Source organism: Hermetia illucens, chromosome 1 (assembly GCF_905115235.1).
Source record: "Hermetia illucens chromosome 1, iHerIll2.2.curated.20191125, whole genome shotgun sequence".
Lineage (NCBI taxonomy): Eukaryota > Metazoa > Arthropoda > Insecta > Diptera > Stratiomyidae > Hermetia > Hermetia illucens.
The window spans coordinates 144669532-144741066 of NC_051849.1; the positions used below are offsets into that span (position 1 = coordinate 144669532).

The window sequence follows — 71535 nt, forward strand, 5'->3', positions numbered from 1 at the left end:
ATATGAATATATGTATGCTTTTCCGCACAGAGTAAAGAAATGCGTGAATGTACGTTAGATCAATAGTATACGGTTGGCAATGTTTATATGTTTAGAATGATATATATATTTTGCATTCTTAGCTATGTACGAATGAAGAACGTGCATAGAGACTTGCTTACATAAAATGAGCACAATACCTTTATACCTGAAACACCGAGCTTCTGATATTACGACTTATTGGAAGATGAAACAGAGAGACACTGGCCTGGGAACATGAGATTTTTAGGCATTGAAACTGTATTACAGAATCACCATAATGTATTACACAAGAATCAGAGCTCAGTAGTTCACTTAACACATCGTTCAATAAGTCCCGGGACTAACTATCAAAACAACATTTTATCGGCAAAATTCTTTATTATTCATCAACATAATCTCCTTCAAGGGTTATACAATCATTCCAACGCTTCTCTAACTTTTGAATGCCATGTTTGTAGAACGATTTGTCTTTTGACTCAAAATGAGCCTCAGTAGCAGCGATCACCTTCTCATTTGAGCCAAATCTTTTTCCCTGGAGCATCTTTTTGAGATCCGCAAAGAGCCAGCAGTCGCTGAGGGCCAGATCCGGCGAGTACGGAGGATGAGGAAGCAGTTGGAAGCCTAATTCGTTGAATTTGGTCATCGTTTTGATTGACTCGTGGCGCGGCGAGTACGGAGGATGAGGAAGCAGTTGGAAGCCTAATTCGTTGAATTTGGTCATCGTTTTCATTGACTTGTGGTACTTGATGAAAGATGACTTTCTTCTTCTTCATGTGTGGGCGTTTTTCCGCTATTTCGGCCTTCAAACGATCCAATAACACCAAGTAGTAGTCGCTATTGATGGTTTTTCCTTTTTCGAGGTAGTCAATGAAAATTATAGCATTCGCATCCCAGAATACGGACGCTATCACTTTGCCGGCCGACTGTTGTGTTTTTGGATGCTTCGGGCGGCTTTTACCGGTCGTACGCCATTCAGCTGACTGCCGACTTGACTCCGGAGTGAAATGGTGAATCCATGTTTCGTCCACTGTCACATATCAACTCAAAAAATCCTGTTTATAGCGAGTAAACAGTGCCAAACAGATCTCCGAATCATTGATACGTTGTTGCTTTTGTTCCATTGGGAGCAAACGCGACAGCCATTTGGAAAAAACCTTTTTCATAGCCAATTTTTGGTGTAAAATAGTAAATACGCTACCAATTGATATGTTCACCATCTTAGCTATCTCGCGCACTTTCATTTTACGGTCACCCATCACGATTTTCAATACTTGCTTGGTGTTTTCGGGAGTTACTCCCTCATTTGGCCGACCCGAATGTTCCGCATCATTTGTATCAGCACGACCGCGTTTCACGTCGAAAACCACCGACAAATGGTTGTTTTCGACGGAGTAGAGTCCGGATAACGTTTTTCAAGCCATTGCTGAGCTTGGCCAGTGTTTTTTCCCCATTAGAAAACAATGTTTTATCAACACACGAAACTCGTTTTGGTCCATTTTTTCACGATTGCAAAGGTAGCGTCAGTTTAACCACTATAGCTTTCTTGGTTATATTTCGAATTATTAGGTTGTTGCAAATGAAATGTCGGATATTTGAGTAAAATTTCAAAAAACTATAACTTTTATGAAAATTAATTTTATTAGTCAAAATAAGAACCAGCAGCTTCAATGCACTTCTCCCAACGAGATACAAGGGCATTTATTCCAGTTTCGTAAAAGTCTGGGTTTCTAGAGCTAAGAAATTCTTCAAAGGCACTTTTGACAGCTACTTCATTGCTGAATTGTTTCCCCGCCAAAAAGTGATCCAAATGCTTAAAAAAGTGGTAGTCGGTTGGCGAGAGGTCGGGTGAATATGGTGGATGAGGAAGAGTCTCATATCGTAATTCATTTAATTTTTGGACCGTCATTCTGGAAACATGAGGTCGGGCGTTATCATGGAGCAGTATCACTCCATCTCTGTTGACCAATCTAGGCCGTTGAACACGCAATTTCTCGTGCATTTCATCAGGTTGGGCACAATATTTCTCTGCATTAATTGTTTCACCACGCTCCAAAAACGAATAATGAATAATTCCAGATGCAGACCACCAAACGGTTACCATTACCTTCTTCGGGTGAAGGCTCGGTTTTGGCATGTGTTGTGGAGGCTGATCGGCATCTAGCCATTGCGCTGATCTGCGACGGTTGTCGTACAATATCCACTTTTCATCGCGTGTCACTATTCTGCGCAAAAAGGGATTGTTCCTGTTGCGGTTGAGTAGAGAGCTGGATATTTCCATTCGCAGCGCCATGTTTTGCTCGCTGAGTTCATGCGGAACCCACTTATCAAGCTTCTTCACCTTTCCAAGCTGTTGTAAGTGCCGAGATACTGTCGAATAGTGTACGCCTATTTTCTCTGCAATGTCACGAATCGATGATCGGGGATCAGATTCCACTATCAAACGCAACTCGTCGTTGTCGATCGATGGTCCTGGGTGTCCACGAGGTTCACTTTGGAGGGTCATGTCGCCTGATCGGAATTTTTCGAACCACCGCTGTGTCGTTCGTTCGTTTGCTGCGTCAGCTCCAAATGCTCTGCAAATGTTTCTGGTTGCCTCCGCTGCGTTGTGACCAAGTTTAAATTCATATAGAAAAAGTAGACGTTTTTGACTCCCTTCCATGCTTTTTTCTTTGAGTTTTACTTGGAACTTCAATGACGATTGAAACTGAAATGACTCCTTGATCGAACGAACGACTATTTATACTCAATTATCCCATACCACCAGAGTCACCTTGCGGCAGTTTTAAACATTAAAATCATAACTAACTTCACTTCATTGAAAAATCCGACATTTCATTTGCAACAACCTAATACATCAAATTTTGACACATCTTATCTGAAGGTTGGTACTTCTGAACCTTGGTATATAAATGGCATTATTAGCGCCATTTCTACACTAGTCCCGGGACTTATTGAACGATGTGTTTAAGACTCTTTTCTTTATTCGCGTCGCTTACAATCATCTTCCTAATCTCGTTTGCTCTTCCAGTTTACCTTAATTAGACCCAATCATAGAGTTTATTGCATCGCAATCCACCTAGAATGTGAGTATTATCGATGCTCGGCCAACTTTCTCTGCCACCGTCTCTTAATTGCAGAGATCAGTTTGCCTATCCTATTTTACCTATTTCTAAGCGCTCCCATTCCTGTTACGATCTACTTATATATCCCCTCCCTTCATGGTTGTTCAACCATAGTGAAAATGTGATGCACTTTACGCTTTATTTTCTCGTGATTTTATCTGTTAAAATGTAAATCAGCAACATTCCTGATATTACATAACTCCAAGCATAATATGTACACCCTGAGAGTTTTATAATGAGCACCGCTTCTGTTTTCTGTGTCTGCGCAGAACTCTCTAATCAAGTGCTAATTGCACTGGTTATTCAATATCCTCGCGATTCTTTGTACCAGAATCACTACCGCGTTTGGTGGTACTGCCCATATCGTGGATTGCATCACAAAGCCAGCCTATTTAATGACATCAATAGTTAAGTAATGCACTTTCTTGTCCCCCAACAATTTATAATTTATTGTGTTTCTCTTATCCCTTAGTGTTTACAAGACAGATGAACCAGGGAATATTCGCCCCGACATATATACACGCTTCGAGGTCGAATGGCTTAAGTTGCACAAGGTAGAGATCCTGATCGCCTTTAACTCGGTAAAGGCCAGTGATGATCCTTGCCCATGTCTGCATCAAGTTGACTCGCACCTCCCAGTGGTAGCCCTGGATAACCATTAGACAACCGTCGCGTGGTGGACAAACATGAGCGGCGTCCCAATGCACATTTTAATACAGAAATCGCTGAACCTGGCAAGAGGTATAAATTGCACCCATATGAAATTAAACAAAACAATGGAGTATATACCACAGGTGGTAGACGAGTTGTACTGGAAAATCCACCCTCTCAGGAGGTTGGTCCTATGGATTCTGGGGAGCATCTTTCATTGCATTTGATCGACCCGTTTAGTAGGAGTTCGAGGGTTACAAGACCACCACCATCGATCAAAAACGTAACCCAACTAACAAAAAAAAATATCAGTAACACCAAAGGAAGGAAAACTTAAAATTATAAAACCAACTAATAATGTACCGAAAACACCTCAGGAAATGGAAAATAAGGAACTAAACGAAAAGTTCAATAAACTAGAGAAGCTTAGTTCGTAAAGTCCAAAACAACTCAGGCTAGTTCACTCCCAGCGAAGTACCACAGCCTTAGTGTAAACGAACCAAGAGGATACCACACTGATGAAGAAGAATTGGGCAGAGAAACTGACTGGATCTTGCAAAAAAAGAGCGTCTAAGGAAAGACGGACGAAGGAACAAAGGCGGACTCGTCACCGGAAATCATTAGACAAAGTCTCACGAAATGCGATAAAACAAAAGATCCGACGAAATTGAAAGTGAAACTTCCTCCGTCGGTTAATATTAGCGGCATCGATTAGCATCAGACAGTTAAAATCCTCCTTTCGGGAGCCATAATAAAAGAGTACTCAATAATTGCTCTAAACAATTATGTTTGGAAACTTCATACTGTAAACGCAGATGATTACAAAGCACTCTGAGCATGGAAAAAATTCAATGGTGTACGTATGAAGACAAAAACAACAGGTCTCTCAAAGTTATAGCTAGGGGACTCCACCCAGCGTGTCAAAAAGACGATATTGTAGAAGACCTCAAGGGAAAGGGTTTTAAGAATCTAGACGTTATGAATATATTGAAAAAAAAAAAAAAACTCAATGAGAAGGGGGAATCAATAATCAGTAAGCGAAGACTTCCTTTGTTCATGCTTACGTTTGACAATAATGAAGACCCAAACAAAATTCACAAGTTAAAAAATAAAAGCACTGCGAAAAGTCAGCGACCTAATCATCATCATCAACTGCCGAAAATTAATTAAATTAAATTAATATTTAATGGGATTACCAACAAATCTTGAAACCTGGCGGTAACGGGTTGGCCCGAGCTATTTGTGAAGACCTGCCTTAATAAGGAACTCCAGACATCCAAAAGCTTTGCCCCAATGGTAAGACATTTTGGGAGAAACAGTTTTTGTAAGCTGAAAAACGCTCAGTTGGCAGCCAACAAAATTGCGAGGATTTCATTGTCATAGAAGGAGACATTTTCAACGGTCTCAAAGTTGTAGTCTCCAATTTTTATTGTTTTCCTTTGACCAGTGCGGTTTTTATTCACCTCGTTGACTAGGTTCTGCAAACGGAGAGCTTTGCTTCTATTTCCTCGCGGGCGTGTAAACATCCTTCCATTAATCGGTAATTTCTACTGTGCACCAGACACTGAGTTTATGACAGTATCACCTGCAAAGCTACCACCTCCCAAAGCGCCCCCAGGTGCATTTCTGCCTGTTCCAAGAGCGTCGACGAATTTCCCGATGTTCATTCCCGCGATATTCCACATGCAGAGGGAGCGCTGGGTTGGTGCACGCCGGCAAGTAGCGTCAACCACTGGTGATCACTTGCCACCCCCCCCCCCCCCAAAAGTTATATCAGGAATGCTTCCTTCGCAGCCTAGGCGAACATAGGCGTGGATCCAGTGTTTAAAACTACAAACCCGGTACTCGCTGCAATTTCCAGGATATATTTCTCTCTGGAGTTTGGCTGAGGCATGTCCCATTCAAAGGCCCTAGCATTAAAGTCACTTTCCACCAGGATTCGCCGCCCCGTGCCCAAAATGGTGTCCTCCAGGACATCAAGCCGGCGCCGAAAGTCCAGCATCGTTGTGCAGGGAACGCAATTTTCGCTTTCTTTGCAGGTCCTTGCTTTGTGACCTACCTCACCGCATCTGCGGCGTACTATCCTTCAGTCGGCTTCCTTGTAAGTTGGGGAGAGGGGAGGGGATTTGGTTACCTATGAACATACCGGCTTAATAGTGACTTCGATTCCTCGTCTTTTCCCTTACTGGCTTTTGGTTTGTAACCTCCTTGTCTTCGTGTAGGCGTGCCTCTATCTTCTTTTTTGGGGCCCTGGAAACTACTTGGATAAAGTGCCCTTCAGGAAAATCTATTTCCACTTTTTCCCGATTTGCTTTTCAGCGGGCTATTTGCGATCCGTTGGCACTTGCAGTGTTTTCAGCAGAAAGTGTAGTTGCTTCTGCTTTCTGCGCGTCTTCCGCTGCTGTCCAGTTCGCCTGTAAAAGGAGATGCAATCCAGTAGTTCCTCCAGTTCCGTCGTGCCGTTTTTAATGCCTTTACTAACCTTCTTCTAGAAGAACGTTGCTGACCGCATACGCTTCGCCACTTCAATTTCAGTCTGTTTGAATTTGGTTGAAATTTAAAATGTTGACAATTTCAAACACACAGTTTTTTTTATTGCACCATAGAAATGATTTCCGTCATTAGTGAAAATGAGTCTGTACGGTACCGGAAAACAAACACTTTTGGAAACTAAGAACTGGTCGTTGGACATACCGGATTATTTTAAATATTCGAAAGTGAATTGGACGAACATACGGAGCATTAAACTATGAAGTTACATAACCCTTGATCGCGACGATTAATTATACTGCCCGAATATGCATTAACAGCATGGTAAGAGCCTTCCAACTTTCAACGGTGAGCAAGGAAAAAGGTCACACACTGACAAAGAGACAGCCAGTGAACCGATTAAAGTAAGGTTTTCTTTTCCACCAAACCCTAAAAAAAGTCAAATGAATGGCCAATTTGTAAGAAACTGAGCAACCGAATCTGAAAAAATCGTAATGATACCAAGTACGACCAAATACAGTTGATAATATAATAATAAGTATGTTACTACATATATTTTGGTTCTAAAAACCCCACTCAGAAGCATCCTAGAAATAGAAAATTGTAGGCTAATACATCCGTCTCATTGCACACGGTACTGGAAAGTTTAGTAGGATTCCTACTAACGTTAACAAAGTTGTAGTTCATCGAATTTTTCTCTTTTACTTAAAAATCAAAGTATCTCTGCAAATGCGGGATTTTTTTTCTCGTTTATTGATAAAAGATATTAAAAGTGCCCATCATCCACTAAAAGATTTTCTCCACTTGCCTTGAAGCAATTATTTATTGTATCCTAATACGTATAAGGTTCGTTTTTCATGAATTAGTAATGCAAATGCTCCACAACTTTCAAACATCAATAACGACTGTCGCAACGATAGTGTTTCAAATAGTAAATATCTGCGTTGGATGGTTTGAAGAAGGAACCATATATGCGGAGACAAGATTGTACAATCAATACCCAATCAGCTTATCATACAGTCTTGCAGCTTTGATAACAAATCTATTCTAACATGCACCCGATAACTTCCCCCAAATTCCATTATTTTCCCAATTACACATATCCTTGAAACTACTCAGTGCTCTCTGATTGAGAATATGACACAATTTCTTGATCCTTTGTTCACTCGTCAATCATGTGGTTTCCTATCTCAATTAATTCCAGACAGAATCGAATAACTTGCAAAAGAGATTCCGAGCAAGGATATCGACATGTTGTGTGTCCCTTTGTTTTGTGGCCGATTGAGCACAAAAACGTTCATTCTGTGATTTGAATTCATTACAAGGATACGAATGGAGACAAGACCGACATATGGTGGTTGTATATCCCGTGGTAGTAGCGCTGAAGGATGCTTGCTTAATCATATCAAGATATTTCAATTTTCTTCAATTTTGTGGGAAAATGATTTGCGACAGCTGTTGCAAAATCGCTCAGCGACTCCAATCATGGGAATGCTAGGAACATGCTGGCTGCGTGTGTCTGTGCCGGTCTATTTGAGTAGAACATCAAATGCCTGAACGGCAGGGTCTTACTCGTTTATGCGGAATATATAAATTTAGATAAGTGCTCTCCATGTGAGCACAGATTTTATAGTAATTTGAAGAAGTGAGTTGAACATTATTTTGATATATTCTAGGAGCGTGTGGAGGATGAGTTAAGAGTTTCCACTAAGTTAGTTGAAGGAAATTGCGTGGGAAGTTTGGAACATGGAAAAATTTTGTAAGCGATTCCCAGACTTACAACCTTTAATGTTCCAAAAAAACAGAAGTATAGGAACAAATGATGCGCAATATGCTGAGGACTAGGAATTTCACTAATTTCTCCAATCGTTGAGACCCAAGTATGAAATTGATAGAAACTGCTACATCCATTTGAAGTTTAAGGTTTTAATCAACTATTAGAAGAGTTGCTCCATCATCGAAGGCTAACCATTAAAAATAAGTTTGCACTGATATTATTTCGAAAGAACAGAAAACCAACAACATTTTTTAAATATTCATTCAAAGATGATCACTTTGATTCATCTTTTTGTGGCAAATCCCTTTTACCTTTAATCCTCGAAAGCCTGAAAACTATTGAACTAATTTTCAATTCCATAAATTTCCATACATCAAGATAATCATTATCCATGTCTTCCCCATAAATTACATTATCCGGATATGTACCTGCCCATGCCAAGTCGCAGCAAATACCTTTGTGCCCAGCAGATGGGTACAGACAATTTCGAAACATTTATTGATTTATACATTGTTGCGAAACAGCTGAACCCATGCACCATACAATTGTTGTTGGAATGAGTGCTGTGATTATTTGTTCGAGGAAAGTACCGCTGATACTAGTTTTCCGGCGGCGACCGGCAGAGTTCACCAGGATAAAAAGAAACTTTGTCAAAGCCAGCAGAGTCGGGAAATGCGACTTGGGAATTTATCATCATCATCAACGGCGCAACAATCGGTATCCGGTCTAGGCCTGCCTTAATAAGGAACATCCCAATTTTGCGCCGAGGTCCACCACTTCGATATCCGTAAAAGCTGTCTGGCGTCCTAACCTACGCCATCGCTCCATCTTAGGCAGGGTCTGCCTCGTCTTCTTTTTCTACCATAGATATTGCCCTGATAGACTTTCCGGGTGCGGTCATCCTCATCCATACGAATTAAGTGATCCGCCCGCCGCAACGTATTGAACCGGATTTTATCCACAACCTGACGGTCATGGTATCGCTCATAGATTTTGTCGTTATATGGGCTGCGGAATCGTCCATCCTCATGTAGGGGGCCAAAAATTCTTCAGATGATTCTTCTCTCGAACGTGGCTAAGAGTTCGCAATTCTTCTTGCTGTATTCTTCCTGTTTGGCCAGTGTGGTTTGATGTTGTTGGTTGGTTTTCGATGCTGACGTTGCCACCATATATCATACTTTGTCTTGCCTTCATTGATATGCAGTCCAATATCTTGCGCCGCCTGCTCGATTTGGATGAAGGCAGTTTGTACGTATCGGGTGGTTCTTCCCATGATGTCCATATCGTCAGCATAGGCCAGTAGTTGGGTGGAATCAAAGAGGAACGTACCCCTTGCATTTACCTCAGCATCACGAATCACTTTCTCGAGGGCCAGATTGAAGAGGACGCATGATAGGGCATCCCCTTGTCGTAGACCGTTGTTGATGTCGAGTGGTCTTGAGAGTGACCCTGCTACCTTTATCTGGCCTCACACATTGGTCAGGGTCAGCCTAGTCGGCCTTATCAATTTCGTCGGGATACCGAATTCTCTCATGGCCGTGTACAGTTTTACTCTGGCTATGCTATTATAGGCGGCTTTAAAGTCGATGAATAGATGGCGCAACTGTTGTCCATATTCCAACAGTTTTTCCATCGCTTGCCGCAGAGAGAAAATCTGATCTGACTTGAGAATTACTGGATTTGTTGAACATGTCTTCAGTTAGTTATTTGTTCTAAATCAAAATACATACAAAATGACCGAATTGAGGAGAAAGTTGTTAGTTTGGGGTTTATTTAGATAATTCCTTTTTGAGACAAGCCTTCACCATAGATTTATTAATATCTTAAGCCCGATCGCATAGCTCGTTATTGAAATACAGAGCAATTTAAACACACACCTCTAAAAAAGGCGTTTCTCTGCTGCCACGGCAGATGGCGCTATGGTCACCTTAAAGGAAAAATTTAAACGGCATTTTAACGACTTAACTATAGTCCGCACACTAGGATTATTAAAAAATGCTAAAAGCTAAATTATTGTTGCCTTGTTTAACTTTTTTTTGTTAATTTTGGTGTTTTTCATGGCTTTTCCAATAAATAAAAAAAAAACTACTGAATGAATCAGAATTATCCTAGTTTGCGGACCGTAGAAATATGTTCTGAATAAGTCGTGAAAATTTCAAAGAATTTTGTTGGACAGATTTTTGGCTTTGGTAGCGACCGATTTTCAACATGCAGTTTCTAGAAAAACGCATTTAAAAAGTAGAATTTGATTTTTAGCCATAAAATCTTATTTGACCATTAATCTGCTATACTTTGTCCGTAAACCTTTAAGGAATCGGTTAAAGCGGGCTAATGAAGAACCGTTTTTAACTACCTTCGGGTGTTATGCCCTGTGAATTGAGGCTGAAGAATACACTTAAAGTCCTCACTGATTGTCGTAAAAGGCGACTAAAAGGGTTTGAAATTTGTGGGATAGCAAACTGCAAATTTTGAAACTTAACTACTACCAAACAATCAACAACGTATCCGATAGGTATGACCTTTGGCTGTCGAAATCGGATTATGATTGGTTTCGCATGCTCCTCGACATCGGTAGCGAGGGTACTCTGAATGCTTGCTTTTTCCTACTCGTGTAGGAATTCCAATGATACAAGCTGAAAATTCCAGGACTGAACGAAGTAAGATGGTGGCACTTTAGAGAGTGTTCCTCTAACGTCAACGTGCTTGTGTACTGTGAAATAGTGAGTGGTAGCAGACGCGAATCCAGTGCCGTTTTGTTTCTGACGGCTACCGCTCTCTTGAACTGGGAGCCGGTTACTGACAGACTTCTGGCTGCAAGATTCCGGTTCAGGTTAAGGATCATCGTAATTGTGTACTATGCACCAACGGAGACTTTCGATATGGAGAAGAAGGATGCTTTTCACGAGTAATTGCACTTAGTTCAGGAGAGGCGTTTCATGATGGGTGATCTGAATTCCAAAGTGGGCTCCGATAACACCTTGCTCGGACATGCAGTAATAAATGTAAATAAATATGGTGTTGGGGACCGTAACGATAACGATGGAAGGTTTGTGAACTTCTGTAGTATTCACCGCCTCGTGGTTGCGTATTATTCGGACATAAAGCTTACCATAAGGCCATTTAAGTTTCAACTGACCGACACCGTACAAGCAATCAGATTAACCACTTCGCAATCAGCAGTAGATTTGGGAGTTCCCTTCTGGATATGGGTAGCAAAAGAGGCCGATGTAACGGTCTCGAAAGATATCAGCATCTGATGATCGCTTACTTTTGCTTGCATTAGTAAGACTCCTGAGAATATCGTTCAGCAGAAGCCATCAAAAACGCACTTTTATCTCTTTTTAAGACGCATCATAAGATCTGGCTGACTGCAGAATCGTGGAAGTGGATCGATGAATGGAAGGAATTGAAGGCTCTATTGGCCACTGCAAGTGATGGCGGATATGACGCACTAAAACTCCGATACCGTGTGAAAACCCGGCAAGTTCAACGTAGTGTGTGCCATGGAAAGGGAATTTATTATTGTGAGTTATTCATCGCTTTCTGCAGATCTGTTGCTTTCCCTCGTACAAAAATCCTGAGAATCGGAGACCTTTCCCAGAAAAGGGGGATGATAGCTACGATACCAAAAAAGAGCGCCTGTTTTGAGTGTGACAATTGCAGGTTTCTGCGCATTCCTGCCGTCGCAATGATAATTGCAACAATGAGAACAGTGAGTATATCTGGCGTGCTCTATGCAGGAGAGGCATTCGTGAGAAGCTAATAGCTATTATCAGAGTAACATATTATCGCGCGAAATATCGCGTGGTGCACCGAGGTAAAATCTCAGAGGAATTTAAGACCCAAAGCGATATTAGTTGTTCTTGTTATTTGTGAGGTTCTTCATGCTTTATTCTAAGGATAATAGTCCCAGACGAGGACATTGCCCAACACGTTGCCTCCAACATGTATCCTAGCCCTGTATCGTTCCTTTATGGTTTTGAATGAAGTGCTTTAACATGTTTCAAAGCCCAGCCGCAATTAGATCGTCGCACCAACCATTATCATTATTATTCACTCGTTGGAAACAGGGTCTTTCCCCCTACACCTTCTGCACCGATTTAACTGATTAATGCCGTTGTTGCTGGCCTCACATTGCCTGGGAACATCATGTATTTGAACTTCACTGAGTACTACCATTGGCCTCCATTGTTCTTCCAATGCAGTGCATAGACCCTCCTACTGCGTAGATCTCATGTTTTCGAACCCATACCGTGACATTCTCTCCAAGTTAGTTATTGGCTTGGTTACGCAATCGTCAGTTTCGTCCACCCTGATTTGTTTCAGCTCGAACATCACCTTTCTGCAATTCGCTTCGATTACCAACGTTTGCACTTTAGTCCAGAGTTTTTTCCTGTACCAGTGCCTGTACGCCGACCAATTTCTTCGTTTTTATCGATCTCAGTCCAGCGTATACTCGATAAAATGACGAAATCAGTTGACAAAAGCTTGAAACTTTTGAATAACAGTGGGGGTCACTTTGCATGTGCTACTACCATATAGTAACATGAAAAGAACACTAGCACAGAACAGCCTAAAATTGATCATGGTGTTGAGATAACTGCATTTCTAGATTTTAGACAAGGTAGCAAAAGCGGATCTAACGTCCTCAATGCGCCAGGCAACAACCAGTTCGGCGCCACCGTCGGCGGAAACCACGCTTCCTGGGTACATTAATTGAGAGAGAATTAGACTGAGAACCTTGGTTTTGTTGATGTTGATCTTCTGTCCAACTCTTCTTGCCTCTAATGTCAAATCCAGAACCATTTGGCCAAGGTCCTTGGCCCGTTTTAGACCTCCTTTGAGATTTTACTTCGGTGCAGCGCATGACCTTTTTCCCCACCATATGTCGCCCTGATAATAGCGATTAGTCTCACTGGAATTTTCCCTGCGTACGCCAGATATACTCCGAAAGCGTTCCCGAAATCGCGCGCTCTATTCCAAAATGATCCGTAGGGCGTTCATGTGGCCAATGCAGGAGGATTCGGAATAAAAAACTAGCCTGTTCTCTGGAGATCAAGCTTTCAAAATTTTCTTTTACGCATTTCAGGATTATTTTGTTGGTGCATAGTACTGTACAATTGTGATGTTCCTTATCTTGAACCGGATTCTTACAGACAAAAGCCTCTCAGGTTAAAGATCAAAAGAGGGTGCCTTGCAGTAGCCATCAGAAGCAACCCGACACCGGGTTCGCGTCTGCTACCACTCACTTTTTCACAGTACGAAACCACATTGACGCAAGAGCAGTACTCTCTAGAGCGCCACCACCTTACTTCGTTTAATCCTAGAATGTACAGCTTATATCATTGAGATTCTCTCTCGGGTTGGAGAAAGCAATCATTCGGAGGACCTTTGCTTACCTTGCGAAGAGCATGCGCACATTCCAGAAACCAATCATAATCTGTTTTCCGTAGTCAAAGCTCATCACCTTGAGGTCACTCCCTGTCAGGGGCGTTATTGATATTTCGGTAACAATAAAGTTTCAAAATTTGCTGGTTGCTAGTTTATAAATGTCTATCCCTTTTAGCTGCCTGTTGCGAGAAACAGGAAGAACTTTAAGTGTATTCTTAAGCCCCAACTCACGGGCAGGTTAAGGAGAGGATCGACTTTGTTTTCCGTACTCTTTTATTTGAAGGCGGGTCGTTGACATTGGGACAGCGTGTTTAGATTTTCCTTTTGTGATCTCTTTAATCCTACGACCTTCTATTACAGGAGACCCCAATGGTTCTCACTATATTTTTGATAGTTTTGTGCGCATTGTGCTTGTCTTTTATTAACACTTTCAGCTCAACTATTTTTGCTTTAAGCCGCGTGAAAAATTAGGGCTCTGTTCTTTACACTCCTTCGCCCTTATCACTGAATGTGCTTTCCTGAGTTTCATTTTTTGTTATTTTTGGGATTTTATAGAGATTGAGGAATGGAGGAGCTTTTGCCGAATGGGTCAATTTCTTTAACTTAGATTACCTCCTACAGTGTCGAAATCGCCCTACACGACCAGCGATCTCCTTTCAACCAATCATTTTGCACTTATTGGTTATTGGTTATTTTGATAAGTGCTACAATTGTAGACCTTGAATGCCACGGTCATTAAGTTTTCGGTTTTTTCCAGTGCAAGGTTTAAACCATGAGTAGTGCTTCCCGCGGTTTTTCTTTTACTCTTCATGTCCGCCTATAATATTAAATTCTGTCCAGAAGCACACATGTGCCCTTTTTTTCATCCGTTTGCTGACGTTTTTCTGGAGGAACGTCGCAGATCGCTGGCGCTTCACAACTGGCTAATAAGCCTTTCCTCTTCAGCTTTCGCCAAGTAGTCGATAGTGCTCCACTCGGCTTATGTTCGAAACCATTTGGTTAGTTTCGACAGTTTCCATTGTGCCCCTTTCTGAAACTATAGATAGCACTGCGTGGTTCTGTCTGCGTTTCCGTCTCCGTTGCAGGTGCCACATCACTTTGCGAATCCTGCTGTCCGTCTGTGTATCTCAGTCCTTGCTGCATCCTTCGCTGGGCGCTGGGGCAAGCGTTGCATTTTCGTGCTGCATATAAACGGCCGTCATACGGAAGGTCGCGGTTCAAATCTCACTGGTGGCAGTGGAATTTGCATCGTGATTTGACGTCGGATACCAGTCGACTCAGCTGTGAATGAGTACCTGAGTCAAATCAGGGTAATAATCTCGGGCGAGCGCAATGCTGACCACATTGCCTCCTAGTGTACCGTTACGGTCTTGAATGAAGTGCTCTAACACACTTCAAGGCCCTGATCCAATATGGATTGTTGCGCCAACGATTATTATTATTATTATATATAAACGCAGCCAGATACTCTACTACTATTTGTGCCTTATGGAGCTGGTGCTGAAATCGCATCTCTCGGGGAAGAATAAAATGAGCGCAATACCACGTCCAAATCCCGAATGAGTTGAAAGCAATACACGGTAAACACATGAATTGCCTCTAACAATCAGTTGTCGATTTGCATTTGTCGAATAGATGGTTGTCTGTTGGGGAGCTCATCCCTCAAGCAGAGAGATTTACGTGTGCAAATCAAGACGCATCCCGGGCTTATAAAAAGCTCAAAGTAATAGGAATAGTGAATGACCAGTGCAGAATGTGTTGCTCGGCATTAGAAACGTTGCACCCTCATTTCTGTCTGCACTTTTATGGTACGAGTGCAATACGCGCAATAGTGTAAGATAATCCACCAAAGCCTTGCCTACAAACATGGGTTGATCACGGGAACATGTCCGGTTCACTGGTATGAGCCGCTGGCAGTACTGGATAGTTTTCCTTACAACATGTATTAGGACGTGCAAGTTCTAATTGATCGACATATACCACACAACGAACATGACGTGCTATTAGTTGACATGGCATGTCGCTCCGCGTATATTATTGATGTTAATATCCCCCATAATAGCAACATTAAAATTGGATGGAAAATACGTGGAGAAGAAGATTTCCACAGTCTCCATAGTATAGTTAACTACAGGTATTGTACCTAAGCCCCTTACGGCTTTCCTTGATATTTTGGAACTCTCACACAGTCTGGTTTAAGCCATGCAGAAGTGCCTACACCATCCTGCGTATGTGCTCGATGTTGCGTGGAATTCTTGAGAGATTCGCCTGCCAATCTAAATGCTTGTCACTTAGTGCTAGTATTAACTAAAATCGAGCATCCGCTGATAAATGAAGACTACGCAATTAAAGAGGAAAAATAAGTTTTCTAGAATCAATGCTATTTTCCATTCCATTAAAAATGTTTTTACATGTTTTCAACGGTTATAGTATATATTTTTACTAATTTCAAATTTAAACTTTACTGCAATACTGTACTATACAATTCATGCATAATAATAAAATTTTAAAAACTCTTCCAGGATTCCGAAGCTTGCAAATTTTTGTGCCTCAGTCCCTCCACTAAATCGAGTACCGACTTTTCCAGGCGTTCAATTATTAAAACGCTACACTGCACTTTTTACCCACATTGGACGTACTCGATTATTTGACGTTTCACCTGTTTGTTTTACTCCCTTGTTTACTGCAAGCTACCGGGAATAACATTCGCCATTTCGGAAAAGTTCCTTCTGTAAATGGATATTAAACTGTAAATTTTCACCCTCGTATACCTTCTCAATCGACTGCCATTCATTTTATATTATGGAACAATTCCCATCTGAGCAAAACGACAAAAGTGCGATCCTGAACAACGTCGTCGGCCCTCAGACGTCGCAACTGACAGTTGGCGAGCTTGACATCGAAATTTTGCCTGTAATTTACGACATAATCCGTTGGTGAGTTTTCCCGACGTTTCGAGATATCCCTGTGAAACTATTTTTAACTAAAGTGTATCCAGCGCATTGTGCACATATCTAGCAATGTTTTATTTGTGTCGTAATGTTTTGAAAGCTCGATTTTTCTAATATAACCTCTCTCGTGGTTTCAGTGTCGAAAAGAATCCCGTTGACAACGCAGCAAAACAAAGGGAGTCGCAGGAGTGCAGTCAGAAGGTTTTGCATTCCACTTTGTATCGTTACTGCGCCTAACACTCTTCCCATTGTAGATCCTTGAGCTGCAAAAAAGATTCGACAGTGCTCGGAGTCAAATCCGTCAACTGCCCGGGATTGACTACAACAAAGAGGAGCAGCTCCAAAAACTCGAACAGCTGAAGAGTCAGTTGATGCTGAAGCAAAAACTGATCAAGAAGTACAAAAACAAACCGTTCTAAGCCGTCACTATGGTTCTACGCTTCATCCTCCGACACCTGGCCAACAACGAGCAACTTGTCCAACGCTTATCCGAGAGCTACCTAGTCCGACGGTCGGCTCAGCTGATTGTGGCCGCGATGTACAGAACCAAAGCTATCGCCCAGGAAAACAATTTACACGAAATGACCCCAGAAAGATTTAGGTGAGTACCAAAGCGGGGATGGATACTTTCCTTTCAAATTACGACATCAATTGAAGGATGGCGACCTGATCTTTGATTTCTTCCAGATCATTCCTTCGATCATTTCAACAAAACGTGAGGGAGGGAATCGAAGATGCCAAAGTTAAGTTGAAAGAGAAGAAATTCTAATCCCGCTTCCGTGGGACTAGCAAATTAACTTTGTAGTGACTGAACGCTTCCTGAGCTGTAATCTAATGTTATAATTTAGAACAACCGAAAAAATTATTTAAATATTGAAAATGGAGTTTAATTGTAAAGCATAAAGGTCGAGTAGAATGGGTAATTTTCGCATTGAGAGTCGTTATCCAGCAACAACCTCTAATTATCATAATAGACATGGGGTAGCTTCCGCCAAACTACAAATTTTGGTTATAAGCGTAAATATATATTTCGGGAGCGACTTACCCTTCATCAGTAAAAAGCTACTAAAACCAATTGCGATTATAAGATCCTTGTACACTTATTCACTAATTACTTTTAAACTAACTACGTCGCCGAGTCTTAATTTCGAGGGGCAGTTACCTCAATCTGTGTTTAATAACCGCGTAGCGTGTTCTCCCAAAATTTCTATACTTTCCCAAGGGTCCAAGTTTGTCGTTCGATTTGCATGACGCAAGAGCTTAAGATTTTCCCGTTGAATGGAATGACCTTCGACTATGTGCGCTGCCACTGATGATGTTATGCACGACTTTTGTTACCGAACACTACCTACCACTTCCTTGATGTGTTCATAAAATCTAGTCGTTATCAGGCGTTTACTCTGTCCTATGTGTATCTTATTACAATCGCTGCACGTTATTCGGTAGATCCCCCTTGTTTCCTCCGCTGCCAAAGGATCCTTGACGCTTCCCAATAAATTCCGCAAGGTGGACGATCGACTCAAAGCTACAACTTTTTATCCAATTCCTGATGTTGTTAAATAAGTAGAAATACGGGAAACTTACCCGATTCGTGGTAGCCTGCTTATGCTGCTTGTGAACGGGACAAAGGCTGAAGAAAAAGAAGAATAGTGTTGTCTAAGCATGCCTATTGTGTTGCTTAACTTTCCTTACGATCAGTTTTCACTAACTCCAGAGTTGAGTCTATACAGATTCTCTTGGAAGTACCCCATCCGGGAGAACAGGTTGCAGACATGGAAAGGAGAGAATTGGCGGTTTCTGCAAACCTTGCAACACAAAAGTATTGCAAGAGGAATTGGCACACTGCGAGAGCGATTGTTACCAACGATAAGACCAGAACTGTTATATTATCCTTTGAACACTTCTAAACACCCGGCATGGGTGGCATCTATCCAACAATGCTAAAGGAAGGTCTAGCAGCTATTAACAACTTCTAAGAAATATTTTTCGAGGATGTCTTGCTCTGGACTACGTGCCTACTTCAAATCCAAAGAACTTCCGACAAATCAGACTAACTTCCTTTTTGCTGAAAAGTATGGGGAGACTGGTTGAACGTCACATTCGCGAGAAGACGCTAAGGTAGGACCCACTAAATAAAAACGAACACGCTTACCAGCGTGGAAAGTGTTGTGGGTCTGCTCTTCACTCTTTGGTTTCAAAGATAGAGGACGCAACTCTGAAATGCTAGTTTGCGATTGATATGTTCGTGGACATTAAAGGCGCGTTTGTCTGTGCACCTTTCTAAAAGTTTTCTGATGCCGCCAGAGAACATGTGTTGATTAAACCTCATTAAGTGCATATAAGCTATGCTACCGCTCGGCGTAAACCGGGGTGTCTGGAGTTCCTTATTAAGGCAGGCATAGACGAGATACCGGTTGTTGCGCCGTTGATGATGATGCTATGCTACCGCAGAGATTGCTGGGCGCTGAAGTGGGTGTTGGTCATTACCTTACAATAAAAGCGACGTAAGGTTGCCCCCAGGAAGATGTGCTATCGCCGCTTCTGTGGAGTATATTGATAGGTTCACTACTATGCGAACCGTAAATCTGCCAATCTGCCCAAGGTTATGCGGGTGATGTAGGTACGCTAGTTGCAGGTCGAGATCTCAGAACTTTGTAGAAATATACAACGCGCCGTTGATTTAATTGATTTGGTAGTGTATCAGGCACAGGCTTTCAGTAAATCCAAATAAAATTACAATTATTTATAAAACAGAGCAAACTGAGTTGCCCTTCCAGAGATGAGGGGTGCAACCCTTCAACTCCACGAAAAAGTGAAATATCTGGCAATTATTCTACAGAAAAAGCTTCTTTGGAACAAACATGTCAAGGAAAAGATGAAACAAATTCCCGTAGCTTATGGGCTGTTCAGGCAATTCTTTGCCTTGACGTGTCGCACTGCAAAGATCTGTGTGTCTGGGCATTACCGGTACCATGAGCACAATATCCGGCGCAGCTCTAAATGCACTACTCAATTTAGCAAAGCACTGCAATGAGATCAGCTCATAGACTAATTCGCTTATATGTATGGGGAAACAATGGACGAGAGAGAGCAGAGTATTGGAAAAATTATTCATCATCATCAATGGCGCAACAACCGGTATCCGATCAAGCCCTGCCTTAATAAGGAACTCCAGACATCCCGGTTTTGTGCCGAGGTCCACCAATTCGATATCCCTAAAAGCTTTCTGACGTCCTGACCTACGCCATCGCGTACCATAGAAACCTTATACCTTATAGACTTTCCGGGCTGGGTCATCCTCACCCATACGGATTAAGTGACCCGCCCACCGTAAGCTATTGAGAAGAATTTTATCCCCAACCGGACGGTCATGGCATCGCTCATAGATTTCGTCGTTATGTAGATTACGGAATCCTCCCTCCTCATGTAGGGGGCCAAAAATTCTTCGGAGGATTCTTCTCTCGAACGCGGCCAAGCGTTCGCAATTCTTCTTGGTAAGAACCCAAGTCTGCGAGGAATACATGAGGACTGGCAAGATCATTGGTGGTGAGACGTTTCGAGCGGAACAGTTAGGCTCTGTTGGCTGACAACAATGGTGCGCGGATTTCATCATCGTAGCTGCTATAGTTTGTTTGGAGTGAAGCCTCTTTCGACCCTAGATAGGAGAAATTATCCACGGTCTCAAAGTTGTATTCTCCTATCCTTATTCTTCCCGTTTGACCAGTGCGGTTCGATGTTGTTGATTGGTTGGTTTTCGGTGCTGACGTTGCCACCATATACTTTATCTTGCCTTCGTTGACGTGCAGCCCAAGATATCACGCCGCCTGCTCAACCTGGATGAAGGCAGTTTGGAAGAGAAGAGAGAGAATTATTGGGAGAATTTAATCCAGTTTTCGTAATGCCGTCTGATTCTTGGATCCCTACACATCTGTTTGGTAGAAGATATAAAGTTATTTTGAAACGTAGAGAAAATTGAGCGAACCAGAAGAAGGCGATTGAAAAACAGAACATGGTTCTGGAGCAGAAGTCTACCTTTCGAATACAAATGAGAAGTGGGATTTTCCTTTGGGACAATCTGCAACATTTTTCAGACTGAAGTGTGTCCAATCCAAAGGGCAGCAACCTTAGTAATTGGTGCTGAAGGGCGGGCAGTCCTTTGATCACTACAAAAATCGTTCAGGAATAAGGTAAATGAAATTTCGGAAACCCTAACAACAAAAGTTCAACAAACTTTTTCTGTCAGAAACAAATAAACATACTGCAAAGTTTATTTTCTCGAAAAGCAAAAAGACTTGCAAGGGTTTTGTGAGCATTCTGACTGACCAAAAATCACTAGCTGGGCATAAGTTCAGAATATTCGCATCTAATATTTCTTATTGCTGCGATAACTGTCGAAACGTATCGCTTACAGATGCGATTCACCTTCTCCATAAGCATTCGGATACTGCGACCACACATGGAGAAAACTCCGTTCAAACCTCGTCAGTTACAAATACCAAATAATCGTGGAACTACTGCTTCTATGGCAGCTAGAATCATCGACGCCAAATTGGCACCATCTGCTGCCTAGACTGCTATTCCGTCTACGGCCCAGCCTACAATACAGCTTGCTATCCAGCTGGCCACTAGAGCTATTCCGAAAATGTCTCCGATTGTGTCCCGCTCCTCTGCGCCGGCAAAGGGACAATATCCGAATCCTATTCAGCAGGTCACTAATCCCAGTTCCATTTTGACATTTTTAAAATCGATGTAAGTTTGCGGTATTTCTAACGAAAAGTTTATGGGATAAAATGGCAACACCGTCACCGGCGCTAGTAGTGATTTTTTATTCGACATACATATATCGATATTTCGAGAACAATTTGTTCCCTTCGACGGAGACGGGTGTATACATCCGACACTGAAGAATGAAAGAAGTTGTTTCCGAAATATCGATATATGTATGTCGAATAAAAAATCACCACTAGCGGCGGAGACAGTGTTGCGTTTTATCCATTTGACATTGTTTCCGTCGCCAACGAAGCTCCACTTCCCGCTTCTACACTGGTCTAAACCCAGGTACTTCATCCACTCGTAACAGCGGCCCCGGGTTAAAGGTGGCCACCAAAATAGCTGTTTCTGTCCAGGCTAGCGTTCGGTACTTTTATGGACACGGTACCGGAGTACATACTGAACAAAGTTGGCTCACTTTTACCATTTGCTTGCATCAAATTGATAAAAGACAATAACTCCGACCGAGTCATAGCTTCTTTTAAAGTCACTTATCCCCACGAATGTGACTCAATCGGCAATCATTCTTTCTGGTCGGATGGTGTGTTTATCAAGCCGTGAAAGCGTATTTCAGGACAGCTCGAATGTCTCATCAATCAATGAAATTGACCCAGTGCTCACTATCCGCATGTTTTACCAAAATATTAAGGGTTTAAGCACCAAACTGGGACCCTTCAATTTACCCATGCTGGCTCAGCAACATCATGTTATCTGTATTTCTGAAGCCTGGCTTGACGATAATATTTCTAACTCGGAGCTCCCTGAAGGATAATCCATTTTCCGCTGAGACGGGGACCAGGCTACATCACGTAAGACCACTGACGGTGGGGTCCTAATTGCAATAAAAGATCTCTACTCCGTGCTGAACCCGTTGTCACTTCCTTTGGCTTCTGGTTTCTAGTCCACGAAACCCTCTGTTCTGGGTTCTAGCCTGTGGAACAAAAACCGAGAAAGAAAGTTTCTTTCCTGCCAGGCGAGATGATATGGTGGCCCGCTCCTACCTAAACGTTCATCCCCTGCCACTTCCAATATAATGGGGGGAATCCTTAACAAATAGGAGAACAAGTTATTTTTTACGCGTGGCTATCATTTCTATAATATACTGCATTGATATGTGGAAGATACATATTGATTAATTAATTAAGATAGATCTTAATTCAGTTAATTCAAATCAATTATTTAATATTTATACCAGCTCGACTAGGTTTTAACAAATTTTGCTTCTCCAGTATATCGGTATATGATAAAATTACTTACTACTTTACTGAATTCATATATAAATGTAATCGATTACCGCCTTTGTTCAGATAACTATGGCGTATCATAATAAGTGTAGTGTAAGTTTTTCTGACCCCCTAGCTGACAGTATACCTGCAGCGAACCGCGAATGGCCGGTACACGTCTGAGAGATGGTAACTCCAATAACAATAAGAAGAAAGTTTAGTCAGAATCGCTAGTCCTGAGCAGATGGATTCGAACACAAACCGAGAGAACGGTGCTTGCGTCAAACGGACCGCAGATAGCCCACTGCAAAGCGAACTGGGGAAAAAGCGGAAAGAGGACGACGAGCCCGAAAGAGACTTTATCGAAATAGTTTCCAGGGCCCAAAAAAAGAAGGCTAAGAAGGAAAAAAAGAAACAACTGACTCCGCCGCCAGAGACACGTCTCTCCAAAAACAAGAGGCTGCCAACCAAAAGCCAGGGGCAGGAAAGACGAGGACGTGAAGAAATACTAGACCGTCAGCTCTGCTCATTAAGCCGGCGAAAGGCAAGATATTTGCGGAATTCTTTAGTGGAATCCGCTACAGGATGAAACCCGAAGACAACGGAGCAGAGGTGTCTTCCAAAAAAAACGAGGAGTGGCGGAGTTCTCGTTGAACTGGGCCCAAAGACGACTAACAAGAGTACGTTCTGCGAAGCGGTCTTGTTTCCAGCCTAGAGCCCATGTGCTCTCTAGAAATATGGGATCTTGACTGCCTCACAGAAAAGGTTGAAGTAGAGGAGGCGCTAAAGCGTGAATGTCCAGAGGTAACCAATGCCCGGGTAGATATCACCTCTGTATATGCTTGAGGCCAAAAGCTCGCCGTGGTGGAAGGCCCCAAACAAAATGCTAGGAAATTCTTTAGCAGCGGGAGAATCAAAGTCGGATGGGCAGTATGCAAAGTGCGAATGCGGATAGTCTCCACCAAGTGCTACATGTGTCTGGACTATGGACTCAAATCAGCAGCTTGCAAGGGACCGGACAGGAGGGCAGCATGCCGGAGATGCGGCCAAGTGGGTCACCAAGCGAAGACCTGCAATGAAAGCGAGATTTGCGTTCTCTGCCATAATCGTGGCGCGTCTGGAGAGAGCATCGCACACACTGCGTGCTCGGGACGGTGTCCGGAGTGCAACCGCTCATCAGTTGCTAGCACAGTTCGCTGCGGAAGTAAATGCTGATCAAGTACTGATTAGCGAGCAATGCCGAAACAAGGACCCGTCCTCATGGCATCTCGACTTATCGGGCACCGCTGCCATCGCATTGTGCGGGCATTGTTCCCTAGACACCCTGTAAGGGTTGATGTAAATAGCGCGGAAAGCGTCGAGGATTGCCCCCTTTTCACAATGAGAGAACTCGAAGAAACGGTTCTGACTATGAAAAACAAGAAGGCGCCAGGCCCCGGCGGAAGTTTACAAACTGGTGTTCCGCCAACGGCCAGAATTGCTGCTTGAAGTGTTCAACGCTTGTTTCAAGGAGGGCATTTTCCTTGGCTGGAAAGTGGCTAGACTCGCATTGATCAGTAAGGGTAAAGGAGACCCGAAACTCCCGTCTGCATATCGAACGCTGTGTGTGCTTGACACGCCCGGAAAAGTGCTCGAGAAGCTCATCAGGAGTAGACTCGCTGAAGCGATCCGCGCTGCTGGGGACTTATCCGCAAGGCAGTTGGGGTTCAGATCAGCGAGATCTACAGTGGATGCTGTTCTGGAGGCCGTAGATGCGGTACATCGAGCCGAGGCACACAGCTACCGATCTCGACGGATAGTGTTCCCCATAACGCTTGATGTCAGAAATGCCTTCAATTCCGTAAGGTGGACAGATATGCTAGGCACACTAGAAAACTCATTTCACGTGCCAAGCTATATCTTGCGGATTTTGAGAGATTGTCTGAAAGACCACTCCCTGATCTATGAGACGCTAGAGAGCCAAAGGAGGATGAAAATCACATCGGAGTAGCACTATCCATCCATCCTAGGGCCAGATCTCTGGAACGCTTCCTACGATAGTCTGCTGAGACTCGATATGCTCGAAGAGTCGCGCCTGGTCGGTTATGCAGACGGCGTTGCGGCACTTGTTGCGGGACGCACTGTTGAACAGGCGCAAAGCAGATTTGGCATATTGATGCGACGGGTAAGCGGATGGATGACTGTTCACGTTTTCTTGTGCTTTGTGCTGGAAAAAAACCGAAGTAGTCATCTTGAACAGAAGGAGAATACCGACCCTGCGTCCCATATCGATCGGCGAGTTGGCTATAGAGTCAAAACCGGCGGCCAAATACCTTGATTTAATGCTCCACTCGAAGATGAGCTTCTTCGATCAAATCAAAGCAGCAGCGGACAGGGCTGCAGCTGGAGTCGGCTAATGGCGAATATCGGAGGCCCTATATCAACTAGGACACACCTTTTTATGGGAGCAACGCAGTCGGTTCTGCTCTATGATGCGGAGGTGATTGTGATCGCGGGAGTGATCCCCGTTGCCCTCCTTGTCAAGGAGCGCAAAGCTATCTGCCGCCGTAAGGGCGACAACTTAAGAGAGGTGGTTGCCCGTGAAGAATGTCATCGCACACTTACCGAGTGGCGACTTTCTTGGCAAAATAAACCAAGGGGCAGATGGACTGCGCGGCTCACCGTGTTCTGCAATGGAGTGGCGGACGGCGCTGAACACACCTTTTTCTCTTGTGAGAGGTGGTACGGCTTTCGTCAACAGCTTTATGCAGACACAGGGGAGCTCTCTCCATACAACATTGTTAAAGAGATGCTGAAGAGCATTGGCAGCGTATTGCGCATTATGTTCGGGCTCTTCTTATTGCGCTAGCCCGAAGTAATGTGTCAAACGGTTCCAGGCTAGTTTTCTGAAAAAAACAATCATAATAAGTGTAGTTTTATAGAGAAGGTAGTTTAGTTTTACATCATGTTAGTGGAATTCTCAAATATGCTTAACATTGGCGTGTAAATAGCGTATATGTATAAATTCTTAGCCCCTTGATTTTTTTCAGATTTTTTCGGTCATGTAGTTTCTGAGAATGGGTTTCTTGAAAAAAATTATCACTTCTAACCCCCCGCAACCCTCCAACAAAACTAAGACCGGCCCCCATCTCACCCTTTGGTGAAAAAAAATTACACCCCTCTTTTGCATGTATGGGGACCCCCCATTAAATTCGAAGAAGGATGCAACTTACTGTATGCACGTGCGTTCACAGTTTCCATCTTTTCATCAAATTTAGTGTTAATCGCTATAGCCATTTCCGAGAAAAATGCGTCTGACGGACAAACGGACCGACAGATAGACAGTAAACCGATTTTAATAAGGTTTCGTGTTTATACAAAACCTTAAAAAAGATATTATATTCAAAGTATTTCGGAGAGTATATACAGAAATGATCACTATCTTGTAGCACATTCAATACATTCCAGTGCTTTCATAGCGGACATTGACTCTACTTTAGCGCAGGTTGGAGATAGCAATAATCGTGTTCTATTTTGAAAACATTGTTTCGACGACTTAACCTCTCCGGGGGCGATTAAATTTGGTTCCCGGGATGCCCTTTTTCTACCCTCCCTCGAGATGGAGAGATATATTGCGCCAATTTATCACGTGTGATGTACTTCCTAAAATACTGCGAAACTTGTCTTTCGCCGCTGTTACTCTTCACGATACTACTTCGCACAAATATTTGATAATTCGCTCAGGGGAAATTTTATAAATGTTGCCCGTTTTATTCGAAACAAACTCACATCCACCCACATTATAAACAAAAAAAAAAAACAACGCCCAGACGCCACACAGTTCTCTAAACTCTCTTTCTCGCAGAAGCAAATTCCCCAGCTATGTAGCACAGCAAAGTAGTGCAAGGCAGCCACAACGATAAATTTGCCTTCCGAAACCGAAGCTTGAAGTTCAAATTGGAATATCCAAACCTCGAAAGCGGCCAGACAAATTATATCGACCTAACTAGCTGCCCAATGCAGATTCCCCCAGACCCTCTTTTTCAAAAAGAACCTTCCCCGTGTAGACTATCCTTATCGACTAAACTGCCCCTGCCCGAAGTGTAGGCAATGTGGACACTTTTTAAGTCTTCTCGCGTAAATCTACTTTCACTCCCCGATCCTACAACGCCCTACAGCTTGGGTTCTTTGCATCCTTCCTTAGTTTTAAGCGTAAGTTAAGTCCCTCTCTTGGTTCCCCTTCTGAGGATAACATGTAATTAGAAATTTACTTTTCTGTGTATTGTTCGCTAAATAAATTAATAGGGATTCTCCAAGATGATACCTGCCCCGCCTAGGGACGCATTAGATACCAGATTTTTGTTGCTGATTTATTCCAGCTGTAACGATGGTGTCATATACACTGCTCAGAAAGAAACTCATTAAGTTTGCGCTGAACAACGAAATCGATGGGAAAAAGCAAAAGGGCAGACCGAGACAGCAATGGCTTGATACGCCGAATGGCGATTTAAGTGTTTCTCGGCTTCACCAGGGCCAAGCGAATGACCAGATCTGATTTAGTGGAGCCAAATACGCTACCGAATCGGAGGACTTTAATCCAGAGAAAGAGACGGCGTCGAAGGCATATTCACCTGCCAACCTGAACTAAAAAAAGAGTATACATCCGTGCACTGAAGAAGGGAACAAGTTGTTCCCGAAATATCGATATTTCCTTAATAAAATTATCACTACAGAACACGGTGTTACGTCTTAATTTCCTTAAACCTTTTCGCTAGACACACCGCGAATCACACATTGATTATAAAGAAATGTCAAAAATTAAACTTAAAAAATATGACTATATTTAAACGTTAACAACTAAAACAATTTCATTTCTTCTTAAGCTTTTTCGTCGCCTTCTTGATCTTGTCCTTGAACGCCTGAACATCCAACTTGCCGCTACCTTCCTCCTCATTTGCCCGCTTCCGCTTACCACTCTCCTCGGGCGGTACGAAGTCTTTGTTCCTTCTCTCCTCTTGCTTCTTGGCGGCCTTCGCTTGCTTCTCCTCCCGCTCCTTGTTCTTCTTCGCCAGTCGCTCGTTCGGTTTGAGGAAGTATTCACCGGACGCGAGTTGCTTGTCGATCTTGCTCTCAGGCTGCGCCGGTGGGAATGGTGTGTATTCCTTCTTGGGTTTCTTATTCTTCGGCTGCTTCCGTTTGTTAACATTCTTATTCTTAAATTTGGGAAGGAACCGGGACCAATCCTCGTTGGCAAGTTTCGGGTCTTTCATGAGTTCGCGCTTTATCATGAGAGCTTTTATGTTGTAGATGGGGTGGACGTTGTTCATTGTGTCGATGACTATGTCGCGAACTTGCTGGAGTCCTTTGTACGGTCCAAGAGCGGCAACAGTGGTTCCTTGAACAAGCACGTAACACCCGGTGAGAAGCTCGATGGACTTCAGGGTGGCTCCGTTGGGACCAATGATTCTCTGCCGCCGCTTCACAAACTTCTCGCGCTTCCGCACGAGGGTTCCAATTTTGATGATGTCGCAACCAATGTCGTCCTGGAGCACCCGAATCGCCTGCTCGTAGGGAACGCTCCGGGCTAGCAGCTTGATCATGTCTCGGGCTTTGATGATTATGTACGGGTCCCATGTTTTCCGTGTAGTTTTCACCATCATGCTTCCCTCGATGAGATCTAGCTCGGCTTTCAAGTGATGTTCTGCTAACGTTTTCTGCACTAAAGGCCAGCATTCCTGAAGGTACTTTTCGCGATATTTTGGAAAAAGGGTGGCGAACGAACTTTCTTCTAAGAGACCGTTTGGATTGTCCTCCGGCTTGAACTCGGGTATTTTCATTTGCCAGGCATTGTCAACGGGTTCAGTGGATGTAATCGCGGTTTCTTCGTCGTCACTCATTTTGACTCGTATTTATTGCTTGTTATATTCCAGAAAACTCTAAGAAACTACCCAGGCGCCGAGAATGTCAACACGTGTGGACAAACGTCAACTAGGATAACATTAGTGAAGTTGGCATCAAAATTGAATGCACCGCGGCCAGCATTGTCAGGCTAGGGAAGTATGTTTATTGTCGAATGAAATGCAAATGCGTTTTATATCACAAATTGGCAGGTGCTGTAGTTTTCTAAAAAATTTTTTTGTATCTTTCATGTAGGGAGGAATATCGTAAAGCTATTTCTCGTCCAATTTGGAATCATGCCGGATTTGGAATAATGCTTTTTAATTGGTTTACTTAGTCTCTTCTGGCAATACTTAACCTATAAACTACTTAAACCGTACACCTGGCCTGCATTACCATCTATTTCCCCTACCTCACTCCATTGAGGAAAAGCAAAACAAAGAAACGTCAGAGGACGTCCAATCAGCTGAAGCAGATACATATCAGGGAGTGACGGTCGCGTAGGTGCGTGATTCGTGTTTCGGGCAAAGTTTACAAACAAAATTCTTTGTGCACATCCTCGCCCAGAGCAGCCCATTCTCGCAGTGAAATGGAGGGCGCAGAGCAACGCTCGCAAAACGGAAGCTCCCCCGAGACGGACAACCGAATGAACAGCAGCACGTCGTCGAGCTTGGATCGCAGCATCGAAGGTGAAAGAGTAAGTCGCAAAAGCCCAGACAATTTATGCAGTTGAGGTGACGAAACTGATTTGAACTTTTCGTTTCCGGCCATAGACGCTCGCTACGCACGACGGGGCCCTGCTGAAGGAGGCCAGCGCGGAGTTCATCGGCGAATTGAACACTAGCGGGACGCTCAAGCTGATCGAACAGCAACCGAACAAAATCATTATCGCTTGGCAACCGAATGATAACATTCTGATAACGGATGAGTCGTCGCAAGATCAGGATGAGTGGTCGCTCGTCGACACTATCAAGAAACGCCATCGGACCGTGTCCGAGAGCAAAGCCTTCAACACCAAATTCGACTCGCAGGCGACCAAGCCCCGCCGTCTGGAAGTGCCCGTGACTGAGCTGAAATTCGTGGAGGTCCTAGCGCGAGGACAAATGATTCGGTTAATTAAGAAGAGCGACTCGTCCCTGCACAGCGTTTACTTCTTCCAACATGGGAACGCGGACATGTTCGTGCGGGAGCTGCAGCTTAACAACGTTGTGACCCCCGCCCACGGCAGCCGAAATCTGTTCAACGTCCTTGACCCCGACGCAAGGAAGCTGCAGAAGACCTTCGAGGCGCTGCAGATCGAAGACATCAAGACGTCGGGCGGATGGCTGTCGAACCTTGTGTGGAAGAACATGGAGTTCTTTGCCAAGGTCTCGGACTACGTAACGCCCGTCCAGCAACTGTCCCCGGAGAACAGGAGCGAAGACTACGAGTTCCTCAACCACCAGGAGAAGTCGGACGCAGAAGCCAAGAAGGAAGAGCAGCCGTCGAAGAAGGAAACATCGCGACCGAATGAAAAGCCTATGGTCACCTTGCCTCCCCGGAGGGCGGTCGCTCGAGGTGAGTGTGTTTTTTGTGTGCTTCCATTCAACGAGCTTATCCAGCCGCATTATATCTACGAAAACGTTCTATTTTGCGTTCTGGCTGCTATTTGTGCCCTGGGGCCGCTGACTCATCGTCGCATGTGTTTACTGTGTTGATAGAATCACCCGGGCAGCTTGTGTTGTTGTTTGTTCCGACATTTGTTCACTTTCTCCGACGTCAGCGGGGCAGATAATTGATGTTAATTGAACGCGGGAATGTGGCCAGCTATCATTATCAGACGCTATTTCACCTGCGGTTCCCCCTATTGCGAGTTTCGGCTAGCAATGCGTCAACCGCTTATGTGTAACGGGGGCTTAAGTGAGTCGGTTCTGTGCATCGGAATTCCGTTTGTGCCGAATTTCATTTCGCTGATAAGAAATTGATTGGTCGTTGACATCATGCGTGGCGTGCTTGGCTGACTCCCCAGGAACAAATTTGTGATAATTGGTTAAGGTTATCGACGAGCACAGAAGCGAAATTCTGTGACTAATGAAAACTGCGAGAATGTTTGGAAATCGGTGAATATTATTTTATGGCGAAAAGTTTTTTCTGTGAATAATTGATGATAACGTAACGTTGTATGTTCTGGAGGTAGCAACACATTTTTCTTTGCAGGGAATCTGCAACTTTCCATCGAAAACATAAAGTTTGCGCGGGGTCCGAACAAAATATTGTGAATGGGGTAACATCTAGGCGCTACAGAATGTAAGTGGGGTGTGTGTATGAGGTGGGGGAGAGGCGAAGCCTTGGAGCAATTAGATTCTAGGATTCCAATGTACTCGCTTCCCAAGTCTAACGGAATGTCCTTTATTCGTTTATGTATTACTTGATTTCCGTTAGTGGGTGTGATGGTACCGGTTGTAGTTGGAGCACATCAGCACAAAAGATCTGATGTCTCACATTGACATAGAAAATGTTCCTTAGATCCTGCTTCCTCATTATAGGATGGACACGTATCATCTTGGAGAATTCCTATTCGGAACGTATGCCCAGCTAGTGAATTATGGCCAGTCAGATGCCCCGTCAGAATAAACTTTGCCGTATGTTTGTTTGGTTCTGGCAGGAAAAGGTTGGTGTGTTCAGCAGCATTAAGGCTGCCACCTGCCGAATGGGACGCTTGTTCCTAGTTTTCAATAGCAGCATTAGCCAATTCTACTGACACCGCGGTGCGGGCATGGGGAAATTGAACCCTCTTTTGCTAAAGTATTGGACATTTCATTATTCTCTACCTTACAATGACCGGAAAACCAGAGTAGTTCCCATCGTATTGAATCTAGAAACAGTTCAATCGGCTTTTACATTCCTGAACGATTTTTTATGGATAATCCAAGGACAGCTCAACGCCCTCGATGCAGCTTGACTATCGCTAAGGATTGCGATGCGCTTGCCCTTCCACCGCTTGTCAGTCAACCAGGTTGTCGCCCTTAGGATCACATACCCTTCAGCCTGAAAGATCGTTGCATATTGGCCGAAGGGGAAAGCCCACTTCTCATTTGTACTCGAAATGTAGACTCCTGCTCCAGAACCCTGTTCTGTTTTGGCACAATCCAATGCTCTGTGCCCGAATGTCCCTTGTTTCCCCATAGATCTAATCTCATTGCAGTGCTCTGAATAAATAACTCCAATGGCGGCAAATTGAGTAATGCATTTAGAGCTGCGCCAGATGTTGCGCTCATGGGACCGGTTATACCTGGACACATAGTTCTTTGCAGTGTGGCTAATTTACAGCGAAAACTTTTTGTTTCATCTTAACTCAGAAGACTACGGATGCATTGTCCATATTTGTAGATATTACGCTCCTCCGAGTGTAACGTTAGTGCAAACGATTCAATGCAAATAAACTGCTTGAAGCCATCGTAGAGCTGGACATCGTACTAGTCAACGTTGTGTGCATGCCCACCTTTCGGGGCAGATGACTAGGCTCGATCGTCGAACTGACTCACCTCAGTACTTCGTTGGATGGTCTGACCCTGGATACTACACCCACACTGATAGGCCATCTTTCTCGACATCAGAAACGGAGGAGGCGACAGTCGAGTGAGCAACAGAAGTCGAAAAACAAGAATGGTGCTTGATCTACTGCAACTATCGAGGACGAGAAATTCCTGGCAGCTTTAGAGAGCTCATAACCCGACGCTTGAAAAAATGAGCCAGCTTTGCCAGCGGGTAACTGAGGCATACGACTCTACAATGCCGCGACGGAAGTTCCACCAAAGTAGGAAACTAAACTACTGGTGGACCTAAGAAATCTAGCTGTTGAGAACATTGTGATTTCGAGCGCAAAGGCTCTGTCAGGACATCGGGATGCAGAGAAAGAATACCGTGATATCCAAAGTAGCCTTAGGAAAGCTATACGGAAAAGTAGGCAGAATGGCTACAAGCAGGTGTGCGATAAATACGAACCCGTGGGGCGTTGCTCATAAGGTTGTAATGAACAAGATTCGTGGACAAAAATCACTTCAAGTGATGTGTCCGCGACTCTTCTTCAAAATAATCGCAATTCATTTCGCAAAACAGGGAGAAAGTGGACCTTAACCAACGGTTTTACCGAACATCTTTGCAATTCCCGGAGTGACCGAGGGGAAATTACGAGAGATCTGTGGACGAATTGGGTATAAGAAAGCTTCGGGATTAGACGAAATCGAACAAATCCCTGAAGTTGGCCTCTAAAGAAGTGTTTCCCTCCCAGTGGAAAAGACAAAGGTTGGTTCTGCTATGAAAGTCTCGAAGCGGTCTATAGTCGATGCAATAGCAGCGATCGCGGATTTGGCTCAAGAACGTCTTTAGCTCGGCCCACTGGGGTTAGATTAAAGGTACACTGGCTAAACTGGATATCCTTCGTTATTTCGCTTGAACAATCGAGAGATACCTCTCGGAGAGACATCTTTGGTATGAGGCGGACGACTGGTTGAAGGAATACTTTGTGACAGTGGATGTTTCCCAAGTCTTCGTATTAGGGCCCCTGCTGTGAATACAATGTATGGCGGAGTGCTCGGCCTTCGCGTGCGCCAAAAGAGCCAATGTTGATTTGTTTTGCAAACGACCTGGCGGTGGTAGAAGTTGCGAAACATACAGAGGACATGGAACTGTATGGAAGTGAAACCATTCATGCCATCAAAGAATGGCTACAAATGGTAAAACTGGACTTGGCGGATGACATGATGGAGGCCGTCCTTATTACCAATCGCAGGACAATACTATCTAAATCTGGATTGGTAATCACGGGGTCATTTAAAAATTGATCATTAGACACTTGGGGGTAGTCATCGATGCCAAGTTTAGCTTCAAGGGTACCTGGACTATGCGCGGGAAAAGGCAATAAAGGCTAGTTCCTCTAGGAAGGATGATGTCTAATGTTGGAGGGCCAAAATTTAGTTGCAGGCTGCTTATCGCAGTGATGGTGAATTTCATCCTGCTATACGCGGCTCCTATCTGGGTAGGAACACTGAACAACATGGTGTGCTAGAAAAGGGTGAGTTTGGCATACCGGCCAATTGCGCTGAGGGTATCCGATGAGATAGTGTGTCATTGCGGAAGGTGGATGCTTCAGGTATGGAAGGTTTTGTGTATTTCTTATATAAAGATATTTGATTGTGCATTTGCCCCATTAGTACGTAGCATATATTATATGAGAGTATCCACTTTTGGGTGATATTGACTTGAATAGTCTTGAATTTGCAAGGAAAAGACAACTTTGACCTATTATAACTTTGTTAGTAATAATGCGATTTCTAACAAACTTGGTAAAATCAGGCTCCATGTTATAACCTACATTACTGCAACAATTACATGGTAATAGGATGAACTTAAGGGGGGTTTTGCAGCCAATTACAAAAAATATAGTAATATACTATTATTAATTTTATTTGAATAGATAACTGTATTTCGGAGCCTAGGCACCATACAGTGGCAGCCTCGTGATTTTTCTGTTGGGTAGTTTCTGAGAATGGGCCCGTTAAAGAAATGATCACTTTCAATCCCTCGCACTCCCACCTTTCCAACAAATTGGAAAACAAAGACGGGCTTCGTAAGTACTAACCTTTAACCCCACATGACTATATCTGGTGAAAAAAAATTTACACACCTCTTTTGCATGTATGTGAATCTCTCCTTAAATTCAACGTAAAAGGTTGTAACTCACTGTATGTGGGAGGGTTCAGTTCCCACTTCTTCTCCAAATTTGGTGTCAATCGCTATAACCGCCTCCGAAAAAAATGCGAGTGATGGACAGACAGACAGACAGTAAACCGATTTTAATAAGGTTTGGTTTTACACAAAACCTTAAAAAAAGCGAACGTCGCCCTAATAATTTCAATAAAATCAACGGCGCGTTATATATTTCTACACATCGTTCCAAAATCCCGACCAACAATCAGCACACCCTTGTCATCCGCATAAGCTTGAGCGTGAACTGACAGATTTTGCAGTTCGCACAGTCGTGAGTCGACCAACATACTCCACAGAAGTAGTGGTAGCACACATCTTTGAGGGCCGCGTTTCGTCGCTTCCGTGGTTAGATAGCGAACAACACTCATTTCAGTACACAGCAACCTCTCCGTTAGCATCCTCACCATGTTCCCTGGTGGCATCACAAAAGTTTTGGAAAGACTTCTTCAATGTCCACGAACTCCTCCATCGCGTACTGATTTTCAGAGTTGCGTCCTATATCTTTGAAATCAAAGAGTGAAGAGCAAACGCACTGGACTGTCCACGCTATTTAGTCGGTACCACATTAGCGTCTTCTCACGAATATGACGCTCAGCCAGTCCCTTAAGACATCTCAGCGAAAATGATGTTAAGCTGATTTTATGCAATTCTTCGGATTTGAATAGTCATCTTTCACAGGCTTAGGTATGAAAATGCCAAGCAGAAGGTACGTAGCCCAGAGCAAGACATTTGCGAAGGATAGTATAGCTGCTTCCGCCTTTTCATTAGTACCCACGGTTCTCGTAGCGTCCCAATTCCTCTTGCAACACCTTCGTGCTGAACGCTTTGCAGAAACCGCCAATCCGGTCCCTCCCACTTCGTAGACCTGCCCTCCCGGGAAGTGTACTTCCAGGGGAGTCTGTATACACTCAATTCTGAAATTCGTGAAAATTTCATCCAATTTTCTAAGAGAACGCAACTTGGCCGAACCATCCGTTTTAACGACTCTGCACAATCTGTAAATCTCCCTTTCTCTTTCCAGTTCTTCATAGTATGCTCTAAAGGAGTCTCGTTTCGAACTTTTAATAAGCCGTGAGTTCCGGAATTTTAACCAGTCTTCATTCTTATTGGTTACTTTGCAAGTACGATTTAGAAGTCGCCTGGTAAGATTTCCTGAGTCCTTGTAGTTCTCGGTTCCACCATGGAACCGTTTAATCACTTTGGCCTTGACCTTAGAGTTTCCAATTGATCTTCTATCGCCAAAGGAGTCTTTAGTCGTCTACTAAATTCAGATAGTCAGACTAATTCTAAGTAACGGTGATCTGAGAGTGAGACTTCATTAGGCACTCGTCGGTCTCTAATCAACTTTAACAAATATGTAGCGTAGATTGTTCTTGGCTCCACTAACGCAGGGGTGCACCCTACTTTCGCGGTCATCAGAACCGCTGAAGTGAGAAAATCAAACAGCTTCTCTCCTCTAGGGTTGTATTTGCTACTGCCCCAACAAATATGCCGAGCGTTTGCATCACATTCATTAAGAGTTCACGACCTCTTGATTCTGCATATGCTACCAGTTCTCTTAGTTCTTTTGTCGGTGGGGGCACTATGAATCAGAGGGTAAATAAGCAGAGGCAACTATGACGTTTCTCCTCTTGTTATTAATCTGGTATTGTAAGTTGATCGCAACTAGGTCCTGGGAATAGAATTGTCTCAGCATAGTTGCTTCTAACAATTTTGACGTCAGAACACAGGCTCTCGGTCTCGAGGATCCCTAAGATCCTAGTTCCCTTTACTGATCCAATAAACCCATGATTTTTGTAACAGACCCATGATTTTTGTAACAGAAATATATGTCGTGCAACTTTGCCAGCCATGCTTTCAGTAGACAGGAATAGGCTAACCTTTATGTCTGCTGCGTCCAGTTTGGATTTCATCGGGGTTACTAGCTTGTTCTCAAATTTCGCTGAAAGTTCCGCCTTCCAGCGTCCGATTTCTCTCGATATCACCACTTGCTACGCCCATGTCTTCATTCTTAAGAAAATTCGCCTTCTTTCGCAGCGTCTTCCATTGTCATCGGTTGGGAAGCCTACCAGGTGCTCTCCGGGCTGCATGGATCTGTTTCCACATACCGAAATTAGACCAGTTGCGTCCACATCAGCAGCTTCCCTTCTTCCCGTTTTTCCTAGTGGATTGTTCTGTCAGGCAACTTTTGTAAACCTTACTGGAACTGCCAGTATATACTACTAAGCCGGGGCGACGATTCTCCTATGAGCTGGAATCCATACTACTTATCTGAGAGGCATCCTTGGCTCTCAACAACCGGGAGTTATCTACTGCACATCATTCGCTCTAGCTTTTCCCCCGTAGTGTCCAGAAGATATATATGTAGGTTTAGGATGACTCATTTGGAGGTTTGCCAGTCTAGGTAGCATTACTAACTTTAACAAATAGGTAGACCACGTTATCTGCGGAGATGAACGGCCTCTGAATCGTCCCATCACGATTCTATAGGCATTCCCCAAAAAGTTGATTTCCGCTTCCGAACAGAACTCCTTCAAGCATTCTCTCTTGCTTCGGTGAATGGCGAGATTGGGAATTTTGCGGACTTCTTCATTTGCGCGCTGTGGGTTTAGTCCTCACTGATGCACCATGACATACCACGCACCACGACTGACGAAGGTTGGGCCTACGATTGAAGTAGACCTCCCTTTCCAAAAGGTGTTTACATCATCTTCGTTGGCCAGAACTATATCCAATTGCGCAAAAGTATATAATAGGCTGTGCGACCTGCATTTGCTTCTCTGCTATCCCACTCAAGGGCCCCGATTAAAGTCACCGGCAATCACCTTGAGACTACGTCCATTTGGGTCGAAACATATATTGTCAATGAGAGTTTGTGGACCGTAGCGTAGCTGTGCGTACAACCCCATTTATTTTCGGCCACACAAAGCCAATTTCTGTCTGACTCGAAGTACATTGTATGGCTTTTGGACCGCAAGCCAATATGGCTGATCCACAAGTCGAATCTTTAACCCAAACGCAACCGTGACGGTTTTTATAGGATACGTTTATGGTGGTAATTTCCATCTCAGATTCGTAGGTGGTTTCCTCAAGTAAATCCTGGAGGAACCCAATAGTTGTGATATGTGTCAGGAGCCAGCCTCCTGGGGATCCTGGTCGTGACCTCCGTGGACACAAGCGAGCGCTGATCCGCTCATAAGTTCGAGGATCAGCTAAGCGTAGGTCAGGGAACTGGGTTTTATCTCCGAGCGAGACACCGGTTCCTGACAATAGCGGTCCACTCCATTGCACACGACGCGCTAGTCAAAAACCCCAGTGTTCCTGTTCTGAAAAAACGCCCAGTTGAAATCGCTAGACCAGAGAAGGTAGATTCGTTACGCTGCCAGAAACCCGTCTGTCCAAAAACAAGGAGGCTACGAATAGAAACCCACAAATAGAAAAAGAGGAAACGAAGAAGAATTAGACCGTGCCCTCTGCTCATTAAGCAGATAGAAGTGAAGACAGACGTTCAGTGGAGCAGAAGTGTTTTCCATATGGAAAACGAAATGTGGCGGAGTCTTTCTTGAATTTGGCAGACAACTAGCAACGATCTACGAAGCGATCAAGGAACTAAAGGAGAAAAGAGAAGCAAGAAGAAGAGCCTATGTGTTCTCTAGAAATTCGAGATTTTGACTGCCTTCAGAAATGGTCGAAGTGTAGGAAGCCATAAAGTGTCCACAAGTAACCAGTGCCCCGATAGGTGGCACAGGAGTGCTTGAGGTATAAGCTCGTCGTGGTAAAAATTGCAGAACAACACGCGAGGAAACTCCTTAACAGCGGGGAAATCAAAATTGGATCGGTAAGATGCAGGGTACGAATGTGGATAACCCCACAAAGTGTTACAGGTGTCTGGATTATGGACACACGCCTGCAACTTCCCAGGGAGCCAACAGGAGGATAGAATGCCGCTGATGCGGTCAGGTCGATTCAAGTGAGGATCTGCAACGAAAGCAAGAATTGGGTCCTCTGTATGGGTCGTGGCACGTCTAGCGAAAGCGCTGCGCAGGGTGTGGTGCAGTCTTCAGGAGGAGGCGGCTAGTATGACCCGCATACAAAGTAACATGCACCGGATTGCAATCGCTTACGAGTTGTTAGCGTAGTTCGCTGCGGAGGTAAAAGCTAATCTGGTGCTAATCAGCGAACAATATGGGGACAAGAACCTAGCGTCATGGCATCTCACCGCCACCATCTTTCACCGCTGCCATCTTTTTTTGGGACGGCATTCGAGATGCTTAGGGATACGTCATCCCCCCCCCCCTTTTTTTAGTGTTTACTTAACGCTAAATGAGACGATGCCGGAGTCTCGACGTAGGCTCAATACCTTGGCGGTCGCCGTTTTGGGCACGGATGGGCTAGGGATATTGATTGGGCGGATACGGAATGGCGGCGAGAACCGGGCACGTAGTTTTAAACATAGGATAAACGCCAACATTCCGGCACATCAGCCCCTCTCTGCGTGTGGCACGTCGTAAGCATCGAGAAATTCGTCGAAGCTCTTGGAACACACAGCGGCGCGTTTCAGGGGGTGGTAACATTGCAAATGACACTGTCGTAGATTCAGTGATGAACCTGATAACGACATCCTGTGAAGTTTCCATGTTCCAACAATGGTGGTGCTCAGAGGTGGCGCTGAGGAAGACGGGGCGGCAACGCTGTCGGCCAAACCAAAACCAAGTGGCCGAGGAGAACCTCCATATTGGTGGCACCGGGAGACGCTGTACTCACTTTGGTTTGCCGGCCGTGATGCAGTAGGCGAATGCTCCAAAGGCCTAATTATTGCGATCAGACCCGAGTCTGCACGGGGACTCATCTGAAGTGGCAAATTGGTCACGAAACCTTACCAGGGGTATACTGGTACCATGGGAACCGGGAAAGCCCCTGGACTCTCATACTTCGGGTGAACTGTCGTTGTATGTGAGTACAGCTCGGTTATTTGCGGTTGGCCCCCCTAGTGGGAGTTTCATGGTGGTTGTGGTTGTGCTCAAGCGAGAAGAGACCTTCGGGCCTCGGCGTGGTGTTGCGTTTCAACACGGGTGCCGTACTCCTTAGTTCGGTAGAGATTTGGTTAATTCTTGCATCCACCAGTATGAATGCTAAGCCATGCACTTGGTATAGACTGGTACCGTTGTTGCTTGTCTCAGCGGGGCTCTGATTGTGGTCACAAAATCAATCCGTGTCTGAAGAGGACCGTAGGGTTAAGTCTCCACGACAGGTACCTACGTTAAACACAATGGGCTTAACTGTTCCAACGGTGGCACGCCTTCTATTTACTGCTGAACGGGTTGATGTCAACAGCGCGGAAGGCGTCGTTGACTGCCCTTTTTTTACCATGAAAGTACTCGAAGAGGCAGTTTTCACACCAAAAATAAGAAGGTACCAGGTCCTGATGGTATCACGGTTCGAGGTGGCAAACTGATATTCCGTGAGCGGCGGTAGCAAGGTTCGCGCTAACCAATAAAGGAAAACGAGACCTTGAGCTGCCATCTGCTGCATGGTTCAGAGCAGGGAGATCTACGGTGGGTGCTGTTATAGAGGTTATAGATGTGGTTAATCGAAGGCACACAGGCTCACCTCGACGGATGCGCTATCCGTCGCGCTTCCTCATAACGCATTCTCATTTCGTTAATTCAATTCATATGATGGACAGATATACTGTGTAAATGAGAGAACTCATTCTACGTCCCTAGCTTTCTATTGCAATATTAAGGGATTATTTGACTCTTCCATAAGATGCCAGAGGGCCAGAGGAGAATGGAGATTACGTCGTTAGTTGCAGAAGGATTAATCCAAGGGCCGGACTTCTGCAGGGCTTCCTACAATAGTCTGCTACGACTCGACATGCTGGAAAAGTCGCGCCTGGTCAGTTATGCAGACGCCGTTGCGGCACTTGTTGCCGAACGCACTATTGAACAGCCGCAAAGGAGATTTAGTTGCTGAAAAAAAATGAAGTAGTCATCCTGAGTCGACTAATAGCGAATGTTGAACGTCTTCTTATGGAAGCAATGCAATCAATTTTCCTCTATGCCGCGGATATATGTAGGTATGTCGTAAGCGCCTTGCCCAAGTGCGGGTGATCTTCGTGGTCCTTATTGCTGAGGAATATAAAGCACACAAGAACGAGGATTTAAGAAAGATGGTTGCCCGTGAAGAACGGCAACGCACACTAACCGAGTGAAAACTACCTTGAACTAAGGGATCTGTGGCTGAATTGAAAGCACTATTTTTTCTCTTGTGGAAGGTGGGGGGGTTTCGGCAGCTGACAACATTGTCAGCTGCATGGGCTCGTTCGGTGGAAGAATCGAATGGCAAAGGGTTCCTTGAACTAACAATTCCCTTTTTATTCTCTTCTCCTCTTGTGAAAGGAATTCCCTGGGTTTTCTAAGCCGGGAAAGCGGGAGGGTTAGCTCGCAGTAATGTGTCAAATGGACAAATGCTGAAGAAAAAGAAGTTGCGAGGATTGTTTTGCGAATCTTTCGTTTGATCTACTACCGACCAATCTGAAGTCTTTGATTATTGGATGAGTTGGTCTGAGTCTATTGATTTTGACTTAAAGTACTGTATTGGTGGTAATTTTCATTCTAAGTTATTCAGTTAATAAGTACAGCTTGATAAGAGCGTACAGTTATTCTAGAAGTAGTTATCCTGTGAATTATCCAACCTTGACGAGCCTTGATTATATTTTCTTAATTTCAGGTCCTCCACTCAACGAAAAGCAATGGTGTGAATTTCAAACTGAAGATGGTCGCATCTCGGACCCTCAACGTGTTAAAGAAATCATTTTCCGTGGTGGAATTGAAGAATCCTTGCGTCCAACAGTCTGGAAATATTTACTCAATTACTATATCTGGGATGAGACCACAGCTGAAACAGCGGAGCGTCGTCGTGCAAAATCCGCTGAGTATTATCAAATGAAGTCGCAATGGCTCTCGATGACAACCACACAAGAACGAAACTTTTCAGGATTCCGCGACAGAAAGTGCCAAATTGAAAAAGATGTTATTCGAACAGATAGAACAATTGAATTTTTCGCTGGCGAACAAAATCCCAATATCGCTCTCCTGCAAGATATTCTCATGACGTACGTGATGTATAATTTCGATCTTGGATACGTACAAGGAATGGGTGACTTGCTGGCACATATCCTAGCGGTTGTCCAAAATGAAGCGGACTCGTTTTGGTGTTTCGTGGGCTTCATGGATTCGGTCTTTTCCAACTTCGATGTGGATCAAGCTGGCATGAAGCGTCAATTCAAAGAGCTTCACGATCTGATTCAGTTTTGCAACCCAGAACTGTTTGAGTATCTTGCCAGCAACGACTCAGCGAACATGTTCTTCTGTTTCCGTTGGCTTCTAGTTTGGTTCAATCGGGAATTCTCCGCTTCGGACATTATTGAACTATGGGAGGTCCTTTGGACCGGATTGCCTTGCCCTAATTTCCACCTATTCATAAGCGCTGCAATCTTAGAAACTCATAAGCAAACAATTATTGAAAATAAGTTCCAGTTCGATGATATTTTGAAGTATGTGAATGCACTTTCGATGCAGTTAGACCTTAACAATACGCTAGAAACCGCCGAGTCAATTTATATTCAAATCAAAGAAGCCGAACGTATTCCTCAGAAAATACGTATACTCATAGGAGAAGAATCTGGGTCGAGTGATATGAGCGAAAGTTTCGATCTAATTAACCGCGAAGAGGAGGAAATGAGGCAACGGAAGTTGGAGGAGGCTTGTGAAAATTCAATGAACATGTCGTTCTTGTAAGGACGCAAGGTGAGCGAGGGGACGAATTTGGCAGCGGCAAGAGACAAATATGGGCGTGTTTTGCTATGAGGGAGGCGTTAGTAATACGTGCTAGAGTTTAAGATAAAATCATGTTTTATAAATATGCTACAACTTTTAGTCCTGTATATTTGATTTGTATTTAAAAGTGTAGATTTACCTCAACTACTGAGACTTGTATGAATTGAGTTTTTTGGTTATAATGAAATTTTTTGCACCACATAATGCATTTTTGAATATTTTTACATTTTTGGCGTACTTGTGTTGCAGAGATTGAAGCTACACAGAGAATTTTAGTGTTACAATTTTTTTAGTCGAAAACAGTTCAGTGATTGTTTATTAGTGACATTGGTGGAGGTTAGCGGTTAAGAACTATTCGATCTTTGGGTTACAATAAGGATTTTAATGTCCATGAGCTATCTCTCAGGAGCAAGGAAATTCGCCTGAATCATTAGTTTCACACCTGAATAGACAAAAACCGCGTTTTTTTGGATTTGGTCACTGGGGGTGGGAAGTGTGTTCCTAACAAAAATATGAAAGGCTTTAGAACTGTTTGCAAGAAGACGCAACGCCGCCATCGACATCAAGAGAAGGATTTCATCCTCGTGAGATATTTGTGTGTGTTTGGTGGTATATTCGAGGGATTATTTACTGGGAACTGTTACTACGTAACTTTTAGCAGTGGAAGTATACTGTGTCCAGCTACCATTGCAACTAGAATTCGAGGGCACTCATGCTGAATGGGACATCTCAAACGATTACAAAACGCGCGGCGACGTTCAATGAACACGATGCCGATTTGGTTGAAAGTGGTCTTGTCTGGAGACCATTTCGTGCGACACAGCTAATTGAATAATCCGCAATCCGATATTTGTGGTATTTTTATGTAAGCTATGGGAGCCGACGAATCGTCTGGATACAGGTTCCGTTCCTACTTGACTGTTAAAGTCTTCAAGTATGATTTAGATATTATACTTGGGACCTATCCTTTCTATCGCGCAAACGAGAATTCACTTGCCAGGTCGGCCGAAACAACGGTGACTTGATACGCTGAATGGGGATTTAAAAGCCTCTAGATTGCATCGAGATTAGGCGTTTGATGGGGCCATATAGCGAAACCGATCACGACGAGTCGACCCTACTAGTGAACGGGACAAATAATAATAATAATCGTTGGCGCAACAATCCAATTGGATCAGGGCCTTGAAGTGTGTTAGAGCACTTCATTCAAGACCGTAACGGGACACTACAGTACACTGTAGGAGGCAATGTGGTCAGCATTGCGCTCGCCCGAGATTATTACCCTGATTTGACTCAGGTACTCATTCACAGCTGAGTCGACTGGTATCCGACGTCAAATCACGATACAAATCCCACTGCCACCAGTGATATTTGAACCGCGACCTCCCGTACGACAGCCTTGTGCTCTAACCACTCAGCTATCCGGATAACGGGACAAAGGCTGAAGAAAAAGAAACAAGTCGGGAAACCGGAAGCTGGACGCTTCAGGTATAAGAGGTTTTGTGTTTCCCTATGTGAGGAGCATAACGCAGTTCTCCATTAGCTGATAGCATTGACACGAGATATTTAAATCACTCAGTTCTGTTAACGGCAGTGACCTGTCCAGAACTGAGCGATTTAAATATCTCGGGTCAATGTAATCAGTCAATGGAGAATTGCGTAATGAAATTACTTCACGCATTAACGCAACCTGAATGAAGTGGTGTTCTAAAATTGGTGTTCTTTATAATCGATGAATTAACGATCGTATCAAATCTAAAATTTACCGCAATGTCGTCCGTCCTGTCGCTCTCTATGGTTCTCAGTTTTGGCCGACTATAAAAGACAATGAACGGCGTCTTGCGGCAATGGAGACGAAGAGTTGCGTTGGACTAGTGGCGTAACACGTTTTGATCACATCCGAAATGAGGACATCCGCGATCGATATGGAGTTGCACCGATCGTGGAAAAACTGCGAGAGAAGCGTCGTCGATAGTATGGTCACGCAATTCGCGAATCTAAGATAATTCACTTGCCAAGAATGGTGTGAACTTCGAAGTCGATGTTAAGCGACCAAAAAGCCGGCCAAACCAACGATGGTTTGATTTAAAAGTCCGTGATTACATCCAGATCAGGCCTTTGATAAAAGGAAATGGCGAAACCGATCACGACGAGCCGACCCCGCTGGTGAACGGGACGAAAACTGAAGAAAAAGAAGATGCGACGAGTGCACGACAATTCCGTGTCATATAGTTAAAAATTCCATTGCGCTCTATTTTTTAGAAAACGATTTAAATAAATCATTTGATGGAAAGCACCATATTGATAATAGTCAGCCTTACACGATTCAAATTCGGACTTTAATATTATTAGTAAATGTAAAGAACTTAACCAACAACAGATACAAACAAGTCGGGAAACCGGACGCTAGACGCTTCAGGTATGAAAGGTTTTGTGTATTTCTTTTATAAAGAGATTTGAGTGTGCATTTGTCCCATTAGTATGTAGCACGTAATATTGCATATATCACTTTCAAGTGATATTGACATTCAAAGTCTTGAATTTGCACAGAAGCGACAGCTTTGACCTATTATAACTTTGTTAGTAATAGTGCGATTTTCACTAAATTTGGTAGGATCATGCTCTATGTTGTAGTTATATGGTTTCGTGATTCTAGGAGGAACTTAAGGGGGGTTCTTCTGCCAATTACTAAAAATTATAGTAATGTACTATTATTAACTTTCTTTGCACAGGTATCGCCATGGAGGGTATTTTGGGGCCTAGGCATCATACAGTGGTAGCCTCTTGACTTTTTTCAGATTTTTCGGTTAAGTAGTTTCTGAGAATGGGTCCGTTAAAGAAATGATCACTTTTCAACCCCCCGCACTCCCCACCTTTCCAACAAATATCAAAACTAAGAACGGCTTCGAATAGTACTAACCGAGACCTTTAATTTGATACCCCATATGGCTATATTCGAAAAAAAAATTACACCCCCCTTTTGCATGTATGAGGACTCCCTTTAAATTCGACGTAAAAGGATGTAACTTACTATATGCGAGAGCGTTTACAGTTCCCATCTTTCTACCAAATTTGGTGTCAATCGCTACAACCGTCTCTGAGAAAAATGCGTGTGACGGACAGACAGACAGACAGTAAACCCATTTTAATAAGGTTTTCTGTTTACAGAAAACCTTAAGAAGGCTGGGAAAAAGTAGATTCTTCATGAATGGAATTTTAATATTTCATTCGAATGTCAATTATTCTCGTTAATTATGACATCAGCATCTGTATGGCTTAGGATGCGGTAAATTTACACGAAATTGATAAGTTTGAACTGCTATATCGGAATGGGATATATTTTGAGGCCTAGATTTCATCTAAGCGCACTTTCCAGATTTTTTCGGATTTTTGGGTTGGGAAGTTTCCGAAAATGAGTCCTGTCTCACTTTAAGTGCTTACATTTTGACTCTTTACTCGTGCTTTTTACTGGGAGGCTACCTTCTCCAGGAAAACGGTCCCTGCCCAGCGTATCTTTTGCAACAATGTTACATCAGCCTTATATTGGGACAGGATATCGGCTACAAGTAGCGCACGTTGCATGAGAAAATGCACAAAGCGTTGTTCCATCCTGTCCGAGGCTTGTTTTGTGGCTTCATAACGTCGGTTTTCCGTGTAGGGTTGTCAGTCCTACACAATTTTCAACCTAGAGGACCAGTTGGCACAATTTGTCCCGTTTTGAGGCGCGGGAGACTCGCCTTCATCCTTCTCTGCCTGCACTTTTTCATTAAGAAAGAACTCCCAGCGATCACCACGTGGAGGTGGAGATAGGATTTGGTAGTAGAGCTGTAGGTGTTGGTTCAGCAGGCGTTTTCGAGATTCGATGCTCCATGTTGGGTACCAATCCACGTTTGATCCTGAGACCTATACTACCCCCACCGCCGGATGATTGCTGATCCGAAATTAGTTCCGCAATTTCCCACCAAGGGGATAATTTTCCTCATCCCCCAAGGAACAGCTCTTCAAAATGTCGACCAATTACTTGTCTTCCTACATCTACAGGGTTTCCACTTCAGTTCTGTGTGCGAACATCTCAAAACATCTTGATGTTCATGAATTGATAGCTGAAGAGCAAAAGGGTCTCAGGGCTGTAAAGAACAGCTTATAATCGATACGGTAGCTGTAAAGCAGACGATCCATTAAAAATGAACTATCTCGGCAGCCTACTTCGATCATAAATTAATCTTTGACTCCATATCACATTCGTGGTTACTACAAGTTTTACGCTTGAACAAAATCAACTCCAATCTCGTTCTTCTCCTGAGAACAGTGATGAAGAATTGGAGCCCGAAGATCAGGAGAGGTACCAATCAAGCGTGGCATCTTCCAAGGCGACTCTCGAAGCCCGCTGTGGTTTTATTTGTTTTTGAATCCGATGAAAGCAAATACGGGTTCCAAGTCAATCTTGGCATATTGTCGAAATGTACATTAAATCATTTAACGTATATTGACGACATCAAATTTTATGTCAAAGATGAGAACCAACTTCGCTCCTTGCTGGACATCACCCTTTACTTCAGTAGCGATGTCGGCATGAAGTCGGGTTTGGAGAAATGTCGCACGAAAATAATTATTAGGGGAAAGGCACCGACAACGAAGAATATAGCCAAAATAACATCCAAATTAAGAGTATGGATTCGGAATACGTGTAAAATACCTCGGCAGCTGCTATAGCAATGATTAAATATAAGTAAGAGCTGCTCGGGAAAAATAAAATCATGGTAACACCTTTGCTATTCCCGTCCTTCTGTACACTTTCGGTGTGATAAAGTGGAGTAATATCGATTTAGAATTTGTCAATAGACGGATAAGGGTAGTTCTTGCAAATGACAACATGCACAATAGAGTTTCTGAAAATTGAGGATCACTATCCCACGTGATCAGGGAGGAAGGCGGGTACTTGATTTAAGGACATTGCACTACAATCAAGTGCTATCTCTTCGTGAGTTGTTCTGTGAGAAACAATTCTGAAGCTCTAGGGTTATGGCAGATAATAAATTGTTTCCTTTGAACTTGAGAAGTAGAGAATGGTATCCCATGTCGAATGTTACTTCAGTTCAAAGAGAAGATCGACATGTGGAAAGAGAAACCCATTCACGGAGGTCATATAAAGGATTTGTTGTTGCTAGGCATTGACATCGAAGCCTCCAACAAATGGTTTAGACTATAAGACCGAAGTACTCCTCACTTTAATTCGGAATGCTTCAGTCCCAACAAAATATTATAAACGATACATTCTTCATAACTCCTCGATTACCAACTGCAGTTATGGTTATGCAACTCTGAAGAGGAAACTATAACATATGCGGGCACAATTTTGAGCAGTACCGACTATACCAGTTGTCATAACTTCGTCTGCAAGATTCTCCATCAAAACCTTACGTTGAAGTATAACTTAATGGCAACCTACTATTCTTAGTATAAGTATACTCCTCAGAGAATCTTGGAAAACAATCGGGTCAAACTACTGTAGGATCACACTATTGCCAGAACTGCGGCCTCTTGGCGGAGGATATGAAGCAGACTTGAAGACTATAAAAGATCGAAGTAGTTCTAGTGTAACAGTCTAGCCTAGTGGACTTAGTTCATAGAGTTTTCGATTAAGATAAATATGCCTCTGTAGTTTAGAACCACCGCGCCACTGTTTAAAGTGTTTGCGGCAATCGGGATGTAGCAACACATTTTCGCATAGTCGCACACTTTGCGTTCAAATGCATCATCGCTGTGATGCGGAACTTTGGATGTTGCCTTCAACCCATCTTATCCTCGGTCGATCCTCGCTTCGGTTGAGCGGGAAGAGAATTCGTGTGCTTTTTTTTTACACTATAAATATATGTAATATATTCAGAGGACTGACGAGAGAGCGAAAAAAAAACCGGACGAGCATCGGGAGGACAGAATCCAGTTATTCTAATGCTTTCTGATTTTCGGATTCATATATATTTGTTTGGTAGAAAATATAAAGTCATCGCGAACCTAGAAAAAAACTGGGACGGGATATAATGGGGTTTTGTATACCGTTTGCTCAAAACAGGACCTTTTTGATAAAAGCCAGAAGGTTTGCAACAGTATCTTGGACATTCTGACTGTGATAATTCCATAGGCTCAGGAGAGGAATTCTACAAAATGATATGTATCCATCCTGTAATGAGAAAGTGAAATCCACGGAACATTTGCGGAGGGGCAGCCTCAGATTTTCGGTACTAAGTTACTCCAACTAACGTCTTATGATACATTAACAAATAGAAGCGCAATCGATCTCAAAATCAAAGCGGATAGCAAAACAAAAGAAGCAAAGTGTGCTAGGACACCTACTGGCAAGGCACCAGATGCGACGTGGTCAGGAGCCACTTTCGTTTGTCCGACAGCTCATCGACAAAGGGATTCTTAGGGTGGAGAACTGGAGAGTGTCTGACCAAAGATCATTCTTAGATCACAGTTGATACTTTTCTGTCTAGATTTCCCTGCAGAGGCCTCCAACCCTTCTAGACACCTAAGGAGGATCGACTGGAAGAAGTTTCGTCAAGTTATCAAGATCAACCTTTTCGATACGTAAATCCATATGATTTGCACGACAGACGAACTAAAGTCAAAGGTCGAGGCTGTGAAAAAAAGCATTCGAAAGTCTTGTGCCCTAAATATAGCGAGAATACATTGTCACTTTGTTGGAATAACGATCAGTCCAGCCTCAGGAATCTGGCCTGGAAGGTCCTCAACCTCTATTACAAACACAAATACAAATACTGGCAGCCATACAAGGTCTGCCTGAAGAGGTAGAAGTCGGCCATCCAGACGGTCAGGGAGCGTTTTTGGCTGGCCTATTGTGAGAACATTGAAAGTACCAGCAAATCTGCAAGACTCAGTAAAAATCAAGCTAAGGAGCACAGGAACACATCATCATCATCATCAACGGCGCGACAACCGGTATCTGGTCTAGGCCTGCCTTAATAAGGAACTCCAGTCATCCCGGTTTTGCACCGAGGTTCACCAATTCGATATCCCTAAAAGCTGTCTACCGTCCTGACCTACGCCATCGTTCCATCTCTGGCATCTCAGGAACACAACCTTTCTTAAAAATTTCTGGTGAGACCTTGGAGCTAGTGATGCAGATGCACTTTCTCGTTAATAAGGAGGATTGTGAGTTAGAGCCTTGCTGGGAGTGCAGACGCTATCAAGGAAGCTCTAACCAGAATATTATTGGTGGGGTATCTTACGGATGGGATAATATCCATGCAAAGAACTAGGATAATCCAGTCTGAGGGGGAGGGAGTAGCCATTTGATCAGAGCTGACAGCAGAGATACGCCCTAGGGTGGTGTTACCTTTCTAGTGTGCTGGTTGATAATGATCGATGAAATTCTACTCATAATAGGCAGGAGCGTATGGCGACAACTTGGTGATAATAATGTCAGTGATGTTTCCTTTGGAGCGTTGGGAAGATTGACAAGATGCAAGCTCGAAATGAATCCAAACAAAACGGAACTGATGATATTCAACACTAAGACAAGGGTGCCCGAATTCCACCTTTTGCGACTAAATGAACAAAGATAGGATATTCCCTTGAATGTAAAGTATCTGAGTGTAATCCTGAATCCTAAGTTAAATTGGAGACTGAAAATAGAACTGAGGGTTATGAAGGCCTGTATAAACTACTATGGCTGCAGGAGGATCTTTGTAGGGAAAGGGGATTATCGTCGAGGGTAGCTCTCTGGATATATATATCCGTGGTTCGTCCCATCTTAGCCTTAGTCAGATTACGAGATCCGGATGTTGGATAGTGAAGCTCTACGACCATAGTAACATCTTAGACGAAGTACCTCGGGAACTCTGGGCGTTCCCAATGCATTGCGCCACACAAGCCGAACTTCACGAAGAATTTTGCTGTGGACTGTTCAACCAAGTGGAGAACGGGATAACAAAGTACCCTCCACCGACGGATCAAAGATGGTTTGCGGAATTGGTGCTTGGTTTTCGTGGATACACACAACATAGCCTTATCGTACGGTCTCCCGAGATTCGCCAGGGAATTTCAAGCGGAAGTACTGGCGATACACAAAGCCTTTCGATGGTTGGAGCATGATCCGAGTCCCAAGCTTATCATAGCTATTCTGACCGACAACTAAGTTTCCATTTAGGCTTTGTACTTAATGGCGATATCCTCCCAGCGCGTTGAACAGTCTGGGCACATTCCTCTGAGTTCTTGGTCGTAGGGACATAGAAGCAAATGAGCGTGCTGACCGAGCGGGACTCTGCTCTAGGTAGTCCCTCGTTGGGAACAGTCTACTTCTTGCTTGTGAATGTCAGAAACGGGATCTACTCGTACTACTTGATAGTCGCTAAATTTAGAAGGCGAAGGCTCTCTATTTCCGCCGAGCTTTTTTTTCCACCGATTCCGAACAATGTCCTCGGAGTTGAATCTTCTGTATACAGTCTTCTTGGCCCGATTGCCCAGCGCTAGATAAAGTCAGTCCGTGGACCTTAGGCAAGTCACTTTTTGAGAGCCTTAAATCTCCAAATTCCGAATTCCACGGGCTAGCTTTAGAGATCTGAGTAGATTGGATTCTAGTTCCTTTGCTTTTACCACATCAGTCATGGTCTTAGGGAATTTGTGGCATCTAAACGGCGCACCACGGTGCTGATTGGGTTCCCACCCAACCTACAACCCTGGGCTCTACGAGATATTTGACGATCTAGCAGTCTTCAAGATTTTCAAGATGTGAAAGTTACGATGGGCTGTCCAGGTCCAACGGAGGGACAATACTCGAATCCCTAAAAAGGGAAATCAAGGAAACGCCTGGTGTATTCAGGAATATGAAGTCCACCAGGATCGAATTTCGTCATTGATCGTTTTTCTTCTCGTCATGGGTGTTCCTCCTTCATGTTATCTCGGCCAAAGGATGTGAAACGATTCATATGCATATCTAAGTAGCGTTGCTTTTGCCAACCGCTTTGTTGTTTTGTCCAAAATCTTGAAGTGCAGTTACATGGCACTTTTCCTTTTCATTTGAAAACTGCATGCGTTGGTGAGCGCAAGCAAATGTTAGCGGGTAGGTCGTACATTAAGAAAGGGTGACAACTCGACTACGTCATGAAAAGGAATCCACCATTTCAGAATAGCGTGGAGTAGGTCGTCCCAAAAACACCTAGCACACGACAGTAAGCCTCTCGAGAAGACCTGGAGGGAGCTAAAGCATGTTTCGACAAACCGACAATGATGATGTGTAGGCGTGGCTGACGCCCTGGCTACTTTGTAGCCCTGAAAAAAGGACAATTATCTTTTATAGATAAAGCTCTCACAGTTTCTCAAGTGCCACCAGAACCGCGGTGTCTGTTAGCATCAGATACCGGATACCAAAAATCATTGATTCCATACGCGCGAGTTATATTCAAAGCTAGAAATGAAACCCAATTTGTGCTCACAACAATTTATTAATTTGAACCAGCAGCCTCTGGCCGATTGGTCAAGTTTCTTCCTTACCTTTTGCATCGCTTTTCATATTTTGTACTGCTAATTGATGATTCTTAGTTATAGTCATAAATTCTAAATATTTCTCGTCAATCGAAGATCCGTCGTCGTCGTCATTTTCAGACTCATTTTCTGTGTACGTTTCGATCAGGTCGTCCTTGGAACTGCCCCCGCACGAAACGGCTGCATCCAATTTCCTCTTAAGATCCGCATTCTCCTGTCTTAATTGTGTTGTAGTGTTGCGCCAATATTGCGCCTGATGTTGAATTTGCCACTTAACTAGATTTTCGTAGGTTTTGCGCCAGATTTCATGGCTAGAACTGTGCGGGGAATCATGGAAGGAATGCGAAACGGGGGCACAAAGTCGTGAGTATCTGTCCTGCTTTGACTGATTTATTTTGGACTTCTTTCGCTTGCGGGATTTGCGTCGCTTTTGTGATTTGAATAGAGGTTTAAGTGGTGGAGCTGTTTGTCTCTGCATCTTAGTGTAATTCCCCGTAGAACCCCAATTGCCACAACTTCCCAAACGAAAACAAAGGGACTATATTACCTACCCAGAAATGTCAGATAGCTGTCTTCTTTTCCGTACTAGATCAAATAATGTTGTATTGGAGTAATAATGGATGAAAGCGGATGTCCGTCATCCAAAATTGGATGGCGGAAGCCAATAAGGGTGGTTTTTCGTGAAGTGATATTGTGCTCGTAGTGGCTTATTTGTGCGTTTTACAACATCATAGACAAGAAGGTGACAATTGTTGTTGCTTGGTGCGTTGGGCTAGATGTCTGGTAAGTGCTATTCACTCTTAACGCAGGAAATCCTTTATTTCGTTACACACTTTCCTGAATTTCTAATTGACCACAAGCTTGTTGGTGATTTCTTTGTCGCCCTGCACCCTAGGACGATGCACCACCACGATATTAACCATCCTTTTTTAGAAATTTAGCAGTTATTGTTTGCTTTCCTTGTTACGCTTCAGCAGGTCGCGGATTTCACCGAACAAATTTCTTTATTGACGGTTCCATTTTTGATTAGTTCACAAAATTCTGCATTTGGTTAATTTATCGGAAATATTACAATTGACCGTTTATGGTTTTTATGCCGAAAGTTTCACTGGGCTGCATTTCTTTCGATATGGCATCGCCGAACCAATTACAATGAATGCAAACCAACCTTTTTGGGATGAATTAGATCTGATTGGCTTGGAAAACTTGCGCTTTCAGTATGGTGGTGCCATTTGGAACGTAGCGCTTGCTATGGTTGGTGGTTATTGGAGCCTAAGTTCTATGATGCCTTTGTTATCAGAAATGACCCTGCAACTTATAGCATTAACAGTTTTTTAGTGGGAGTTAAGCAGAGATTCCGCACTATCTTACAAATTAAAAGACTTAGACGGTTTAGAGGCTAACCTTCCTTGAGAATTTGCTGAGCTTTGTTCCAGCACATCCACTCATATCAACTTTTCCACTGAAAGTTCTTGTGGTATCAGTTGTGCTTGGATACACAATAAAAATTTCATTAAGATCTGAAAAACACGTTCTTTCATATATAAAAGTGCTGATGTCCTCTTAATGGGAAACCTTATCGTGGCAGTCGTCACAGTGATTCTTCTTTTATACTTCATCGTATCAACAACCTTTATCTAGAGTATTATTCGCTACTCTTAGCTAAATATTCATTGCGAAGCTTGCTATTTATATATATTATATATATTTATAAATTTTGAGAAACTCGATATCGTTACCGAGGAGCCTACGCATATTCCAAAAGACAACTCGTGTCCTGCCAAAGATCGTTGCCGTGAGGTTCGTCCTTATCCGAGGCATGAATAGTGGATGGATAATTTTATAGTAATTGAAAATTAAAAATCTGCAAGTTAGTAGCTAATAGATTTCTATTCCTTTTAGTCGCCTTTGACGACAGGCAGGGAATATTATCAGTGATTCGTAATCGCCAACTCACGGAGGTAACTATCTCGTCAGGATAACATGTAATAAATTAAAAATGAATACTACTGAAGGCTCATTATAGTTCCGTCCGTCTTCCACGGAGTGAAAAATTAAACACATGATTTGCCTAGAGTGGTATAGTCCGACGATGTTCTGGGCGTATGGGGCTATCCGGCCTAGGAAGATAGCGGAGAATACCTTATAGATGGCACTCAGGAACGTGCTACCTCTATAATTGCTGCACTGTAATATCTCCTTTTTTATGTATATATAATGCTTCGTTGTCAGTCATCAGGCAGTGATTCGCTGTCCGACACCTTGTACGGACGGTTTTGTGTAAACACAAAACCTTATTAAAATCAGTTTACTGTCTGTCTGCCTGTCCGTCACACGCATTTTTCTCGGAGACGGTTATAGCGATTGACACCAAATTTGGTAGAAAGGTGGGAACTGTGAACGCTCACGCATACAGTGAATTACATCCTTTTACGTCGAATTTAGGGGGGGGGGGGGGGGGGTCCCCATACATGCAAAAGGGGGGGTGTAAAATTTTTTGTCATCAAATATAGTCATGTGGGGTATCAAATTAAAGGTCTCGATTAGTACTTTCCAAAGCCGATCTTAGTTTTGACATTCGTTGGAAGGGTGGGGAGTGCGGGGGGTTGAAAGTGATCACTTCTTTAAGGGGGCCATTCTCAGAAACTACCAAGCCGAAAAATCTGAAAAATCAGGAGGCTGCCACTATATGGTGCCTGGGCTCCGAAATACCTTCCATGCCGATATCTGTTTAAATAAAGTTAATAATAATATATTACTACAATTTTTTGTAATTGGTTAGAAACCCCCCGTAAATTCATCCTGGTACCATGAATTTTTGCAGTGATATAGGCTATAATATAGTTTGGTGGAAATCGCACTATTACTAACAAAGTTATAACACCTCAAATTTGTTGCTTCTTTGAAAATTGGAGACTATGAATGTCAATATCACCCGAAAGTGGATACTCTCACATAATATATGGATATATTACGTGCTACGTACTAAGAAATACACAAAGCCTTTCGTACCTGAAGCGTCCAGCTTCCGGTTTCCCGACTTGTTCTATACTTGGTGGTGGCAGTATTTGTCCGTTGTTTTCAGTTAGTGGGAGTTCCAACTCGCCGATGTTCTGGCTGTTGAGCAGTTCATCAAAATACTCAGCCCATCGCTCAAATTTGCCCATTCTGTCGGAAATCAGATTTACCTCTTCCTATCGGCAGGATGAGCATCGAAGTGTATAAGGCTTCATCCTGCTGACTTACTGGTTAAACTTCCACGCCGGTGCCAGTGCTCCCTATACTTTTCGAGTTCACAGACCTATTGGTTCTCTCATGCTTCTTTTTTTTGTGTTTACACAAACCCTTATTAAATTCGGTTTACCGTCTGTCTGGCTGTCTGTGTCTGTCCGTCACACGCATTTTTCTCGGAGACGGTTATAGCGATTGACACCAAATTTGGTAGAATGGTGGGAACTGTGAACGCTCACGCATATAGTGAATTACACCTTTTTACGACGAATTTAAGGGGGGGGGGGTCCCCATACATGCAAAAGGGGGTTGTACATTTTTTTTTCATCAAATATAGTGTGGGGGGTATCAAATTAAAGGTCTCGGTTAGTACTTTTCGAAGCCAGTCTTAGTTTTGACTTCTGTTGAAAAGGTGGGGAGTGCGGGGGGTTGAAAGTGGTCATTTTTTTAACGAACCCATTCTCAGAAACTACTCAACCGAAAAAACTGAAAAAAATCAGAGGGCTGCCACTATATGGTCCCTAGGCTCGGAAATACCCTCCATATCGATAGCTGTTCAAATAAAGTTAATAATAGTACATTACTATAATTTCCAGTAATTGACAGGAAAACCCCCCTTGAGTTCACTCTAGAATCACAGAATTTTGCAGCAATGTAGGCTACAGTATAGAGCATGATTCTGCCAAATTTAGTGAAAATCGCACTATTACTAACAAAGTTATACTAGGTCAAGACTGTCGCTCCTCTGCAAATTCAAGACTATGAATGTCAATATCACTTGAAAGTGGCTATTTTCACATAATATATGCATATTTTACGTGCTCTATGCTAATGGGGCAAATGCACACTCAAATCTCTTTATAAAAGAAATACACAAAACTTTCATACCTGAAGCATCTAGCTTCCGGTTTCCCGACTTGTTTATCTGTGAAGTCGCTTCTCCGTTCGATGGAGTTCGTGATAACCTCTTCGCGTACCCGCGTTCTTTGAGAATGCAACATTACTCGGTATGCAGTATTCTTCCATTCCGTTGTGTTCCGTGTGACATTTATCGTCGAACCAGCCGATCCGACTTTTCTTGCGGCTGGGGCCGTATCAATGATAACGCTCTTCAAGTGATTGTAAAGATCATCTGTTGATGCTTCATCTCCAGCGGCAGCCATTTCCCTCTTATAGGTGTTGCGGAGGGTTTTTTGTGGATGGCTTCAGTATTCACTCTCCTGATTGTCAGAAAGGAAGGTAGGTGGTGGTGTAATTCGAGCCCGGAGCCGAGTCTATACTGGCCTCCCTATATGTTCTGACATTCATCAAGCCTGGGGGGTGGCGGCGTTCAATTAACACGTGGTTAATTTGGTTGAAAGTGGTCCCGTTTGGAGAGACCCAAGTATGTTTGTGGATCGCTTTCCGCGTAAACCAGATACTTCCGACGACCATTTCTTGTGATACTGCTAACTGAATAATCTGCAGTCCATTATCATTGGTATCCTTATGTAAGTTACGGGAGTCGACGTTTTGCTTGAATACGGGTTTCGTCATTACTTGACTGTTAAAATCTCCAATTATGATTTTGATATCATACTTGGGGCAGGCCTCGAGGGTCCTCTCAACTGCCTCGTAGAAGATATCTTTCTTCAACTCTGCAGTCTCCTCTGTAGGAGCGTGAACATTAGTGAGGCTTATATTCCTAAATTTACCTTGCAAACGCAGAGTGCATAGCTTTTCGTTTATATTTTCAAAGCCGATGACAGCATTTTTCTTTTTTTGGCTGACTAGAAAACCTACTCCGATCACATGGTTTACTGGTTGCCCGTTGTAATATATTGTGTAGTGGCTCTTTTCCAGGAAACCGGTTTCTGTCCATCGTATCTCTTGCAGCGCTGTTACATCAGCCTTATATTGGGACAGGGTATCGGCTATCTGCTGAGCAGTATTCGGCCTGTACAGGGAGCGTACCTTCCATAAGAAAATGCGCAAAGTCTTATCCTGTTTTCGTTTCCGGGTTCGTCGTTGTAAACTCCATCCAGTCCGGGGCTCCTTTTGTGGCTTCATAACGCCGGTTTTCCGTGTAGGGTTGTGGGCCCTAATCGAGGATCAGTTGCTACAATATGTCCCGTTTTTAGGCGCCTTCATCCTTCTCAGTTTTTCATTAAGAAAGAAATCCCAGCGATCACCACGTGGAGGTGATAGAGTTTGGTAGTTGAGCTGCTGGTGTTCAAATTGTCAGTGAAGGTAACCAACGAGATTTCGGAGATTTATTAAACTTGAACAAGCTGAGTAATTCGCTTGTAGTCACAGCTCATTGCTGCAATCCATTCAGAACATAAAATTCACTATTTGCAGTGAGATTTCTACCTATGACGACAAAGCGCTTGCCATATAGAATGTTGCATGTCATCGCTACGAGGCGGAAGGGAAACTCGTTTTTCGGGAGCCTGAAGATCAGGCCATCCAATCAGACAGTATCAAAGGCTTTTTCCATGTCTATAAGGCAAACGCTGTTAAGATTCCGTGTAATCTTCAGTAGTGATTTGAATTTAATGAATATGGGATGATGATAACTTCCCATATCTCCGATAGATTTTGTTGACACGACTGAGCAGAAGGTTTTTCGCTTTTTGAGCCGTTTTATTGCTGCAGTATCATAAATTTCCATATTATTCTAAGGTTTAATCTTAGGGACGACTTGATCTTGAAAAAAATGCTGAAGTATTTTCTCGTTGCTCAAGTTCCTGGAGTAATTGTACTATCGTTTTTTCCATCAAAAGAGCGGTACTTCTCTCGACATCCTTGCTCGCTCTTTGTTCCTCAAATAGAATCTTCATAAGAATAGTGTCATGGCCACTATCGTAAAGCAGAGTCTGGAGTCTCCAAAAATTGAAGGGCAGGCGCGCCTCAGCAATACGCAAATCTAGATAGGGATTTACCCTGGCCGAGTTAGACTATTTGGCCCGTATAATTCGCATTCTATTCTATCTATTCTATCTGGTATTATTCTATCGAAGATTGGAGGAATACCCCTCTGCGGTTGTTTGTGGCGTTTAGTCTTGAGGTATGCCTAGCATTCAAATCGCCGGCTATAATATAAAAATTATGGATTTTGTTTAGTTCGAGTATCGTAAGCAGAGAATGAAATTCCTCTTTGAATTTGGCTCGATTTTTTCCCACGGCATAGACTAAAAGTATGTATAAATTCCGTCCTCCAGGAGTATAGGGGACTAACATTCAAAGGCCTATTAACTTGCCTGAAAAGATAACGACGACCGTCGTTTCTCACGAGTTCGAAATCCTTGGGCGTTATAGAATGCCTCGGATTGAAGGGGGTATCGTAAATCAAGACCACTTCAGGCTGTTGCCCGGCATTGAAACCAAAGATACCGTTATAGCTACAAACTTAGCGGTGGACCCGCTGCTTTGTAAATATTCTGCTATACTGTTTATTTTTGCGCTTGGGAATCCTAGATTTTCTCCAGAGGGTGAAAGAAGGGCATGTCGGTAAGATTCCGAAGGAGGGCAACCGTCTTAAGTGTGGCAATTGAAGGGAATATCTGCGTGCTCTGTGCCTTCCTAAAGATAATGGCTAAAGCAATCTCGGAATACATCAAGGTAAATTTCCGACAGAGAGGAGACTGGTTTCCGTTCTGGACTATCCAGAGGAGAATATTCAAATTATCTAACCTCCCATTCGGTTGCTGTTCCATACTATGAAGGTTTTGAAACGCATTCTTCGCAACCCTGTTCGTGACATCATTCAAATAACCATGAATCAAGTCCGGTTTGTCAAGAGCTGTAAAACTGCTGGCGCAATATACTTTTCGACCGTGTGTCGCACAAACTCATCTGGTATGCTCTGTACCAACACCTGGTACCAGAAGAACCCATTCGCTGGGTTAAATTGCTCTACCTCAATGCGAAAAGTAAACTTCGAAGTGGGGCGGGCATATCTAAACCGTTTCTTGTCTCTGTCGGCGCTCATCAAGGAGGCGCTCTCTTAACACTCCCCTTTGTTCTTGCTACGGAGATTGTCACATGGTACATTCAAAGTCCAGCACCCTATACACTGCTCTATGCAGATCATGTCTTTCTGTCGTCTCTCAGCAAAGCTGATTTAGAGCAACTTGTTCAAAAATGGAATGACCGTCTCATGCAACACAACAGAATGAATCTAAATAAAACTGAATTTTTGACGAACGATCCCCATGAAGCAGGCATTACCACTGTTAGTGGTAGTGCCTTGCCCAGAACTGAGTGATTTAAATATTTCGGATAAAGCTATGAGTCAATGGTGAACTGCGTTAGGAAATGGCTCCACGCATAGAGTAGCAATCCACAACTGCCATTCCTTGTGATCGACGAATTAACGAACGTCTTAAATTGAAAATTTATCATCCTCTATAGTTCTGAGTGTTCAGCAACTATAAAAGACTATGAACAGCATCTTGCGGTAATGGAGGGGAAGATGTTGCGATTCCCGGTCAATATGGGGCTGCACCAATCGTAGAAAAATTGCGAGAGAAGCATTTTCGATGGTATGGACATCTAGTTCACCCGAGAATTTACTTGCCAACATTTGCCTGAACATCGAAGTCGATGGGAACCGACCAAACGGCCGAATCAAACAATGATGACATGATTCGCTAGACGGTGATTTGAAACCTTCGCAAATCCAGTTGTGGAACGCCACTTTATCCAAGTTGCGCTCATGCGTGAAGCAGTTTTATGACGCAGTTTACCATTGGCTGAACCATTGATCCAATGTATCCAAGGTATTTAAATCGAAATATTTGCAAATCATCGATCTCATGGGGGTTAGCAATGGCAGATATATCGACTGCTGTTCCAGCAATCGGATCTAACGATAGTTTGAACACTTTACCAGATTATCTTTCTTTCTAAGGTTTTAAGGTTAAGGTTGTACATGCCATCGATGACGCCTCTCTTGCAATTTTTTCACAATTGGTGTAGCCCTCTATCGATCGCAAATGTTTATTTAGATTTAATCTGAGACCGTGTTGCACGAGGCGATCATTTCATTTTTGAACAAGTTGCTCGAGATTATATTGCTAGAAAAACATTATCTGCATAGAGCAGTGTATAGCGCGCTGGGCGTTGGATGTCCCGTGTGACGGTGTCCATAACAAGAACAAAGAGGAGTGGTGAGAGGGCGCTTCCTTCATGAACACCAACAGAGACACGAAGCGTCTTTGATACATCCGGCACATTTCGAACTTTACTTTTTGGATTGAGGTAGAGCAATTGAACTCAGCGCACGAGTTCTTCTGGTACTAAGTGTTGTCGTAGAGCATACCAGATGAGTTCGTGTGGCACACGGTCAAACGCTTCCTGTAGATCAAGAAATGCAATATAAAGAAGGCGATTCTTCTCACGGTGTTTCTTCATGAGTAACCGCGCAACGTGCATTGCGTCAGTAGTTCCACAGTTCCGGTTTATTTCATGGTTATTTCGCGAATACGGTTGTCAAGAATGCGTTCAAAAATCTTCATGGTATGGAAAGGTAACCGGATCGGACGGTATTTTGAACATTCTGCTGGACCACCTTTCTTTTTGCCTATTGGAACTGTGGTACTTTCTTGCCAGTTAAATGGTGTTCTACCTTCCTGAATAACCCGATTAAAGAATTCATCGAGCCAGAGTGTAGGGTCTCAGCTCTTCGCTTTCCAGAGCTCAGATGCGATGCCATGAGGTCCTATGGCTTTCCCTGATTTCATCCATTGTATTGCCTCCTCGACTTCAGTTGCGTTGAGACGTGAAATTACTCCAAATGTTGGCAATGGCTATGGAAGTGGAGGATGAGCAAATTCTTCAGTTGAAATCTGCTCGAAGTATTTGCGCCACCTATTCGTCGCGGCTCTACTTGTGGTAAGCAAATTACCGTTCTTGTCATTAACGCGAGAGAAGTGTTCGATATCCTGTATACGTTCGTTTCGGCTTTTCGCAAGTTGATACAGATCTCTCTCGCCATCTCGAGTGTCCAGTTTATCGTTAAGATTTTTGAAATGGTCCGCTTGGGTGACAGCGATTGCTTTCCGCTTCGCTTCCTTTCCTTTCATTCCTATAAATTTGCCAATTAGTGGGGGTTTTATCGTCGATAAACTTGTGGCAGAGGCGTTTCTTTTCGGGGACCTTCACTTCAACATCGTCATTTCAAAGCCAAGTATCTCGGTTGATGTACCGTTTACCTGGCTTGGTGACCCCGGGGACTGCAGAATACGCTTTGCGGATCGTGTCTTTCATTTGGTCCCACGATTCTTCCACATTCGAAATGGTTGGTAATCGCGTAAGTCAGATGATGGGACCGTTCACTGTCTTTTATACTCAGGGAAGAAGAAGGTGATAGGGCGAATGACACTTTGCTACCCTAATTGCGTGCTCCAAACTCTTTTCCCCTATGGCATCCGTTGCCGTCTGACTTTTCACCCACATAACCATCGAGTCATTGGTAAGCCCGTTACAGATCTTTGTGTCGTGTAGTTGCTAGAACGCATTTTCCTCGGCGTCGTCCAGAATCGGAACATCGTCATAAATGTGAAGAAAATTTACTTCGAAGATTACCTAGCGCATTATGCGAAAAATAAGGAGACACTTCCCCTTCTGGAAAATGCTATGTAACATGTTAAGGAAAAATGTTCCAAGCCACTTACTCATAGGAAGTACCTCCCCATTTCCTGAAATTTGATAAACTTATACGCAACCTGCGTACCACTGGCGGCAAGTGCGTCGATTTGGAAGTCGTGTCCCATTCACCAATTTATAACATTCACATAGAATGCAGGACACAGTCAGAGAAGAGTGCAGCCAAAACTAGGACCAGATAAGATATTTCCTTCCATTTGCAACTAGTGCAAGAAAGGGAGCATATACGGTTCGAATGTTCAAAAATATTAGAAGACATAAAACACAAAAATCCACAGAGAGCAAACGTAGCGGTATACGTTGTTAGTTTCAACGTAAATTCGTCAAGGTTGGGAATGAAAACATATGGCCGTCAGTCGTATCAAATAATTATGTTGCCTTAAAATGGGGTTTGTTGATATTATCATGGTAAAATTTGACCTTCAATCCTACTTTTGGTGTGGGAAGAGACAAATAGGGTTTGTCGTGCGGCAGTTAATCTCTTAAAAAATCATGGCCTCAAAATAGGACTATCAATCAGTGATAGGCGTATCAAGCCACCGTTGATTCGGGCGGCCTTTTGGCCGTTTACCATCGACTTCGATGTTCAGACCAATCTCGGCAAGTGAATTCTTGTTAGCTAAGGGAAGGGGTATTTCGATATCGTCATATCAATATCAAACCACATCTTCAGAAGGGAGGGGTGAAGAGGGTATGCAGGAGGAAAAGCAAGGTCCTTCCTTTCAAACTGGATTTAATTCAGTTCAATATCTTGCCTGCGAGAAAACTCAAAATTGGCTGCGGCTTTTGAGCCACAATATGAAAGGCATAGGCATTAAAAAACCGGCGACTGGTTGTCCGTCCACCTTGGCCAACACATAGTGAAAGCGCAACATGACTTCGTTAAACGTAGATCCACTACCTCCAAGCTGCTTGAATTTACCAACTTAGTCGGCAAATGTCTAAATTCACGTAAAAAGTTCATACCATTTACTTTGACTTCGCTAAAGCCTTTGACACTGTAAATCACAAGATACTTCTATTCAAATTCTCGTCTCTAAATATTCCCATACCACTTGTTTTATGGCTTGCCTTTTATCTTTCCAATCGATTCTGCCGCGTCTCTTTTGACGGCTGTACTTGCCCCTCCTTCTCCCCCTACTCTGGCGTCTCACAAGGATCTATTCTGGGTCCCTTGTTATTTTTATTTTTCATTAATGACCTTCCTCCCCATCTTACTTGTCCTGTTTGCTCTATGCAGACGACCTTAAGCTTTTTTCCGCTATATTGTCGCCTATGGACTGTGTTTGCCTTCAATCTAGCCTGGACACTCTGGTTCGTTGGTGCTCGACTAATGGTTTAGCGCTAAACGTCAGAAAGTGTCACTCTATGTGCTACTCCCTAAAATCCATCATTCCTTATTCTGCTTAAATTCTACTCAAAACCTCGGAGTCACTTTCGACAATAAGCTGCGCTTTGACACCCATTGCCTCGATGTCATCAATCGAACTGCAAAATTGTCAGGCTTTATACTTCGCTCCTCTGATTTTGACTCCATGCAACCCTCCTTAGCTCTCTTCAATTTCCTCGTGAGGAATACCCTCGAATATTGCTCCGTGATCTGCTTTCCCTCCCGTAACAGCGTAGATCCTATCTGGATCTATGTGCATTTTTTAAATTTTCCTCGGGTCTGATAGACTGCTCCGCTACTGACAACATCATCTGCCGTCCTGCGTCTTATAACACACGTAGCGCCGATACTTTCAACGTGTCTTTCGCAGAGCTAGAAGTCTACTTTCAGTCCCCCATTCCTGGGCTTTGCCGAAATTACAACGCAAAACAGCTTGGTTCTTTGAACTTCTCTACTTTAAGCAGTTTTAAACGTAGGATAAGTTTTTTGCTTTCTCCTCCTCCTGAGGACAATAATTAATTGGAGTTTTCTCTGTTTGTTGTCCGTTAGTGAGAGAGACGGAACAATTCAGAGATGGGAATGCCGACATTAAGTGGGCTACCGAAATAGAGAAGTTTTTAACCATTTTTACTGTATACGCCTTTTATGTCGCCACTATTGGTTCCACACTATCTAGTTTCTTGAATATCAGAGATATCGATTCATCTCTTCCCAAATGACTCTTGCATTTTTCCAGCCAGGATACCAATATTTAGCGGGCCGACACGTATTCATTTCGTTCGGACTAATTTACTCCGCCGTTTATGTGTCAAGAACCCTTGCGCATTTCGAGATAGGACGTTTATCTTTGTTTTAACGACATTGAATATGCTAGGTAGGATTTAGTATAATGGGGTAACTCCAACTATCTCTTTCTCTGATCTCAGCTTTTTATTTCTGTTTTACCGAGGATAGTACCAGGTTTTTTTGCCTCAAACCTTCCTCCTTTATCTGGGCTTGGAACCAGCATGCGATGTAAGCAACAAGAATAGGCTGCGGGAATGTCCAATACTCTATAAAGGAGTGAATAGGAGACATGTTCTTGTATGTCACAAAAAACTATCCTTTTATTTTTGTTGGGCATTCTTTATTGTGTAGTATGATATTATCAAATCTCGAAATGATACATAATTCAGCCGCTCTTCCATTATTCCATTCTTCAATCGCTTTTAACTCAACGAAAGCGGATGAAGCTGTTCAGACACTCAACAGAAACCTTCAGATACGGTCATTAAGAATAAGAAACAAATGACTTAATTATGTCTTTTGTGGAATTATTCAAACCTCACAATTGGCTCGCTCAAGATATGCTCAGTCGCAGAAATGGACGATGCCCTCACTCCAATTCGTATTCGCAAATATCTTCAACACGCCCCAACGAATTCATCAAGGAAAATCGGTGAAGATCACACACAATTAGGCCAATATTTGGCAACAGACTAAGAACGGAGCGAATTCCCCGCATAATTTGATACGACCAAGTGCGATTAAGATGCACGCATGCACTAATTACTCGTCCCGGTGTGGCTCAGATTTTCTCACTCGTTAGCCAAATCATGTAATCCATCATCGTCCGAGCCCGTTGAGGCAACGAGGCCCATTGGAATCCATCATCGCGGCTTGGTTATACTCGACCAGCAGCGCAATGGGATCGCAGAATGACCAGAAGTGCAGTTCATTTCGTCATATATCCCTTTGGCGACTGAAATCCAAGAGTTTTCAGAAGGTGTGCGGATTGCGGATAATGCGATTAGCTTCATGCTGGATTTGGCGATGAATTAGGGCATGCGCATAAAGAGCAAATGAATGCCCCTCGTGAAGAAATAGAGAAGATGAGGTCCTCTTTCTCCATATCAACTTGGAGGAGGTACGGTGTAGATGGCGAAAGAGAGCCACCTTTTCGAACTTACCATGCACCTATCCTTAAATATTAATTTGGACCCGCTGCTGCCCGACCATCTACACCATTGGTTCTCCTTCATCAGCGACTGTTGTTCATTGTCGAAATGAAGATATCCTTAGTGGGATCTGGTGAAGAGGTCTCTTAACGGGATCCAGCCTGCAACACTTGTAAGCACATTCGTACTTGCGTAACTCAAACAATTTATCATAGTTGTTAATGCTTCGCTAATTGTGACTTAATTGATCGGACGTGGTCACTAGCTTAGCGTATCGTCAGGGAAGATACTTGCATCCAACATAATAACATTGCGACCCATTCATTGTACTTACTTGCGGTTTAGATTCTGCATAATTCGTCCCGAATGTGGCCGGGCATGAGAAGTGGTGATTTCACCTGTGAGTCCCATGGCTGGCGGAATATTATCCACGGATCGAAGCTCGAAACGCAGAGGTTAATCTGTATCTTAATCTTTTTTCTCCAGATTTAATTACCTATGAGTAGTTGAATTATATTGAAATAAGATCGAACTTGTTCTATGTATTTTATCGGGTCCGCACATCAAAGCAACGTTCAAGTCCAAAGAACTTGGGGCCTGATGTGCGATCGTCTCCTAAAAGACCATGTTCAACGTCTTGGGGAATGGATGCATAAGTCTATCAAAATCCGGGACGTGGTAATTAGATGGCAATGCCAATGTTCGGTAATTTCTATGCGGAATATATTATGCCAGCCGAGTCAGATACATTTTAAGATATTTTGTAGATTCGCCGCCATTGCATGGGGGTATCTGGGAAGCTTTTCGTTGACTTCTTTATAATAATCGCGATAAACATGTCCGAATTTTATGTATGCTTATAATTTAAAATGAAATAGTATAGATCGCGATAAGACGACGTCTAATAGATGAGTATTCGCTGGAAAATCCATGTAAGAATTGTTTTTAATGCTATGAGAATTTAGACAGTTTTTTTGGTTGTTTGCAGTATCCAGTCGTACGGAAGGAGCTCTTGTGTCCGTTGTTCACCGTGTTTCACCTGAAGAAATATAAATTTAAAATTTAGAAGCTTTACTAGTTGAACTGTGATATTTATCTATGAAATATCAATTTTCCATTTCCCTTATGAGAATTAGAATCACTGATTTTAAATTGCTTTGGTAGGATAGAAACTGGTTATGTTCTGTCGCATTTACCTCTCTCTCACATCAACTGTAGATAACCGAGACCCGTGCATTGATTTCCTCCAGGTAGTAGTTGCAGGAACAGCAGTTTGTTAAAGGCCTTTCTAGGATTTTTATGCCTCATTTTAAAGGAGTGTCTAAGTCCCGCTCTTCGCCTTTTCAAATGAATCTTTCGCAGTACATAGCACGATGCTAAGAGCTGGCTCAAGTTCCGTCATTCTGAAGCCGGGGCACGCGACGATAGCTTTAGTGGTAATAATGATGGGGTAAGTGAGATAATGAGGTCCTCCAGAGTATTCCTCACCGTGTTGCGTCATTGCGCTGTTGTTCTTTGGAAATTCTAGTACTTGCCGACACGAATTTGATGTCGGACTGCTGTTGATGTCTACCGAAAGACGTGTCTTCTGGTCTTAGAAGCCGGTTTCTGACATAATCTTGATTGCAAGATTCCGGTCCAGGTTAAGGGACACGCCAATTGTGCAAGGATAAGAACTAATGGAGATTTCTGACGTAGTGGAGAAGGATGCTTTCTGTGAACAACTGCAAACTATTTATGAGATGCTTCCTAAAATTGACATTATGATCGTGATGAGTGATCTGAATGCCAAAGTGGGCTCTGAAGAAATTTTCCTCGGACATGGGGAGATATGGTCTTGGTAACCGTAAGATACACGGCGAAATTTTTGTTCATCGCCTTGTCATCGACATCGTCAGCGGCACACTGTTCAAGCACAGGGTCTGCTACAAGGTCAATGGCTTACCTGAAGACTGAACGCGTCCTCCCCATGCCCGAGCTGACTGCACCCTTCGTATGGTGACTGCAGCGGTTTTCGGGCGACACCAGTCCTCACCAGAACATTGGTGCATACGTCAAGTTCTCTAATGGTTGGGCCGCTGGTTGCGCGTGACGAGATGGTGAAGGCGTCTTGAATTTGGGAACGGGCTCTCCTAGTAGGCGCAGGCCGTCTCTCTTGTCAAGGACTAGATCGCTGGGGAGTCTCCCAAAGGGTTTATAATGTCGAGGTGTATGATGTGGAAGCACTTTGCCGACTAAGACAATAACCTACTTCCTTTCTAGCATGTATAGTGATCTTAGACTTTTGGAGTGCGATGCTCTCTCTCACCGAAGAATTTACGTCCTTGTTTATGAATGGTCAGAAATATTTGCTGGAGATTTGCCGGTTCCTTCTCTGAACGCCAAGGTGCGCAAGATTATGTACCGAACGAAATACTTCCTTACGAGCGGCCAGAATATATGGCCTAGGTCCCTTTTCGAAGATCTTGCAGTACATGAATGAAAGAATTTGACCCGAAGATGGGGAACTTGTTAATCTTTTATTTTGAGTCCGGCTGCGGGTGTTTAGTATCACTCTGCCACACTGACGTCGGGTTTAGAAGGGACTGTAATCTATCACTTATCTTCGCTTGTATGTCACTACTACGTCTGTTCACATGGCAACAGAGCTTCGGTCTACTAAATTCAATAGGCACTGTCCCTTTGATTTGGCTGCTATCCAGCGGTGGGAAAACTTCCTTGCTGCTTAACCGATGCAAACTTTAGATAACTCGAATCACGAAAGAATTTGCAAGTGACCTTTCGATGGTTCCGAGAGTGACGTTAATGATCGGTTTCTCATCGACGATGATGATGATCCTGAATCGTACAACATACTGTCAAGTACCACCTATTGTGCATGATATGACAAACTACCGTACCGATACGGATTACTCTTCAAACAGAAGCGTATTATTTTTGCCATTACCATCCTTGGGGTTAGGCAAGCTAAGATAAGGAGTGCCCGCAGCCCTCGTGCGGTGCGGTACTATGCTCTTCTAGTCTAACAAACCTGGCGGAAGTAAGCAAAATGTACTTTTTTGTATCCTGGGTACTAATATCAGTCAGGTTACCCACCGTGGTCAGAGTGAGCAGCTCCTCCATTCTCTTTCCAACGATTGCTGCCATGCGCTGAGGGTGTGGGCTATCTCTTCACAAGTGATGGCTTTCGTATTTACATAATCTCTTCTGAGATATACAGATCTCCATTTTAACAAAAGAAACAAGTCGGAATACCGGAAGCTCGCGCTTCCGATATAAAGGTTTTGTGTTCATTTTATGTAAGAAATTTCAACGCACATTTTTCTATCCGTATATAGCCACAAATCCAACATAATCCTTCATATTTTTCCACATTACGAGACATACCTACATATTACAGCCATAGATATTACACTCACCCTAAACAAACAAACTGCCTATTTCCGAAAACTGTACACATATATGCACGTATATAAATTGAACGTACCCATATTTCCGATTTACTTCTTATATCTATTTGAATTAGGCACTACCCGCAAAGTTCATTAGCACGCATATATTATATACCTACATGCACACATGTCTGGCCGGCAAATAACTAAAAAAACTAAAACAAAATAATTCTCTGCGACCCAATTCATAAGAACTTATTTCGTTGTGGTATTGACGAATTGATATGTGATGATGACGTCATCAGGTTGTAGAGTGCAGGAAATTCATAAAAAATTGTAAAGTTTCACCTCCTATAACTTTGTTAATAATAATTGGATTTTCTTCAAACTTGACCAAATTGTGCATTATGTTCTTCATTACACGCATGCCGAATTTTGTACTTCTGGGATGAACATAAGGGGGTGCCGGGTAAATTTCTAAAATGTGGAAATATACTATTATTAACTTTATTTGTGCAGATGTCGGAACCGGATATATTTTGAGGCCTAGATTTCGTAGAGATGTGCCACTGTGATTTTTTTCAGATTTTTCGGTTGGATAGGTTCTGAGAACGAGACCTGTTACACTTTTTGGGGGTCATATTTTGAGCGCTCACTCCTCCATGTTTCACCCAATATCAAATATTGCACCAGTTTCGAAAAGTACTAATTGAGACCTTTCATTTGATACCCCACATGGCTACATTCTGTGAAAAAAAAATTTGCACCCTCCATTCACATGTATGGGGAGCCCCCCTTAAACTTAACACAAGATGGCGCCACTTACTGCATGTAAAGGGATCACCAGATTACATACTCTCACCAATTTTCGTGATAATCGGTCCAGCCGTTTCCGAATAAATCGGGTGTGACAGACAGACAGACAGACAGACAGACAGACAGACAGACAGACAGACAGACGGACAGACGGACAGACAGACACCGTCTCGATTCTAATAAGGTTTTGTTTCACACAAAACCTTAAAAACAGTAGTTTTTATACTGCAATTAGTTTAATATATCCAGGGGGAGCGATTTGTTTCCTACTTTACTGGAGATGACTTCCTCTTTTAATTTTTCCCAAGCGTCTTTTTAAGGTTTTGTGTGAAACAAAACCTTATTAGAATCGAGACGGTGTCTGTCTGTCCGTCTGTCCGTCTGTCTGTCTGTCTGTCTGTCTGTCTGTCTGTCTGTCTGTCTGTCTGTCTGTCTGTCTGTCTGTCTGTCACACCCGATTTATTCGGAAACGGCTGGACGGATTGTCACGAAAATTGGTGAGAGTATGTAATCTGGTGATCCCTTTACATGCAGTAAGTGGCGCCATCTTGTGTTAAGTTTAAGGGGGGCTCCCCGTACATGTGAATGGAGGGTGCAAATTTTTTTTTCACAGAATGTAGCCATGTAGGGTATCAAATGAAAGGTCTCACTTAGTACTTTTCGAATCTGGTTCAATATTTGATATTAGATGAAACATAGGGGAGTGAGGGTTCAAAATATGACCCACAAAAAGTGTAACAGGTCTCGTTCTCAGAACCTATCCAACCGAAAAATCTGAAAAAAATCACAGTGGCACATCTCTACGAAATCTAGGCCTCAAAATATATCCGGTTCCGACATCTGCACAAATAAAGTTAATAATAGTATATTTCCACATTTTAGAAATTTACCCGGCACCCCCCTTATGTTCATCCCAGAAGTACAAAATTTGGCATGTATGTAATGAAGAATATAATACACAGTTTGGTCAAGTTTGAAGAAAATCCAACTATTATTAGCAAAGTTATAGGAGGTGAAACTTTACAATTTTTTGTGAATTTCGTGCACTCTACAACCCGCATGACGTCATCATCACATATCAATTCGTCAATATCACAATGAAATGAATTCTTATGAATTGGGTCGCAGAGAATTATTTTGTTTTTGTTTTTTAGTTATTTGTCAACCAGATGTGTGTATGTAGGTATATAATATATGCGTGCTAATGAACTTTGCGGGTAGTGCCTAATTCAGTTAGATATAAGACGTAAATCGGAAATATGGGTACGATAAATTTAGATACGTGCATATATGTGTACAGTAGGTAATAGGCAGTTTGTTTGTTTAGGGTGAGCGTGATATCTATGGCTCTAATATGTACGTATGTCTCGCAGTTTGGAAAAATATGAAGGATCATGTTGGATTTGTAACTATATACGGACAGAAAAATGTGCGTCTCTTACATAAGATGAACACAAAACCTTTATACCCGAAGCGCGAGCTTCCGGTATTCCGACTTGTTTCTTGTTAGGCTCTAAGCAGTTGGTTGGATGGTAGCCCATAAGTAATGTGCTCTTCATGGCCTCTTTGGACGTGCTCGACAGATTTTTCGGGATCATGGTGCTGACTCGTCACTGTCTACATGGGAACCGTGTACAATTTTTTAATAAGGCTGATATACCAGCCAAAGAACGCCACTTTAAAAAGGCGCCGTGAACAAAAAACAGAGTTGAAGCATATCAAGACTTTCTATTGTGGCATCCTAGACGATATTGTACGGAAGAGGACATAATCAAAGGACAACACATTTCCTCTGATGAGTCCACTTGAAGTTAATAAGGGTAGCCTACCTATAAATAACAGAACGTAAATGTATCTTTGGTTAATAGTTGGGAAATATATAAATATTTTTTTAAAAAACATTTATAGGTCTTTCGCAAAAGTGACAATCTTCTTGTTTTCAAATTGAACCTTTAGGATTAGTTTCTCTGCTAGAAATTGAAACCCCTAATTTTTCTATCGACAACTCGCGATTCGCCCTTTTTTCGGAAAAGATAGAGTATCTTTCTTTTCCACTGGTGTCAGGAACCCACATTTGCAGGATGATGTTTTCAAATATGTGGCAGAGTTGGCATTTTCGAGAGAACCGACAGTCAGAAATCGGAAGCTGGGCGCTTTGGGTAAAAGGTTTTGTGTTCATCTTATGTGAGGGACTCCCTATGCACGGTTTCCTATTAGTACATAGCGAAAAATGCTATATGATCTGACGCATCTTCACGTATTTCCACTTTATCCCGTGCACAAAGTCATTTAAATATTACCTAAAGTATACACCACTGCTACTAACGTAGACACAAGTCTATCCTATCGGGCACTGCCTGCAAACGCCTCGATTTCGTATAGATGCACCATTGTGAGAGTAAGCTTATTAGAATCGAGTCGATGGCTGTCTGTTCGTCTGTCTGTCTATCTGTCTGTCTGTCACACCCAATTTATTTAGAAGCGGCTAGACCGATTGTTACGAAAATTGGTAAGAGCGTGTGACCTGTTGTTCCATTTTCATGCAGCAAGTGACGCCATTTTGTGTTAAGTTTATATGTGAATGAAGGGTGTGAAATTTTTTTTCACAGAATGTGGTTATGTGGTATATCGAATGAAAGGGCTCAATTAGTACTTTTCGAAATTGGTTCCATATTTGGTATCGAGTGAAACATGGGAGAGTGAGGGCTCAAAATATGACCCCCAAAAAGTGTAACAGGTCTCGTTCTCA

At 43.1% G+C, this 71535-nt stretch overlaps 5 protein-coding genes and 1 long non-coding RNA gene across 6 annotated transcripts; 3 read left to right on the forward strand and 3 right to left on the reverse strand.

Moving 5' to 3' along the window:
- Positions 1-3654: 3654 nt before the first annotated feature.
- LOC119655531 lies at positions 3655-4269 on the reverse strand. Its single transcript, XR_005249918.1, has 3 exons — positions 4158-4269; positions 3933-4086; positions 3655-3874 (listed from the first exon to the last, which is right to left on the reverse strand). It is a non-coding gene; the product is annotated as an uncharacterized LOC119655531 (long non-coding RNA).
- Positions 4270-16075: 11806 nt separating this feature from the next.
- Positions 16076-16861, forward strand: LOC119655515 (mediator of RNA polymerase II transcription subunit 9). Its single transcript, XM_038061426.1, has 3 exons — positions 16076-16388; positions 16541-16604; positions 16658-16861. The coding sequence occupies exons 1-3, from the start codon at positions 16255-16257 to the stop codon at positions 16820-16822; spliced, it is 363 nt and encodes a 120-aa protein (XP_037917354.1). The 5' UTR covers positions 16076-16254; the 3' UTR covers positions 16823-16861.
- On the forward strand, positions 16793-17283 carry LOC119655521 (protein NCBP2AS2 homolog). The gene is made up of 2 exons (XM_038061435.1): positions 16793-17004; positions 17091-17283. Exons 1-2 carry the CDS (start codon positions 16832-16834, stop codon positions 17170-17172), a joined length of 255 nt encoding a protein of 84 aa, XP_037917363.1. The 5' UTR covers positions 16793-16831; the 3' UTR covers positions 17173-17283.
- A 9910-nt stretch (positions 17284-27193) lies between these two features.
- Positions 27194-28666, reverse strand: LOC119650114 (KRR1 small subunit processome component homolog). Its single transcript, XM_038052641.1, has one exon. The coding sequence runs from the start codon at positions 28270-28272 to the stop codon at positions 27244-27246; it is 1029 nt and encodes a 342-aa protein (XP_037908569.1). The 5' UTR covers positions 28273-28666; the 3' UTR covers positions 27194-27243.
- A 45-nt stretch (positions 28667-28711) lies between these two features.
- LOC119650106 (TBC1 domain family member 15) lies at positions 28712-42063 on the forward strand. Its single transcript, XM_038052630.1, has 3 exons — positions 28712-28970; positions 29047-29830; positions 40754-42063. Exons 1-3 carry the CDS (start codon positions 28863-28865, stop codon positions 41821-41823), a joined length of 1962 nt encoding a protein of 653 aa, XP_037908558.1. The 5' UTR covers positions 28712-28862; the 3' UTR covers positions 41824-42063.
- A 9252-nt stretch (positions 42064-51315) lies between these two features.
- LOC119658658 lies at positions 51316-51921 on the reverse strand. The gene has a single exon (XM_038066211.1). It carries the CDS (start codon positions 51845-51847, stop codon positions 51362-51364), a length of 486 nt encoding a protein of 161 aa, XP_037922139.1. The 5' UTR covers positions 51848-51921; the 3' UTR covers positions 51316-51361.
- Positions 51922-71535: the final 19614 nt, after the last annotated feature.

Coding starts and splice junctions, on each gene's coding strand:
- LOC119655515 (XM_038061426.1), top strand. CDS start 16,255: ATGGAACAATTCCCATCTGAGCAAAACGACAAAAGTGCGATCCTGAAC. Junction 16,389..16,540: donor ATTTACGACATAATCCGTTG/GTGAGTTTTCCC, acceptor TCGTGGTTTCAG/TGTCGAAAAGAATCCCGTTG. Junction 16,605..16,657: donor CGCAGGAGTGCAGTCAGAAG/GTTTTGCATTCC, acceptor TTCCCATTGTAG/ATCCTTGAGCTGCAAAAAAG.
- LOC119655521 (XM_038061435.1), top strand. CDS start 16,832: ATGGTTCTACGCTTCATCCTCCGACACCTGGCCAACAACGAGCAACTT. Junction 17,005..17,090: donor ATGACCCCAGAAAGATTTAG/GTGAGTACCAAA, acceptor GATTTCTTCCAG/ATCATTCCTTCGATCATTTC.
- LOC119650114 (XM_038052641.1), bottom strand. CDS start 28,272: ATGAGTGACGACGAAGAAACCGCGATTACATCCACTGAACCCGTTGAC.
- LOC119650106 (XM_038052630.1), top strand. CDS start 28,863: ATGGAGGGCGCAGAGCAACGCTCGCAAAACGGAAGCTCCCCCGAGACG. Junction 28,971..29,046: donor GCAGCATCGAAGGTGAAAGA/GTAAGTCGCAAA, acceptor TTCCGGCCATAG/ACGCTCGCTACGCACGACGG. Junction 29,831..40,753: donor CCGGAGGGCGGTCGCTCGAG/GTGAGTGTGTTT, acceptor TCTTAATTTCAG/GTCCTCCACTCAACGAAAAG.
- LOC119658658 (XM_038066211.1), bottom strand. CDS start 51,847: ATGCAGAGACAAACAGCTCCACCACTTAAACCTCTATTCAAATCACAA.